General features: G+C 38.1%; 2 protein-coding genes and 1 long non-coding RNA gene across 4 annotated transcripts; 1 reads left to right on the top strand and 2 right to left on the bottom strand.

Annotated features, from left to right (window-relative positions):
• The first annotated feature begins 15,690 nt into the window (after positions 1–15,690).
• On the top strand, positions 15,691–20,387 carry LOC108676991 (chromatin modification-related protein EAF7-like). 2 transcript variants are annotated; one of them, XM_018165135.2, is made up of 5 exons: positions 15,691–15,709; positions 17,350–17,438; positions 17,823–17,944; positions 18,123–18,582; positions 19,068–20,387. In XM_018165135.2, the coding sequence occupies exons 2-5, from the start codon at positions 17,369–17,371 to the stop codon at positions 19,232–19,234; spliced, it is 819 nt and encodes a 272-aa protein (XP_018020624.1). In that variant the 5' UTR covers positions 15,691–15,709; positions 17,350–17,368; the 3' UTR covers positions 19,235–20,387. The 2 variants fall into 2 exon arrangements, with proteins under 2 accessions (XP_018020624.1, XP_018020625.1); XM_018165136.2 differs by lacking the exon at positions 15,691–15,709 and having other exon boundaries at positions 18,123–18,573.
• Positions 20,388–22,156: 1,769 nt separating this feature from the next.
• On the bottom strand, positions 22,157–31,570 carry LOC108676992. Its single transcript, XR_001931214.1, has 3 exons — positions 31,492–31,570; positions 23,862–23,928; positions 22,157–22,574 (listed from the first exon to the last, which is right to left on the bottom strand). It is a non-coding gene; the product is annotated as an uncharacterized LOC108676992 (long non-coding RNA).
• Positions 31,571–32,549: 979 nt separating this feature from the next.
• LOC108676985 (rho guanine nucleotide exchange factor 7) lies at positions 32,550–55,796 on the bottom strand. The gene is made up of 10 exons (XM_018165126.1): positions 55,585–55,796; positions 53,178–53,304; positions 52,102–52,273; positions 49,808–50,029; positions 48,170–48,300; positions 45,898–45,989; positions 43,671–43,892; positions 42,604–42,682; positions 41,991–42,220; positions 32,550–32,666 (listed from the first exon to the last, which is right to left on the bottom strand). The coding sequence occupies exons 1-10, from the start codon at positions 55,651–55,653 to the stop codon at positions 32,550–32,552; spliced, it is 1,461 nt and encodes a 486-aa protein (XP_018020615.1). The 5' UTR covers positions 55,654–55,796.
• Positions 55,797–72,089: the final 16,293 nt, after the last annotated feature.

The following is a 72,089-nucleotide window of genomic DNA, read 5'->3' as shown; positions in this document are numbered from 1 at the left end:
GTAAGAAGGAAGATCATGGACCACTTGGAGATGAATGGTCTGATCAGCCAGCATCAACATGGCTTTGTCAGCGGGAGATCTTGTGTCACGCAGCTCATGTAGCTCATAGACATATGGACTGAGATCCTAGACGCGGAAGGCAGCATTGATGTGATTTATACCGACTCTATGAAAGCCTTTGACTCTGCCCCACCGAAGACTGCTGTCCAAAGTTTCATCACTTGGTATCCAAGGCAAAGTATTGAGCTGGATCCAGACCTTCCTATCTGGCAGAACACAGTGCGTTGTTTTTAATGGAGAGAGATCGACTCAGGCACCAGTCACTAGTGGAGCGCCTCAGGGATCAGTTTTGGGCCCCCTCCTTTTCGTCATTTACATTAACGACCTGCCGAGTTGCTGCACTAACATGGTCAAAATCTGCGCCGATGACGCGAAGGTGTTTGCCGAAGTGATAGAGCAGACGCCGTTCAAACACTGTAGAATGATCTCAAGAGAATGCGGGAGTGGTCAGATGATTGGTTACTCCGGAAGTTTCATAAGTTTCATCCGGAGAAATCTGAGGCAAAATAAATCATGATGGGAACAAAGGATGGGAAGTCATACAAGGTACAGCTTCAGGAGAGCGTGTAGCGGATCTCGCTACATAAAACTAAATTACGCATATCATACCTCGCTTCATAGTACTAATTTTACGTAAATCATATCTCGCTACGTAGAACTAATTTTTATGTTTCTCATGCTAACATTAATATTAATACTCTTACCATTACTTTTATTAAATTACATCATCATAAGAATTATAGTTCAGTGAAATCTCACTTCCGTCGTGGCAACATCCGACGCCTCCCATTTCACACCCCCTGTAGAGCTATAGCGTTCTATTCGCCTCAGGACATCGAACGGTCAACATCTCGCGTAAGCTCCCTAAATTAGAAACTCTGCCTTAGAATAGCTCTTATTCAATGTGTTAAGTGTAAGCTCTCTAACTTAGAAACTCTGCCTTAGAATAGCACTAATTTAATGTGTTAAATGTAAGAGACCATTGTAAGAAGGAAGATCATGGACAGGATGGCCTAATGGTAACCGTTCAGAGTACCAAGATCGGCGCAGAGAGGCGCGGGTTCGATCCCAGCTCTGTGCGTCAGTTTCTGGTCAGAATCGGCAAGGAGGCCGGGCGGTTAAGCACAGTAGAATTGTAGCAGTGAGTTGCGAGTTCGAGACTGCAAAATGCTGTGAATGTTCTGCGATGTTAAGAATCGGCGACAGGCCTACGGCCTACTAAACGCTGAAACCGCTATTATTATTATTATTATTAAGAGTAAAGTCATGTCACAGTCATTGCAAGTTTCTAAAGAATCAAATATTCATCATTCGTAGCTCACGTGATTTATAGCTCATTTGTGGAATGTTGGTAAAATCGTGTATTGACGTTGCAATATTTCGCAGTGTCCCCTGCAACGCAACACAACACAACCGGCAACCCGCAATCTGCACCCTGAGACCTGCAGCCTGTAACCCGTAACCTGCAACCTGCAGCCGGGAACCTCGGCGTTCCAAGCCAGCATTCTCCCGCCAACGCACGCCGCCATCTTGCGGCGCTCCTACGCCGTCCCTGTGCCGACGCTTCTCCGCGAACATTCAGTTGACTCATACTGTAAACTCATACTGCAAACTCATACGGTGAACTCATACTGTGAATTCATACGGTAAAGTCATACGATAAACTCATACGGTAAACTCACACTGTAAACTCATGTCTAAAACGATGCAATCCAGGTGCATGTGACGTAACCATATGCAGCGGCGTAGCCGACTTCTGCCGGTCGCGCTTGCTACGGCCAGACTAAAAGCGTTCACGCGTACGCTGGCTAACGCTTCAAACAGAGCGGCGCCGCGCCGCGCGTATGGTGTCCAAACTAGACGCTGAACCGCTCAGCTTACTGCGAGTGAGTGTGTAGAAATGAGTGTCTGCGAGAGACTAACAGCCGTTCTCATTGATGAAAGTTTTATAGAGAAATAAAAGATAAATTAAAAAATCCCATATATACTTTATTTTGTCTTTTTTTTTAATCCGTTCAGATGAGGTTATATATGATGTATACCTTCTATAATGCATGAGGTTATATATGAGTCATGATGAAACGTCACTTGTGTTGCAAGGTGATGATGCAGCTTACCCATTGCTTCCTAACTTAATGAGACCATGCCCCCGCCAAAACATAGATGAAAGCAAGAAAATATATAACTACAGACTATCATGAGCACGGCATTGTGTAGAATGCACCTTTGGCATTACGACTTCAAAATTCAGGCTTTTAACGAAATCCATCGAGACCAGCATGGATAATGCTGCAGAAATAACTAAAGCAATTACGGTTTTGCGCAACATGATTCTTGTTGCTTGTTAGGCAGAAATTTGATAAAGACACGGCATATCAATGGAATTGAATGCATCGAATGATCAACCTGAAACTATAATTGCTCCTGTTCATAGAAACAGCTGTAGAATTGCAACAGATGTTCGGGAAAAATTCACAAATTATTTCGTATCAGATGCAGGAAAAGTTGCTTGGCAGTATCATATGCTCTAAATAAACAATAAGAATATGCTAGTGCTCCGAGTGCTAAGTTCGTTCACTTCTATTCTCTTTGTTTAATAAAAGAATGCATTATTACTGTTCTTAGCTGAAATATTGAGTGCATCAGCTATCATAGACCAGTAGATGCTGATGTTTGTCCTATCACTGTGCTGCGGGTGAGAGGCATCCCAGATTGCAGGTACCGCCTCGACTGACGAGAGCAATGCGTCGAAATCCGTCTCTCATGGCTGCTTCAAGGACACTGCACGCGCGTGTCCGCGAACCGCGACTCCGTGTCGAAATATTTGTCTCGAGTAATGTCGATTTTCCACCGCGCAGCAACGCTTGTGTACGCTTGAGGCAGCTTCTGCCTGTACGCGTTTAGTGTGGCCACTCTGGTAGAAATACATACGTATAATATCGCAGCGTGAGCGCGCGTACGCCTACGTACGCGCCAACGCTTTTAGTCTGGCCGTACCCTTAGTCTTCACTTGTGTTGTTGAAGTCGGCCTAGCCGGTCACGGTTCCGGTCGCTTCCTTAGATTTAGAGGCCTTAGTTTAAGTGAATGTATTTGAAATTTAGTGTGAAATTTAAGTGGAATATTAGTAAAAATAAACTAGAGTTAATTTGCATACGAATAGTTCTTTGATGGGAGCAGCACGTTACGATTTGATCATGGGTCTGGTCGTGACAGTTCATGTGGTCTCCTTTCATTTACAGCCAAACAGATAGCAACCTGTTCACGTATGTTAGATAATTCATGAATATCCCTGTTGAACTTTAACCATACGCCTTCGAGCATTGGACTTTGCAGCACTTTGTCCGACGTCTGTCATCCGACGTTTTGTCCTACGACGTGTGCCGTCCTGCCATCCGACGTGTGCCGTCCTGCCATCCAACGTCTGTCGTACGACCTCTGGAGTCTGCTAGTAGCGCGGGACCTGCCCTGGGACTAGCGTGCGCCCTTGATAGTGAAGGTAAGCCATATGAGTTGTCGCAGTTCTTGGCTCATGATCGGGGCGTACGTGCTGCTGTCCTGAGTAATCCTAAAAGAACCTTACATCCGCTAAAAACCTATAACTAATAACGTAGGGACGCCTGTCGAAGACCACCACTGCCGTGCTTCGAATGGACTATCATGATCCCTTCCCTGAAGAACGTAGCCTACAACACATCTTGACTGTAACGTTATCAGCCGCACGCCACCAGACAGATCACATCCATTAAATTAGATCAATCAGCCCACAGGAAAATAAGCCTGGCGTCGTATGGCCCAGCGTCGTCTGCCAACACGCGAAAAATTTTAACACCACCCGGACGGAGCGCGCCGGAGCCGTCCGTATCCGTCCCGTGTGTCGAATCAGCCCAAGGTCGACCGGCCACGCGTCGTACGACGATAAATTTTTGAACAGAACTATGCTATCTGGAACCTAACCCCAGATGCTGTGAGCTAAAAGTTACGTAATTTAGCGAAACTGTAGAAGTCGCTCGTCGAAACACGATAGATTTTGGAACAGAACTATGCTTTCTGAAACCTAACCCCAATGCTGTGAGCTAAAAGTGACGGTCTGGTGGTGCACGGCAGGATGCACACAGTTCCACTGGCGACCTGGGCTGGTTGATCACAGTCCGTTGTCCGCAAGTTACAATTCGAGCTAAAGTCAGGGTATGAAGTGATGATTCGATGCAACGTTCAGTGGTGCATAACAATTACTCTCTGGGCTATTCGCTTCAGAAAATGGTGGCGTAAAGCTCCTAATATTTAAAGCAAGATGATGTCACGGGCTGGTTACCGAAGGTTGGCTTAATCCGCGGCTGATTGGTGGTCATCCGGAAATATGCTGGGCGTTCCTTTCAAGGCTGATTGGTGCACAAATTTAGTAGTGCACGGCTGCGTACCCATAACGTATAACTATACCTGATAACTTATAACTATAGCTTATAACTATAACTGATAACTTATATCTATAACTGATAACTCATATCTATAACTGATAACTTATAATTGATGACTTATAACTATAACTATTACCTTATAACTATAACGATAACTTTATCTAACTTAAAACTGAAATTGAATTCCTCTTGTGCACCCACAGCTTCACGATCGTCAGCGGCTGGGAGCGTACGCTGTGAGAAGTTCCTACCAACCGGAGCCTGAGCTATAGGTTTCGCCTACTTCTTTGTGCCAGTTAGGTACCTATTTCAATAAATATATTGAACTTGTGGCATAGTCACTATATTCTTTCCACCCTTCGTTTTTGTTAACTCATACTGCAAAATCATACAGTGAACTCGCACTGTGAACTCATACAGTGAACCGTGCAGCGAACTTATTCAGTGATCTTTCGCCGGACATATTCAGTGAGTTGCAAGCACGTACATTCAGTGACGATAGAACGTGCTTACGGCGTTGCTTCCTCTCGTATTTCGGCTTCGCGCGATCAGCTCAGCCTACGACTTCTCCACTACTACTACGCAACCACGGTGGCTCGTCGACCTGCACCTCTGCCTGGCTCACCAATTCCTCCTGCATCATCACATTGAGCAGGTCACGTGAGCTAAACCAATAAATCAACTTATCAATTAAATATGTGTTTGCTTAACCAACCAAATTCGTCCTGCCGCTCACTATGTTTCTGTCTGGCTTTAGTGAATAATTTAAGTTAGCTACCTAGGCCGTTCTAATTCTCTGATTCATTGGAGTTAAACACGCAGTCAATGTGGAGCGGTAAGTAAAAAAACCCCACAAGCGAAGTAGAAAGGGACCTGGGGGTCTTCGTTGACAGCAGTCTGAATTTCGGGGAGCATGTGGCAAGAGTGACGTCAGAGGCAAACGAGGTGGTGATACGGCGTAATTTTGACTTCCTCGACGAAGATTTGTTTGTTCAGCTTTACAAGAGCCTTGTGAGGTCCATATTTGAATATGGACGTTCTGCCAGGCAGCCGTTTCAAGAAACTCTATGTGCTGACATTGAAGACGTTCAGAGATGGGGCACCAAGCTCCTCTCTTTGATCAGAGATTTGCCATACTTCGCGAGGCTAGAAGAGTTGCGTCTCCCCTGCCTTGAGCAAAGGCGCCTGCGGGGTGACCTTATCGATACCTACACGGACTGTACAGGGTGTTTAAGCCCAAGTTCCAGTTATCAAGCAACAGGGATACTAGAGGCCACTCTTAAGCTCGCAAAAGGCAGATGTCGACTCAGCGTACGGAGCAAATTCTTTTCACAGCGAGTAATTAACTCATGGAAGAGTCTGCCAGAGTCGGTCGTCACAGCGCCATCGGTAAACAGTTTCTGGAGAGATAACACGGCCCTGTACAGCCCTTCATGCTACGAATGATATGAGGCTTCGAACATCTTGGAACAGACACTGCGACGTGCGGCGCGGTGCTGATAAAAATTGTTGTCGACCGATGAACAGGACCGTCAAGAACTTTAAATAGTATTGCCAAAGTCAATAACTAGAGGGCTTTTTCGATTGTGCTAGAAAGTTTCGATTCAGTTTTTTAATAACTTGAACTTGAACTCTTCGGATGGTTGAGGCCTCTAGCAAGGCCTGTTCATCTCTCCAAAGTCGAAGCCAACCCAATTCAATGCAGTACCCTAATTCTGGCATTGTGGCTTATATAGTGATGGCAGATCCCTTCAGTGATGGTCAAGTAAGTTTTTAAAAGAGTTCGCTGCACAGGGTTTTATGGTATGGTTGCCAGACACAGTGTCCGTACTCCAGCAGCGGACGGACTAGACTTTTATACAGTTGTACAAATGTATGCTCAGTCAGATGGTCAAATGACCTGCGAATTATGCCGACTACCTTGTTTGCTTTGGCGGTGCAATAGGCCACGTGCTCCTTGAAAACCAGCCCAGAGTTCATCATCACTCCCAAGTCCCTCTCCACCCCACTTTCCCTCAGTTCAAGCTGCTGTTCCTGTCCCTTTCTCATAAAATATTTTCCTTCCGACTTCTGTACACCCAGCTTGATAACGCTACACTTTTCTGGGTGGAACTTCAGCAGTCATTTGTCAGACCAATCCTGAAGCCGGTCTAAGTCTTCCTGGAGACACACGGTGCCCTCTCTGGTATCAGTTCTAGCAACTAGCTTAGTGTCTTCTGCAAACATGCGCACGTTCGTCTTTACTTGCTGCGGCAGGTCATTAATGTACATGACGAAGAGTATCGGTAAATAGATGTTTTATTTCGAAGGGCACTGATATAAGTTTTGTGGCAAATATAGTGAAATTCACGGTAGTGGAATCGGATACACACTCTTTCTCCTCTTTCCGCTCATGCAGATTAATTTCAGTCCGTTGCTTAATTCGTGAATCCCTAGTCCTACGGACCATATTTTTTGTTTTTCAGGAGTGACCATTTAGGCGTGGAATTCTGGACAGCCTGACAGGTGATATATTCTCACGTTTATATATGGAAAATGGATCGGATGGCCTGCCAAAATTCATCAAGCAGTTTACCAAGGTGTTTACTGAGCTGATGAGAGTGAACTGCTGAATAGAATAATTGCCTGATTACTGACTGTAGTGGTAGCATCAACGTTGTAGCTTTTGGTACTGAATCGCTGGCCGCCTCTCTGAGGAGGTCCATTTGTATATAGATATGAACTGCTGTATAGATATAGATGCAGGAGTACCTATATGGATGTGCTTTGCTGACTGTTAGGTACCAATTAAACCCAGTTTAGGCAAGGGGCTTTATGGACTAGCTTCCAGTGCTCCTATAAGAATAAATTAGAAAGAAAGAAAGAGCTGATGAGAGGCTATCGCTATTCCGACCGCCGACGTCGCGCGATGATTGACCGACTGCGTGTGGATCTCCGTTTTCTCGATTATCTTCACTAGTCGTTTAGACGTAACTAATCAGTTTATGCAATAAATACCTATATTATAAAATAAGGAAAGTATAGGTCAACTTTTGCAGAAAAGATTAACGATTTCAATAATACCAACAACGTTTTCGGTACCACAGTAAGACAGTAACCACACTGAATGATGAGATAGACTTGGTTTCTTTTATTGCAATAAAAAAGCCATTTATTAAATTATGTGGCAATCCAATTCTACAAATTGAAATATTTATTGACAATATTAGTGTACCATCAAATGTGGTACCTACCTAATAAGGAAGAGTTTTAAGCATTGCATTTTTTGTTAATATAACTTCTTACAATGAAACATTTCAGAAACAAGTTTGTGCTCAGCATTATAATCCATGCAGAAACGTACATTTTTTATATTGATATTAAAAATGTAGGCTATTTATGACTTGTATACTATGCGTATAGGATTTCAAATCAATGCATGCATTCAAATTCAAATAAGGCCCACCCACGNCTCTATGACTTGTAAGTTGTATACTATACAGTCGAATGAGTCGATAGGATTTCAAGTGGATTCATTCAAATTCAAATTCGGTCCACCACGCCCCACGGCCAGTGTAGCTGTCAGCTGACTTTCTTCAGAAGTGCAAAAGCTTTTGCCGGTGAAGGTGTTTTACGATCGGTCCGTAAAGAAGCGTTGATCGGTTCAAAATGACATAAGAACAGGTTCTTTTGAATAACCTATGGATTGCCACCATGAGGCCCGCCCATGGCCAGTGTAGCTGTCAGCCTGTCAGCTCACCTTTCTTCAGAAGTATCAGAAGTATGAAAGCTTTTGCCGGTAAAGGTGTGTTACCGCGGTGCGGTGATTGGTCCGTAAAGAAGCGTTTGGTTCAAAATGACATAAGACCAGCCTGGTCTTATGTCATTTTGAACCAAACGCTTCTACAGGAACAGGTTATTATTAATTCTACAGGTTATTCAAAAGAATCTGGTCTGACCAGGTTCTTTTGAATAACCTGTAGAATTGCACCTATTTTTAAGGGAACAGGCATACTATAAGCCGCTTATAGTATGCCTGTTCCCTTAAAAATAGCATTAGTAATTTTTTTGAGAAGCCATACCATATTTCTTGTAAGTTGCAATTGCAAAGGTCTTTAAAATGAGCACAAACTTGTTTCTTAAATGTTTCATTGTAAGAAATTATATTAACAAAAAATGCAATGCTCAAAACTCTTCCTTATTACCCCATTTGATGGTACACTAATATTGTCAATCAAAGTGGCAAACCAGAGCTTTTTTGGAATCAGTTCATTTTCAATTTCCCAGGGTGCAGAAGGTGGATGCAGCATCGCCAATATATGGGTTTTTAAGCCCTAAGCGTCGCCGGGTAATTTTTAATGAAAAGCCATTTACGCTGACACTGAGTAATGAAAAACTATTTACAAGCCACGAACTTATTTTCAAGGTTGCATGCACGTGTTACCCCAAATAACTAATTTTACCCTTAAAACAATCCGATTGTACAGCAAGTGTCAACTGAACATGTGATAATGCAGTCTGATCACTCTAATTTGACCGCAACTACGTAATCGTAAACTTGATGTTTGCATTTTTTTGGCGGGAACTCATCGCAACTGATTTCTGGACAAGCTTCACTGCATCCTGATCCATCCAACATACCGGAAACCTTACTTTTTTTAAATAGTTGGCCAAAGACTGACGAATATATTAAATGCAAGAATTTATATCTAAACGTGTCGGCAAGATCTTCTGAAGGCGTAAATTTTGCTACTGAAGCGTCACCAAAGATCTTGTAATGTATTCATCCACTCTCTGCAGGGTGGTCAATTTCCTCAATAACTCAAGATTTAAACCAATTTCATAAGTATGATAATGCTGGTATCCATGATACTTTACTGGTCTACTTATAGGACTCAAAAATGAACTTGAAGGAGAGTCTAAAAAACTCTCTGCTTTGTCACTATGTTGTCAATAAATATTTCAATTTGTAGAATTGGATTGCCACATAATTTAATAAATGGCTTTTTTATTGCAATAAAAGAAACCAAGTCTATCTCATCATTTTATGTGGTTACTGACTTACTGTGGTACCAAAAACGTTGTTGGCATTATTGAAATCGTTAATCTTTTCTGCAGAAGTTTACCCATACTTTCCTTATTTTAGAATATAGGTATTCATTGCATAAACTGATTATTTACGGATAAACGACTAGTGAAGATAGGATGGAATTCTAATTTCGAAGGTTCATATATTCGATCCACCAAGACCACTTTTTCTACCAACATCGTTATTTGAGGCAAAAAATGAACTTTTTAAAGGCTTAAAATATGTACGCTAACTTGCTCAGTTTCTATAAAGTACGTAATCACTTGGAAGTTGTATGCCTGCACGGGCTGCACCTTTCACTCAACAATTAAAATTAGACTTATAAAAAGTATTAGTTAGTTGAAAATTTGTCTCTTAAGTTGACCGCAATGAACTAAACTTCATTAAGTAATCATTAGGCAGAGTTTTCCATCATGCACACTAAACACGCAATTCAGAGTTCAGACGAGCAGAAGTACATAACACGTGAGCTAACGTGCTACTGAATTGTATAGGTACCTAGCTTCTTTCCTGCTCACGGTGCATAATCTAGCGGGATGATCAATCGTATACCGTAAAATGGGGTAACTTTGACCGGCGGGGTAACTTTGACCACTTTTCGTTTTTTTAACAAAAACCCCCAAAACTCAAAAATGATTCGACATAGAAAAATTTTGTCAATGGCCATCAAAGGCCTAATACTGAGGCTACGTAACACAATAGAAAGATTTAAAAAGTTTGCATATCTAATAGGTTAAAAAATTAAAAATGTGACCCACAAAAAAGAGCTATTATTTAAAGCCTGTCAGAGTACCCCCTCCAATTTTTTTATTTTTTTGGTAAAATAACTCCAGGTTTTGATGCATTGTAGTAGAACTCTTCTAGTTACAGATGCAAAAGACAAATTTTAGAAAAGTGTCATAGTTTGCAAATGGGGGGCGCTGCCCCCCAATGGGGTAACTTTGACCACCTAATGGCAGCCGTGACGGGGTAACATTGACTGGCTTGGAAATTAAGTTAAAATTACCATAGGTACCTATATAACATATTTTATGTTTGATACACCTATTAATGTTTTTTTCTTCATGTTTCAGACTCTACAGAGTCTTATATATGGTAATTTTAACTTAATTTCCAAACCGTGTTTCAGACTCTACAGAGTCTTATATATGGTAATTTTAACTTAATTTCCAAACCGGTCAATGTTACCCTGTCACAGCTGCCTTTAGATGGTCACATTTTGCCCATTTGGGGGTGGCGCCCCCCATTTGCAAACTATAACACTTGCCTAAAATTTTTGCTTTTGCATATGTAACTAGAAGAGTTCTACTACAATGCATGGAGTTATTTGGAGTTATTTTACCAAAAAATAAAATTGATTTTACCACCATGTCAAGGAAACCCCAAGAGCTGGGGCAACAAAGACCATCACTTTTTTTAAATTACATCAAAACTATAAGAGGCAGGAGCCAGCAATTTATGGTGAGTAAAGCTAGAGTATAGACCTGTATTTTGCATGTTTCAATTGAAGTTTAACTTATCTAGTAAAAAAATGGCATAATTTTGAAAAAAAAGTGGTCAAAATTACCCCAGTTTACGGTACTTAATTCGTATACGGTTGTATACGAATTAACTAATCGTAAGTATAAGGAACGATTCTCTTGAAATTACACAGAAAACAGTCAAAACACTAAGTCACTAACAGCTCACAAGTTCACACACAGTTGTACAGACAATAACAGATTTCATGAGAGATCTTGAACATTCTAACAGATTTATAATGTTTTCAAGATTCAGTATTGAAATGAATAACATTTCTATTTAGTCTAATAAGATGACTTTTTTATTGCCCTAATTGTAAAGCATAGAAAAAAGTACATAAATTGGTTTGGTGCTGCACTCAGGAATCAGGATGATGTATGTTTTCAGGAATTTTCCCATGCATTATGAGGTTTTAAGCCAATGCTGCGTAGTGCGCACAGTTGGATCAACTTCTGACCATACCCGGGCCCATAGTGGAATTCTATGAAGAGAGGTACTTATGGCGGTCCACCGCCATGCAGCGGTCTTAACACTTTGCAAGGCCCCATGCCCTTGGCCCTTGGGCCCCTCTTGCAAGTTGCAATGGTCTAAACTCAACAGTTCAATCCCATGGTCTCATCACAACTCCCTTTAGAAATATGTGGAGTTTCGAAATTGATAGTAATAAATCAATAAATATTTGAACTGGGAAATTCCTTAGTTACTTATGTTGGTTCCACAATGATATCAATGACGTAAAAAATTACAATGACATCGGTTAAGCCTCAGCCATGATTCTAGCTCTGCTCAGTCCTTACACTTTTACCTCGTAATTCATGATGTTAGAACTTCGATATTCAAATGTTGATACTACTGTCAAGTGTCAATATCACAATCAAAATTAGTTCTCAATCAGAAATATGTTATAATATCACAATCGAAAATATTATTCACAAATAACCATCCATTTCAATGCAAAACTGGTCCCATCTTCACTACTGTGGCTTTGTTTACATATGGCTAGCAGTGCCGTCACACACAAGAACACGTGGTAGCTACATCGACTGTGACAAAAAAAATTCAATATTTCGCTGTACCACAAACAAATAAATGTAAATAATTAGTAATGGAAAATGTGTTTCTGCAACATTTTGAGAGACTGTGCCTAAGCAGAACAATATATTGTTATTATAGTTAGTTATTGTTGTATTGTTAGTTATATAGTAAATATACTAACAATAAAATAGTTTCTTTGATTGCCACTGCTGGCGCTAGCATCTGGATGTGGAAGCATAATCTTTGTTTAGAATTTAAACAATTTAATATCTTACTGCACCACAAGTTAATACATTTAAATAATTAGTAATGGAAAATATGTTGCTGGAAAACTTTAAGAGACCGGACCTAAATAGAATACAATATTATTATATTTTTAGTCAAGATACTAAACAATAAAGTAGTTCATTTCATTGCCGCTGCCAGCACTGGCATCTGTATCACTGTAGCCTGTATGTGAACCTTCTATTTGTAATATTAATTCAGCATGGAATCATGGAGATACAACTTCTATGATTAATTTGAATCATAAAAATTAAACTAATGCAAGAAATTAGCAATCAATAATTCAACGTTGTTTTGTAAGTTTTGTACCAACGGAACTACGGAAAACTACATTAAATACGTATTGGCAACTTAAGCTAAAAAATGCACTGGAACTGCAATCAGCTGTGAGAGAAGGTGCCAGAAAGCACGATGGATTCAATTTAGTCATTTTTGATTTGAAATCGGTCTCAGTGCCTTTGGACTAGGAGCGTAAATTTCAGTGTAAAACCTATTAAAAGTTTACGTTTCTGCGTGGATTTTGATGCTGTTAGCATTGAAATACTTGAAAGTGTCTGATGCTAGAAATACTGGCTAAATACATTTTAATTTAGAGATTAACATCAATCGAAATTACTGTTGTTCAGGGCTATGTTAGTTCTTGCAAACCGAATGTTGCATCCAGTCGCTTATATTGAAAGTAAAATTATTTAAGCAAGTATTTCTTGCATCAGAGAAAGTTCAAAGTTTGTTAATGTTAACAGCATTATAATCCATGCAGAAACGTGCATTTTTACATAGATATTAAAATTTTAGGCTCTATGACTTGTATACTATGCAAATAGGATTTCAAATCAATGCATGCATTCAAATTCAAATAAGGCCCACCCACGGCCAGTGTAGCTGTCAGCTCACCTCTCTTCAGAAGTGTGAAAGCTTTTGCCAGCAAAGGTGTGTTTTACGATTGGTCCGTAAAGAAGCGTTAATCGGTTCAAAATGACATAAGACCAGGTTCTTTAGAATAACCTATAGAATTGCACCATGCCCAGGCCTGCAAGCGTCCGCGCAGCGCGCAGATGCATTTTGTCAAGGGACAAGAGACAGAAAACTTATAATACTCAATATGCCATATATGCATTTAATTATCAATCAATAGTCTGTGATTTTCCTTGATATGGAAATTTTGTGAACATAAAAATATAGACATTTATTTTCAAAGAAGTTTTCTACATATTTCTTATCAATCTCATGGGAACATTGTTTACCTTCTGTAGAGGCATAGACCGTCTGGACATAAGCTATATTCCCTATAAGTCCTAGCTATATAACCCAGTCCTCAGAAATTGGGCATATGAAGTAAACAAATATTAGTGTCAAATGATAGGGTTATCAAAGGTTCTACAATTAATGAAAGGAGTCAGAAATAATTTCATCATTCTAATTAATAGAAAATAGTTTTGAGTGCAAAATCTTTAGTAAATAAAATATGTCTAGACATAAATGTTATCAGAAATTCCCAACGTAATGGTATGGCAACATCATCTTTACAGACTTTTACGCAATGCTGATACATTGTCATGTCTCACATGTGTCATGTGATGTGTCTCTTGAAGCTATTTTTATTAATGTTTGTTTGTTCATATAATTACCCTTCAAAGTTGCAAAAAATGAGAAATAAAAATCCATGCCAAGAATTATGTTCTTAATAATAACCTCATGACAAACCTACAAATATCTAACTTGATCTTTGCACTTTTGTTTGGACATGGACCAGGGTGCAGAAAGTGGGTGTGTATTGAAAGATCTTTGGTGATGCATCAGCAAGAAAATTTACTCCTTTAGAAGATCTTGCTTACACATTTGGATTGAAATTATTTCATTTTAGAGATTACTTTGAAATTATTGCAAATCTGAAAGACTGCAAGCAAAAATAGTATGGTTTCCGGTATGTTGGATGGATCAGGACAGGCACAGAATATATCTACTTGGCAAGCCGCATCTTGATTTTTTGAGCTGTGGTTTTATGGGTTTGCCAGCCATGATTCCACTTTCTTTGAGCCATGATTCCATCTGAAAATTAAAATAAAGTTTTGATGACATAGACACGTAACAGCACAGCAATGTTATTTGACAGGCTTGAGTCTTGAGAGCAAAACCCAAGTTCCCAACACATTCTTATTTTATAAAAAAAACACATCTGAACAAACAATTCATTTAGTTTCAAAGGAATTTCTTGCTGTTGTTTATGCACCATCTCATTTTCCGTGAGCCTGGGCTCTGTGGTAGGTATACACACACAGATTGCTTTCACCACATATTTGTTTCTGGAGCAATACGATGGTCGACAAGCATGAATTGCTCCTGGTATGACAGCTTCTGTTGTTTGGTGCATCTGGCATTCACCTGAATAATATTCCAGGCTTGATGCATCAAACATTACTCAGATTTCACTTTTTTGATTATGCTGTGAATTTAATTTTGAATCATTATTAATTTTGTGCATCCTGCAGATTTAGAGGCAATTTTTGCAGCCTAAGCCATCTGCAGAGTTCATTAACAGATAAACAAATCCCTCTGAAGTTGCATTATTTCCACCTAGGGTTTGAAGCATGCAGAGTGTACTCATCTATTACTAACAGTACTCTGAAGTCCTCCTCTTTCTTTGTAGATGATGTGGATCTAAGATAAATGACATTTTCTGTGATTTTTACTTGTTTTTCCTTTATTGATATGATATTATATATCCATACATTACTCTTATTGATATGATATTACTGTATCCATGGACATGTCATTGATCATTGACAATGATCTTGTCCACTGCAAGCTTCAAATCAGCAGCTGTATAGCATTTATTCGGATCTGTATGCTTACAGGATGGCTTTTAATTTTGGACCATTTTAATTGAGTCAAGTGAATTCACTATAACAAAATAAAAAAATAATGTAAAAAACATACCTGAAAGAGAAAGTATTATTCTATTGACAACTATCATATATTTTGGAATAATATATCATAGTTTAGGTTAATTACTTTTTATTCTATGTTGCCCAGTGCACAATCTATCTATGACATTCTGTGCTTTGTTTTGTGATGACCAATGATGCAGTAATTTTTTGTTTAGTGAAATCTTTTTGCTAAATGTAATCAAAATTTTTTGTTGTTAATTGATTTTTTGGTTAACTGGAGCCTTTGCTAACTGAGGTTCTACCTTCTGTAAATGCATTTTTAGGGGTGTCCCTTATTACCCCATCCTGTGGAAATGGCCGCGATTTTCTTTTTGGAATGAGATATGCAAATTCCATCAATCACGTTTTTAAGCCAACACCTGCATGCAACTTTTATGTAAGTACAATTTTTAAATATGGTGAATATTTTTTTTTGCTACAGACCTTAGCAGAGGTACTTTTCCAAAAGCCTTCATTTATTTCAGGGATATTTTAGAGGTAGTAAATGTATGATGTCCTAACTTGTTCTATGCTACATAGATAGTAAAAATGTTGAACTTTACGCCACTATTTTTAGTTTTACAATATTTTGATTAGTTTAGCTGCTAGTACAACATTTCTACAAAATGTGTGACGACTGTCCCAATTTATCCTGCCCGTCCTTATTACCCCATTTGATGGTAAATTTCAATTCTGCTAACATTATGAAAAAGGACATTTCCTAAAGCATTAATTAAAAGCCAAATGTACTACAGCAATCCCTTGATTAGCACGGTTTTGAATACCGCGGTTTTGATTAACGCGGAAAAAAAATTTGCGACCTACCCTTAATCTACGCGGTGCCAGTTTTGATTAGCGCGACTTTTTTTTTCACAAAGCATCATTTTCCCGCCTCTAGCCAGAGGTGTTACGTTCGTAACAAAAGTGTTACTTTTTGCTTATTAGATCTTATGTTTTTACTTTTGTTACGACTTTTGGAAAAATTCGCCAAATGTTGTTACTTTATGAATTTTCCTTCAACTGGTCAAGATCGCTGCCATATCTACTGCTCACTTTTATCAAACTACATAATTTTCCTTTCCTTTGCTATTTTTGAGGATTCATTATAATTATTCCCATATATTCTTAAGTTTGATTAGCGCGGTTTTGCTTAACACGGTAAAACTCGGGGATTTATCAACCGCGTTAATCAAGGGATTGCTGTATTACTATGGATTGTTGACACCTAATTTATTTTTAAAATTACTGCCTGATATAATTCTATTAACTTCAAATGCAACATGCAAGTCATTAAAATCAATTCAAGACTGAAACTGTATGTTGGTTAAATTAATCAAACATTAGCTGTATCATGGAAAATAAAATCTCAAATATTAATTAAGTGATACCTACTATTTGAAATGTTAAATTGTGAACATAATTATCTAAAAAGTCTAATTTGTTGGGGGGGTTCCATGTCACCTATGAATCCTGAGCATAATTGTTTCACTTATTTCATTTGGAGCATCATGTTGGCTTTGTTTAGATTGATAGTTTTTTGCTTTAATACTTGTTTTAAGATATTTTTGCAATTAAGAAATTGCAAAAATATTATTTCTGAGTTGATAATTCAATGGCTTTTAATTCAATTTTCTCGATACAAATTATATTGTTTAATAGCCTCATGGTTGAGTGTACGTAGTTACAATATGTTACATGGGTTGTTTCAAGTCCACTATACAACATAGATTTTGGGGGATGTCATGATGATGATGTTCTAAATTTATTGTTGATTAAAAATGGAATATTTATGAGTCATTTATACAATAATTGTTAAATATGGAAATAATAGTTTAATAGTATGGCTATGTTCTGAAATGGTACTTCCTGAAATTCTTAATTTCAATTACTCCTGAATTTTCTGGTGTAAGATGTTGAACTTATTTTGTTTCATTTTAAATTATTAGGTGTCTTAAAAGAGGCTTTTGCAAGCTTATGTGTCCATTTTCAGATTTTTTTTCAATTAATCTGCTTATTAATTTATTTTTCCCTTGCAAGATATTCTAGGTTGCCAGAAATGATGATTGAGTGGACAGTTAATAATGAAATTCAGTTATTCCATGCCATGACAGGACACAAACCAATAGGTGAGCTTCTCTGAAATAAGTAATTTTACTATTTTTTATGCAATGTGAAATATTTTGATAATCTGATGAAATGCATTGACTACCATCCTATACTTGAATTAGGTTTTTTATGTATATAAATGAACAAGTCAGTATGATTTAATGAATTTACTGTATATTAAGGCCAAATGTGTACTATTTGATGTTCTGTAGGATAAGTCTATGATAAATATATTTTGTATTTTCCAAAATTCGAATGAATATTCAATCTGTTTTGAATATTAGATAAATGAGTTTGATCTAGTGTCAGTTTGAGTGCAATGGTTCTTAAATATATTAATATATTTAGCCCATCAGAAAATCTATTAAATGCATTAATTCACTCAAGTCTCTCCATTATTTCAGGTATCAACAAACACTTTCAGATGTTGATGATTCACTCTAAATTGAGTGAATCTTTACACACAGAAGTTTCTTCACAAATTATATGGGATAAACTTCGTACCTTATATGATTTGTCAGCATTGGTGAGTTTAAATGGTGTTCATCTTTGGCAATAAGTTCTTTTCTTCTAAATTTGATCTCCCATTTTTTATTTGTAGTTACTCACTTTCCAAATATTTTATGGATGAAATTGACATTTAAAGCCTCAATTCTTATTTCTATAAAGCTGTGACAAAATTTCAAACACATCTGTCTTAACAGGAGGATTCTGACAAGCTGCAGTTCCCGATCACCGACGGCTCAGAATTCACTCTACCAAGTGATTATCTACAAAACGTTAATGTACCTTCAGATTTACTTGCATCTGACACTCGTTTGGTTGACACATCCACACCACAACTGCAGTCACTTCCATTGAATGATGCAAGTTCTACTCTTAAGGAATCTAGACTGACTCCATCTGTAAGCCTGCCCACCGCCCAACCTCCCGCCAACACTATAGGCGCCAGTAGCAAAGGCACTCCTGCTTCTTCTTCCTCAGCCTTAGCAGTCATAACCTCTCGCAATCAGTCACTGTCTTCATCACGACATCAATCCCCTTGCTCCTCTCGCCTCACAGCCGCAGTCAGCAGCCCTGGTCGCCTAGTCAACGGCAAGGAGTCGGAGTTGCTCACTCCCAAGCAGCGGGCCTACAATAGAGTCTCAAATGAAAGTAAGGAAGGTGAGTGGGCCAATTCAGCTTCTAAGTGCCTGTACAACGGATTTACTGAGCCCAATTGCGATATTATTGTGAATGCCGATTAACTGTAATGGGGACATTTTATTCTAATTTTAGCCTGTTAAAAAATTTTTAAATATGAGAGTGACTACCATTATTTAATGACTTTATGACTAGTGATTATTTTATATCTATTAAATATTAGCAATGTAGTGAAAAGTTTGTTCGTTTGTTGGCTATTACCTTATAGTTTTGGTAAGTTTTAGTTCATTCTATTTTATGAATGATTCATGAGAGTTTACTGCTGATGCACTCAAGGTTTTGCATTTTATTCTGTTCAAACGTGCACAATTTAGCATTAAACTTTGCACCAAGGGCAGCTAGGCTTATACGTATCTAACATGTGTTTGATTCTCTTCCCTACTTAACTGACATTTCCATAATTAAATCTTGAGCTTAAAAGATAAATCCCATAATCACCATTTAAGGGTCCAGCACGCCTTCTTCCTTGGGTCGTCGAAGCGGCGCAAGTCGCCAAACTTCAGACGAGACCGCAGACGAGACGACGCCTCGACGACCGAAGCGCGGGCGAGACTCGAAGAGCGGCAGCCCCGTGGCGAGCAGCGCGCCACACAGCAAACGGAGGAAGGTTTAGTGGCCGCGACTCAGGCTCGTGCTGCGGCGTAGCGCTGAAGACGTTGCGTCACGATCGTGCTGCATCGTAGCGCTGAAGACGTTGCGTCACGATCGTGCTGCGTCGTAGCGTCAAGGCTTTGTTATTGATAAGCTTAATGCGTCAAGAGCTGACTCCTTTGATAACTTTAACCAGTAGCGCATCCCGGCATTACCTACATTGTGTGTACTATTCAGGCTTGACACTGCCTTCAACTGCTTGTACGACGCACTTGATATTCATATCGGCATTAAGTTGCAACAATCTTGACTCTTGAATGTCATTTCGCATCCGTGCTCACAAGCTTCCAAAAGTCCATTGTCCTATTGGAACGATTCTACAGGTTTTTTTTTTAATTTACGCGCTAGTTTATATTGTTATAAAATTTAATCAAAACAATGTTATTTTTGTCGTCTGGTCTCCCGGGGGATTGACGAGGGTTTTCCTGACTTCCTATCGTGTTTTTTTTTTAGGTTGAGAATGATATTGCAGGTCTTCTGGCTGCGACATTTTTATATTGTTATTTGAAATTGACACGCGAGTTTATATTGTTATAAAAATTGAATCAAAACAATGTTATTTTGTCGTCTGTTCTTCCGGGGTATCGCCACGTGTTTGCCTGATTATCGTGACTGTTTCAGGTTGAGAATGTTTCAAGTCTTTTGGCTGCGACGATTACGAAATCGCTGCGACGAAATTATACCTCACTTCTTAAAATCTATTAAGTGCCGATTTTGAAGTTATCTGCTGTTTATCATGAAGCACTGCTGCATGGAATGCCAGTTCTGATTAGCACCAGCTCATCAGACACTACATCTTTACTGCGTGAAAATTTATGTAGCTGAATTAAAGTTGAATGACGCGATACTGAAAGCGTTCGTTTTTCCAGCAAAGATTGAAGTTGTTGAGTTGATGACTCAAACATTTTTCATGTGCAGTAATGAAAATGAGAGCCAAATGATTAACACTCCTGAGCGTGCTGCTTAAACTTGCGTAGCAGCTAGTCCTGTATTTATATCATGTCAATGGTATTGGTTATTATATTTATTTACACAAAATGTTTCTCTTCATTTGTATGACATTTTTACTTCGTTGTTCATGTTTAACATCAAGCTTGAATGATAGTTCTTGTGCATAAACTCAAGGCGTTTCTTTGATCCTTGTTCAAGGCGGGTTGATCATTAGTGTGCAGATGCCTTTTTTCATTTTGTGATGAAAATTAACGACTCAACGTCGATGTTTTTATTCCTATTGTTGACAAATTTTCGTTTCGCTATAAATAAAAAATAATTTATGAAAGTAGAAATTTCTTTCGATTTTCAGTGAACTAGAAATATATTTCCACGCCTTTAATCAATTGTCAGTCTTGTTACAATTATTTTATCCCTGCATGCAGATGCTCGCCGTTTGAGTCCAAATTATACTCTGTACTTGTAACTATTAACACAATCAATCACCTTGGCACATCAAAATATGCATTTCAAAATCAATATTTAACGTGATCGGAGCTAAATTATTCGTATTATTATAACATTAAATATGCGTACACTCTTCGTGACACTTCCTCTCCCTTCCCGAGCAGTGTTGCAGCATCCCAAATTCACTCATTGCTGAACGTAGCGAGGCAATCATTGACCAACTCAACTACAGCCTCTCCAGAAAATGCAAATAGGGAGAAAAAATAATATATTTATAGTTTAATATTGTTTGGTCCATTAGTAAAATAAACTTTTACAATAATAACAGTTGCACAGCGGGTAAATTTATGAGGCACGAACGGTGGAAGCACTTTCAAACGATCACGTTGAACTGTGATCAGACAAGCTATTAATAAATAGTCATCCATAACGAAAGCAAGCACTAAGTATCACAAATGCAACTTTCATCATATTGGCAGTTCATTAAAGTTGAGTCGTTGTTCATGTTGCTATTTAGTTAAGCTAGTCTCAATTGGGAAAGAATTTAGTTCTGTTAGATCAGCTTGCGTAGAAACGTGCCAATTTCGCCAAACATGTTAGAGCGCCAATGACGGATAAGGTTTGTTGGAATGTTTCAAGTTTCGGAAGAATCTTCGATTTTGTACAGTGTTTTCATTCTTTGATTTCGATATATCATAAAGGCTCAACAGACTCGACAACTACATTCTAATGTTACTCAGAATAAGTGACAGTCTTCTACTAAAGCTTTCTTGTTGTCGTCGTGCACATGCAAGGCTCTTAGAATATAACGCTCGTCCACACCGGCAACAGCGGAGGTATCAAATCAGTGAATCAAAACTTAATAATTAATCTTGCACTAGCACCAATAAAATACTTCATTGAAATCAATGAAAGCTTGTGTAATCAACACAGATGAATCGATTTATTGCAATATAATTTTAACGCATTTTCAGCAGGTATACTGAGTGAAACAACGTCTCTCTCAGGCCGAATATGCTTCAATAACGTAAATCTTCTATCACATAGAAATCCATGATGTTTTTAGCCTCTTAGATAGATTTAGTTAGGGAGCCTGAAGGCTCGAGGCACACAAGTAACAATCAAAATGAGCTATATTGATCAGATTATAAAACTAGAGTTGCCAATAACGCATAAGATGAAGAGGAACCTAGCGAGCAGGACGGCTCGCAGCAGGTCCGAAAAGTTTTCAGGGCGGTCCCGGGCAACTAACAACAACAGCAGGTCCCGGGCTGTCTTGATACAGGTCCCGGGTCTGTCTTGATATAGGTCCCGGGCGGTCCCCGAGCAGCGGTCTCGGGCAACTAACAACAACAGCAGGTTCCGGGCTGTCTTGATATAGGTCCCGGGTCTGTCTTGATATAGGTCCCGGGCGGTCCCCGAGCAGCGGTCTCGGGCAACTAACAACAACAGCAGGTTCCGGGCTGTCTTGATATAGGTCCCGGGTCTGTCTTGATATAGGTCCCGGGCGGTCCCCGAGCAGCGGTCTCGGGCAACTAACAACAACAGCAGGTCCCGGGCTGTCTTGATACAGGTCCCGGGTCTGTCTTGATATAGGTCCCGGGCGGTCCCCGAGCAGCGGTCTCGGGCAACTAACAACAACAGCAGGCTCCGGGCTGTCTTGATATAGGTCCCGGGTCTGTCTTGATATAGGTCCCGGGCGGTCCCCGAGCAGCGGTCCCGGGCAACTAACAACAACAGGACGGCTTCATCAGTTAAGGGGAGGTGGTGGCACAATCTGCTGCGCGACAGAGCGCAGGAATTTATTAGAGGCTCTTTCGCGCTCGAACTGCTGCTTTAGCTGTCTGTGGTCGTGCGATAGGCGACTCAGTTCCGACTTCAGGTGCTCCACCTCAATCAACATTCTGCAAAGGGGAACGTAACTTTAGTTTCAAGGACGCTAACAAAAAATAACTGGAATAATTTTTAAGAAATTAATTGCATCACAGACGTATTCAGAAATGTGTGAAAGAGCCCTAATATGTCGTAGCATCCATGTTCCGTGGCTGGCATTGACGCGGGCCGACTTCACTAAAATCCGCCAAGTGATCGGTAAATTTCAGGCTTATTAAAAAAAACGTCATATGTTCTGTCAGATGTAAGAACGTTCGGTCATAACGTTCAGCAAGCATAACTATAGTGGCCTGGTTGGAACTTTCCTTTAATTTCGACGGAGTGATTTTGTTTTGTAATACAGAGCTAATCGAATATGCCACCAATCAGAAATGATGCGCCAGATCGTTAAAGCTATCGTCATGGAAGCGTTGACTGTTGAATCTGATATCTATTCTGAAATAGTACTTTAGAATTGAATAATATGAAACATTTAGAATTCAACACGTAGGTGACTCAGCATTCAGCAATAATCGAGGAACAATTGATTAGAATAAACAAACAATTGACTAGCATTAATGAATAAAAACAATTGAGTAGCAGTAACGAATAAAGTCATTTTTTCAATATTCAATTGATTAGCAATAAATAACAAAAAGTATTGTTTAAAATATTGGAAATTATCATCGATGACAAAAAGAAAGCCTCTTTTCTACAATACCAATATCGAATAAACAATACAATTCCATTTTATACATTGACAGGATCAGCAATAGTGTACAGAAGCTGCCTTCAAATGACAACCTTGATCATAGTAATGGATAAAAAGCGCTTTAAATAGGTATAGACCTGTCTTGATATAGGTAGTAACTTCATTAAATTCGTATTCATACATCACTGTCTCATAATCAACTTATTGCTGAATTCTCGAGATAAACGACTATTAGAAAAACTTAATCGGTTTGAAACACAACATTGTATATCAATAATAAACATTGTATATCAATAATAAACATTGTATATCAATAATAAAGCAGACTTCTTACCAGCAACCACGCTAATGAGATAAATCAATTGAGAACTCCGCAACATTGCCAATTTATCTTTTTGCATTTGCTTAGAGAAATGAGAAATTTTTCGTTGATGACTTATGTCGTCAACGAACTTATGTTATAACTTTTTTTGTCGACGACTTATATCGTTCAATGATAGTGACCAATGCAGCAAACGCTTTTCTGAGGACACTAGAGTGCACATTTATGGCACAAATAAGGCGGAAAATTCATTTATGCTCTTATTTATTGCCCATAAACATTCACCTCGCATCAGGAGGCGAGGCTGGGTCCAGTCGCACGTCGTGGTCCCGACTGTAGGAGCTGTCAGCTCCTGCGAATTAGGGGTAGTTAGAACATCTAAAAAATTTCAACTTAAAGTATTGCGGTCGTCAAAACATCAAACATTGCTTGAAATATTTTTGTAAAAGTTTAGCACTAGACATAATTGATAAAGGTGTCTAACTTTCATCCATGCGAAGTCGTCAGATGGCATCAAAATAATCTAAACCAAAACTCGAGAATGAGACAAAACATGGCTTTTTTTGACGACCGAGCAAATAAATTAAAACTTGTTGCTGAATTTCGAAAAAACGAGCACCAGTTCCAATTTTGGAGACTACATTCATTTTGAAAGCTTCTCAGTATAGCGAATCGGGATCGCGTCTGCAGAGAATATCACGTAATTTTTTTCAAATTCAGAAGATTGGTAACAAAAACGCTGCTCAGGTTTAACACTGCTCACACAACAAAGCACACACAAAATAAGTATAATTTCGTATATAGGGGTTTGAATTTCAATAAGATTTCAGTTTGTTCTAGAGACACTAATAAAAAAATATAACTCAGTACTCACTGCAGTGAGTGACAGAGAGCGCATTTTCTCGTCGACGAAAACTTGAGGTCACGGACAGACGGACGGACAGACAGACAGACAGACGGACGGACATGGCGAGCACAATAGTGCATTTTTTCCATAAATGAGAAAATGCGCTAAAAAGCAAATCGTGCTAATCTAACCTTACATTCGTGCTTGACACGCCCCTTGAAATAATGTGACCAGGATAGGGAGCTACCGGTGATAACTTTTACAGTCAACCCTCTACCGCCGCACGTCACTCTCCAGGAACATAACTTTCAACTTGAATTATACGTAAACTATTGAGTGTAGCAACCTGAGGACGTTTGTACGCAACGGAGAACATTTTAAAGTTAAACTTTCAACTTAAGGGGACCGCCCTAGCATACGAAAACTTCTACAGTTATTATCCGATTGTCATGAAACTTCACATACATACGTAAAATGTAAAAAAAAAAACATTTTGCTCCTATGAATTTTTCGAAAAAATTGATAGAAAACGTGAAATTCATAGAAAACGGCTAAAAAGGGGTACTTTAGAAAATCTATCTCCTCCCACAAATATCATCCTACAACATCGAGACACGTATCAATCGATTCGTAAAGACCATATCTATTGACTCTAACATCACTTTTTTCATTTTCCAACTAGTTTTTTTATTGCGTTTTTTTCTATTTTTCCCATTTTTTCTCATTTTTCACCCCTCCCCCCCCCTTCTCCCCCATATAAAAAACGAACCAGACCGAAATTCAAAAAAGTGATGTTAGAGTCGATAGGCCTGGTCTTTACGAATCGAATGGTATATGTCTCATTGCTGTAGCTTGAAAACTGTAGGAGGAGATAGATTTGCCGTGAGAGCAGTATGAGGTTTACAGTACGGCCAAAAGACTGCCCGCGCGGCACTTAAATAGACATAAAAGAGTCGCAACGCAGCCAAGATACCGTAACTTAGCCTTAAACCATTCAAGAAGGTATGGAGCAACTGGCTGCACACCTTTCACGTCGCTGTCATGATGGGCACTGAGAGGTTTGGCTTCAGCTCGCAATTTTAGTAGTCACGCCCCGTAATTAGTGCCTTAGGAATTACTTAAGGCCGCCCCCACCCCCACCCCCCGTTCTATGGGGCGTGGTGCAGTAGAAAATGGAGGTACATAGATGGGTGTACCACCAATCGATGCGTAAGAAAGTGCTCTTTCAAACAAGACTATGCCCACTTTAGTGCCATGATTGGCTGCTTAATGCCAGGCCTTCCTTTGTGGAGTGACCAGCGCGTCATTTATCCTCGTAGAGTTTTGTTAAGGGACCTAAAACCCGCCTCCCTTTGAGGAGCTGTCACAAAGTCATTTTTCGACGTACAGGGACGATACTTATACCGTTCGATGCGCAAGAAAACAACCTTTAAGATGAGATAAGAAACAGAAAAACTCAAAATTTTCAAATTTTAGCTAGGGCGGTCCCCTTAAATTATACGTAAACTATTGAGTGTAGCAACCTGAGGACGTTTGTACGCAACAGAGAACATTTTAAAGTTGTCGTACGTGGCGGCAAACATCAGTGAAAGTCATTTTGCGCTCACTGGAACGTATCCTTTTTGGGAAGTAGGCGCGTGACAATATTGCTCCGGTTACTCGTGTCAGGCGGTAGAGGGTTAAACATCAGGCTCAAAGGCGTGGAAACAGGAGCCAAAGACGAGGGATCTTTCATGAAAATTGTGTATGAATAGGTAAATATTTTCGACATGCTGGAGAAATACTGAGGGACTCGTATGTCCTCAACCACATGAGGCTCAAAAATTTCCGGCGGCAGATAAAATATAGGCGAAAACACACTTCAATCAAACTCTGAAAACACGAATATCTCGTAAATTAGAGTGTTTACACCATGAGCACAGGCTGGATTAGGAAACAAATATATGTTTGAAAAAAATCAAGTGTGAACGACAACGAGCAAAAAAAAATCTAATACGAATTAAATAAAAGTGAATAATAAAAGCCAGATCACCAAATTGCAACTTCAAGGTCTGTGAAAATGGTAGGCTGGTGACATCTTATTTTGTGAAATCAACAAATGAACAAAGAAATGAGACCAGGGTCATACTTTCAAAACTCGCTAAGTGAACGTAAGTACTTACGCTCTATTTTCTTGTCTATGATTGATTGATTTTGCTTGAAAGGACGTCAATGATTGGCTGATGAACTTACGATCTCTTAACCTTTTTTTGAAAGTATAGGCCCTGTTTGCCAGACGCAACTTCAAAGGTTATGCTACAAAATAACAATTCATTCTTGTTAATTCGTACGACGAGAACACAGGCAAACACTACGAATCTCTCACCTCAGTCGCGGCTGTTCACTGCGCATGGCTTTAACAAAGACAGACGGGAAGATTAGCCCTGGATACGTCGCAAGCTGATAACCTCTTGCATTTGTCATAAATACGAAGAATTTATGTAACGAAAATCTCTGTCATAAATTCGAAGAATTTATGAAGAATTATGAAATTCGAAGAATTTATGAAGCCAAAGGCAGTAATAAAACTAATAATTTTCAATAATTTTCAGGTCGATTAAAATATTATTAGTAAACGTCACAGAAATCTGAATTATTTCGAATTAAATCTTTGCGTTTTAATGTAAAACCATCATAAAGCTTCAAACTCAGGAACAATCACTAAAGTTTTGAGGCAACAAGAATAAATTCTAACGTTCCTCTCTGTAGGTAGATAGGGCGTGCGTAATTTTTCCGGCTAAGGATGGTGGTTATTGCCCCGTTAGTTCATTATTCTACGTCGTTAGTTCATTATTCTTCGTCGTTAGTTCATTATTCTTCGTCGTTAGTTCATTATTCTACGTCGTTAGTTCATTATTCTTCGTCGTTAGTTCATTATTCTACGTGGTCGACTGGCACCTCTTGGCGTCACAAACATCGCGGCTCACTAATACGGAGCTATACGCGAGTCAGCGAGCACAGCGAACAACTCTACTTGGCGAAAATTCGTCGTCATTACCCTACGTGAAAAATTGCGTAGCTATACTTCACGTAGTTATACTATACTTCAAGTAGGTATAATTCAGGTAGGTACACTTCACGTAGGCATACTTCACGTAGGCATACTTCACGTAGGTGATTATTGAAATATCAACATTCAGGAAGCCCGGATATATATAGTTTAAGCAATGGATGATATCAATCTGTTGCATCCAATGAAATATTCTTGATAAATAATAAAGCTGTGACTAAGAAAAGAATATTAGAATTGAACGAAAATCACAACATTCATGTACATGGCTGAACAGCACAAAAAAGTTACAAGCCTCTTAAAAGTTTCAAACAAATAACGCTTCCATAGAGTAGAGGAACTTTGGCTCACAAAAAACACTAATGCTATCTAATGCAGCCAGAGATAAAAAAACGACGAAACAAATATTTATTCCAGCTGATCATTCATGAATTTTCAGCTTCTTATCGTTACGTAGAAATTCGTTGGTAGGGAAAATAATGAGCAAGAAAATACCGCTATCAGTTCTAGAATTCTCAAGGCTCAATAGATGAGAAGCGTTCATTTCACAGGCGCAGGATTTCATCAATGAGTGTCTACAAAATTTTTAACTTAGTAAAACAGAAGAAAATTTGCTAGTTTTCTTTTCATAAAAATGTTTTCTAATGGAAAGATAGGAAGATAATCATATCAAATCATTCCTGGCTGGCTTTCAATGCTTGGGTCTGCAAGTCTGTGGCTTGTTGAAGAGAGGGTTGCTAGTAGTTAATCAATTATTCTGAGACATTTTTTTATGCAGACAAAAAATGTCATCCCCAGCTCACGCGTCTGGCAGCTAGGATCACAATAACAGTTCCTACTGGCAATTACTAGCGCAGACACTGACTAGATAAGGATTTAATAAGTTATTATTTCATTGGTTAGTTAAAAATTCATTGTCAATCTTCCGAGATTATTCTACACGTCCGAAGGATCCATGCGTGTAGGATCCATGAAGGATTTCGAAGCGCACTCAGGTAAAGGTTCTTTCAGTAACACTACCTACTGGCCATTATTAGCGCACACGCTGACTAGATAAGGATCTAGTAAGGTAATATTTCCTTGGTTAGTTAACAATTCGTTGTCAATCATCCGAGATTATTCTACACGTAAACATCATGAAATATTTTGAAGCGCACGCGGTAAAAGATTCATGCGTTAAAGCAACATAGATCAGTTGAAGTTGTTAACGTTCCTCTTGAAGTTGAATAAGTTGAAATCAGTTGAAGTTGTTAACGTTCCTCTTGATGGCGTTGATGGCGAGGCCGCAACACCAGGCGTGTGCAGGGCGTGACGTGCCCCCCAGCAGCAGCTGACCACCAAAGGGCGAAAGCTCCTCAGGGTCGCTGCGTATGCTGCTGTAGCCTAAAGCCAAACATACGAACAATTTTCCAAACGAAAATCTCTTCGCGCAAAAGGCAAAAGCCCAAAGCGAAAGATACGAACAATTTTCCAAACGTAGGAGAAAGTTCATTATAGTTATAGTTCATTATAGTTCGCGCAAAAGAAAAAAGCCTAAAGCCAAACATACGAACAATTTTCCAAACGAAAATCTCTCCGCGCCAAAGGCGAAAGCCTAAAGCGTAAGATACGAACAATTTTCCAAACGAAAATCTCTTCGCGCAAAAGGAGAAAGCCTAAAGCGAAAGATACGAACAATTTTCCAAACGAAAATCTCTTCGCGCCAAAGGCGAAAGCCTAAAGCGTAAGATACGAACAATTTTCCAAACTAAAATCTCTTCGCGCAAAAGGAGAAAGAGACGACTGGACATAGCGACCACCTCGTACAGTGTGCTCAGTGGCTGACAGCGGCTACTAGTGTGCTTAGAGTAACTCGTACAAAAATATAAAGTGACCGTGTAGACTACGCATTATGTAACCTCTGACAAAGCCTATGTTCTTGTAATTGTTTACATATAATGCTGATAATGATAATGAAGAACACTTCTAATTTCTTGGTACTCTGCAACCAATGGAAAACGGTATGCCACTCGACTGTATAGGCAGTCCGTATTAACCTCACAAGTCATTTGCGTCTCCCAGTTAAATTGTTCACCCAAGCACAGGACTTTATTTATACTCGTGGCTCACAAAACGAGCAGCTGCGAACGAGCCAATTTACTGAAGTTGAATTAAGCAAAAATTTTAGATAGGTAAGAAAAATTAAAATGAGATTCAATACGATTGTTACATTTGTAAATCATAAGACTGATGTACAGATGAAAAGAATTGTAGACCAGTGATCGTAACCATTGAGCAAACAAAATTAAGCGTAAATACGTAATTAAGCGAGTAGGAGGTTCAGTGGTTCTGCACCCATAATTATGGCAACGTCCGACGTTGTAAGCGTTTTCCAAGCAAAATCAGCTCAATTGTTCTCAGTTTTAAAAACTATTTGAATTTAGAAGAAACACATATCACTGAAGCAGGGATCATTAGGTTACGTCATTACAAGCATGAAAGGGTGGTCACCGGCCGCCCTTAAACAATTGTATCTATTCCTCGTCAGACAAATCTTTTGAATATTTTGGTTCTCACCTCATTACAAACGAGAACACCCCAGAAACTACAACAAATCTTCATATAAGATACAGTGATACTTTAACCCATATACCGATGAACTTGGTTCGTTCTGTGACAGCGTTTGTATAAGGAAATGTTCGTGGTGGAAACAATATTTAAAAAAAAGAAATAATTTAAAGGTGAAAAATGAGCGCCACACTATCCCAGAAGTTACCTTTTTTCCCTATTTCTATGTTGTATGTAATCAATAACAAAGAACGTACATAGTTATAAATATTGAATTAAAAAATCATCAATTAATCCGAATATCCGATGTCCCAAGCATATCATTCACCAAATCTTTGTAGAATCGACAAAGCATTCGACCGAATTATGTCTGACTGACGGAATATAGAAATGAAATACAAAAAAACGGATATGTTACGGCAAAACAGAAAATAATAATACCGGAAATGTTGCAGCGATCTCACGCTCAGATGGAGTGGCCACATTATGCGAGTAGAGAAAGGATGCTGCGAACAATAAAAAATATAACTCAGTACTCACTGCAATGAGTGACAGAGAGCGCATTTTCTCGTCGACGAAAACGTGAAGTCATGGACGGACGAACAGACGGACGGACAGACAGACATGGCGAGCACAATAGTGCATTTTTTCTATAAAGAGAAAATGCGCTAAAAATGCGTTATGATTCCAAACGGATGATCGGTTCGTAAGCAGAGACATTTTTGTATGCGGAGGCTAAAACTCGCGAGCCTCCTTTTCGTATCTGGAAAAATTCGCACGTTTAGGCACTCGTAGGTTGATGTATCACTGAACTCAGTGATCAAGTTCTGACAACAGCATATTTGCTGACACCGTTTATCAAGAATTCTTCGGTAGACCGATAGTATGAACTGTGCCTCTCTTGAGACGGCGGCCTCAGCACAAACTACGATGACTGACACAACAGTGACTAGAATAAATCTTTAGGAACTTGATGTGTTGCTTTAGGAACTTGACGTGTTGCTTTATGAACTTGATGTGTTGCTTTAGGAAGTTGATGTGTTGCTTTAGGAACTTGATGTGTTGCTTTATGAACTTGACGTGTAGCTTTAGGAAGTTGATGTACTGCTTTATGAACTTGACGTGTTGCTTTATGAACTTGATTTATGCATTATAGATGCAGAAACTTTAGTTGCTGTAAGGCAGCATTAATAAGTTAACCATAAGCATATAACTCACAGAGGTTCCTAAACTTTTTCAGGCTGGCGCCCCCCTTGGCTCCCCAATGAATCCATAGCCCCCCCCCCCCCAACGACAGACACATATAAAAACAAATGCCTCTTTCTTGATGTTTAGTTTGCTGCAATTTTGAAAGAGAAAGGTTAAACACAGATCTTTCCAAAGGCCCTTACAGATCTTTCCACCGCCCCCAGGGGGGCGTTATCGCCCACTTTGGGAAGCACTGAATTATCAGAGAACTGCAGTACACTCACCAGGCGCGGGCCGTGTCGCAGCAGAAGCACAGTAGGCCTCCACCACGCGCAGGAGGAGGTTGTCGTCGTCATGCAGACGCTCGTCTGGGAAATATAGGCGAACATTATTGATAATACAATATATATTCTAACTGTGTCTGGGCAACATAGGCGAACATTAATAATAATACAATATATATTCTAACTATGTCTGGGCAACATAGGCGAACATTAATAATAATACAATATATATTCTAACTATGTCTGGGCAACATAGGCGAACATTAATAATAATACAATATATATTCTAACTGTGTCTGGGCAACATAGGCGAACATTAATAATAATACAATATATATTCTAACTGTGTCTGGGCAACATAGGCGAACATTAATAATAATACAATATATATTCTATTATATAGTTTATATAGGAGGCAGCATGGGAGACGATAACTCAACAAAAAAATACAAAAAATTGCATTTTCAATGATTATTTATGAAGTAAATCATCCATATTACTAACATTTACCAAAAAATTAGTCTAGTTCTGAAAATAATAAATTGATACTAATTGCAGTAGTTAGCAATGACTGCATCGTCATTATGACAAACTTCACGGCATGGTGTCGTCTGGAGAATGTATGACGTGTGTGAAATTCGATAGCATTTCAAGATTGTGTAGAAATCTTAGCGTCTTCAATTTGAATGACGCTAATTCAATTTCATCCAAAGGGATTTTGTGTTGCACGTGTTGCTGTTCTTCCTCAACAATTTTGTTAAACCAACAGCAAGCAAATGAATCATCTTTAAAGAATTTAAGGCTTGCTTCCAGATGCATTTTTAATTTGTATTTTTGCAGGAAGATTGAGAAAAATTTATATAACTTTCGAAGAATTTAGCTGAACCAAGTGAGCCATAATTAATGTAGTCTATATATTCAGTTTTCAGAGAAGCATAACAAATGAGCACCTAAATGCCTGGTCCAGAGCACCTACACACCCTGCCTGGTCCAGAGCACCTACACTCTGCCTGGTCCAGAGCACCTACACCCCCTGCCTGGTCCAGAGCACCTACACCCTAGGTGCGGAGGCGGGCAAGGTGGGAGGGTCTGATGGGTGGGGTGGGGCGCAGATCGCACAAGCTCCAGGGCTTTGGTCCTCCAGCCGGCACCTTGGAGGCCTCCGGTGCCCGGGTCTGTGGAGGCACGAGTAACATAACTCACAAGTCATGTATGATATTCATTTATTGTACATTCAAGCAAGACGAATTTGTAGCTATTGATACAGAACATGAATACGTTTTTAATATGGATGGATGCATAATGATATTCATTCATTGTACACTGAGGCAGATAAATAAATTTTTATTATGGGTGCATAATATCTGTTCAAAGAACAGAAAAACATTTAATTACATATAATAAATTATTGTTATCATATTATTAGGTGCAAAAATAATCATCAGGCATGTGAAGTGGAAGCTAACGTACATTGAGGCAAGACAAATTTGTAGTGATTGATTAAAAAGCATAAATATATTTTTTTAAATGGATGCATAATATCTGTTCAAAAATCAGAAAATTTGACGTTTACAAATAATAAATTATTATATTATCAAGTGCAAAAATAATTATCATGCACATGAAGTTTAATTAATTAATTATTAATTATTAATTCACATGAAGTGGAAGCTAACATTTTCTGACACAAAGACAGCAAGGAGCCCAAGATATTATTGTATGTACCTAAAAAGTATTGTAAATCCAGCTTTTATTTAATGAAACATATACCTAGGCATGATAATTCAACTCAATAATAATTCAACTCAATAATTCAACTCATGTGAATTCAACTCAATGTGGGACAAATGAATAACTCCATACAATTGATTAATCTCTTTCCTACTCTAGAATTATTGCCTAATATTTCAAACTATTATTTTAAATGACAGCATATAATTTACTAAAGAATCATAAATAAATAAAGGAAAAGTTATCATGACAGGTAACAAGAAATTAGGATACTAGTGCATCATAATAACATTGGATAAAACAAGATGATATAAAACCATGTAATCATGTGTGAAGAATTATAAAATTATTCTTATCTAAAGGTAATTTGAAATACCGGAGTCACATCATTCAAATTAAAGAAAATACCAGAAAACAAACCAATAAACAATGCGTACGGTAAATGTAATTTTTGCTTTAATTGCCAATAAACATAATTAGTCAGTAAAATGATCAGTGAATACATCATTTTAGCTTTGTTATCGTGTACTCAGAACACACTTAACTGAAACTCATAAAAAAATATTTATTTCAGCAATATGAAAAGGAGAAAATTAAACCAGGAGTAACCAATCCAACAAAAAATAACTTTCCATGTTAGCCACCACACAGCCTTAGGGGAAAATGCTACGGATGTATATTTTGCTATTATCAAGCAGGAGATAAAAATCAATTTGCATTTTCTTGGATACTTGCAAACTCAAAGCTTCTAACACGAAACCAGTGACCAGGAATTGTGAGGTTAGAGGTTTTGCCCACTTTTATTGACGTAGGTACTGTACCTCTTAGCATTCACTCAACTATTGCAGTTACTCGTTACCATAAAATGTCTCTATACTATTATCAGCATTAAACAAGATATTACATAAACAATAATTTCTATAGCGACCGATGATGAAAATGTCCACATTTTACTAGTCATGCAACATAATATTGATTTGACCTCCTATAATTGATAACTAGAATAATTTCACTATATTCCATTAACTTTAATGCAAAGAATTGAAACATTTTAGAATCACTATATATTTTTGCACTCAGGCCTGCGCAATTCAAGCTTTTGAAAAGAGAAAAAAAAACAGATTGTACAAGTAATAAAAAGAATTGGATCTGCATGACAATCTTATGATAAAAAATTTCGGGAGAGTAAATTTTCTTGTGTCATACATAAAAAGTAACATTATGCCACCTGTAGGAAGTAGCTCACAGCAATGAATTGAATTGTCACATTTGATATTTGTGCTGATCCTTAGGAATCCCAAATCTTCACAGAAATAATAACAGAAATTCAAAGGTTACCAACCCCCTCTGTAACTAATAGCTGCTTGACTCGAGTCCAAATGTTGTATGCACAACATTATACTTGGACAATGACATGTAACAGATTAAAACTATAAGATAACTTGGAAATCTAGAATACAGAATTTAAAAGCTCAAATTCAACATTAAGTAACAGTGAGCCTAAATGTGAACATCAATAGTGAACATATCAGATCTCAGGGCAAATGCACCTGACAATTGACTAGGAACAGTGCAAGGCTCGATACCTTGCAGCACACAATAAACCTGTCAAAAAATTATGATAAAAATCTGTCTAATACAAAAATTCAGACAGAAATCTGTGTAATACAGTCTTTCTGACAGAAATCTGTCTAATACAAAACTTCTAACAGAAATCTGTCTAATACAGTCTTTGTGACAGAAATTTATCTAATACAAAAATTCAGACAAAAATTTGTCTAACACAGAACTTCTGACAAAAATCTCGTAAATCTGGATTATGTTGAGAGTAGCAAGAAGAAAAATTAATAAAAGTAAAGAATATGAGAGAATATCAATAATGAATGAAAAGGAAAAAAAAGCAAACAAAGAATAAAAAAAGGTGCATAAAAACAATTATTATAATTATATTAGGCAAGGGAAATTTTTGAGGAATACACTGATGGTTTAAAATGAATCTAATAATAATTTGAAATGACATCCATTAGAATCCCTGCTGATGATAAAGTATGAAATTTATTGGCATGTATAGCTTATAATTGTGGTAGGTATGAGAAATTTAAATTTTACAACACTGACAAATGTGTAAGAAAAAAGCCCCTCAAGCCATTTGTGTAACTGATACTTCCAATGACAGGCAATATTTTGTCTTGAAGGCTAGCAATTGAAATTACAGGTTCTTAGAGAAAGCAAAGGAAAAAAGGTTTGCACAAAGAAAACCACTCTTTATCCAACATATGTAATCTGCAGCTGGGTATTAATCATGCGAGAAACTTAGTTGATACTCCAGGTGAAGAAATTTAGAAACCTTGCAGCTAACTTCACTTTCAAAGAAATGAACATGAATTTTTTAACCGAAATTTTGATGCTAATGACAATCAAACACATGGCCTTAACAGTAAAATTAGTACAGTAATGGTTATATACCATTTTGAATATTCAAACAAGTTGCTATGGCCTCTTGACATGTGCTTCTTCTGTAAAAGGATCCCAATTATGAACATTTACAACAGGAACTGCCTGTTCTTCAGCAAGATATGGACCTTAAATAATCCTAAAAGTACAAGCAGTATAACTGCCCAAAATATTTCAGAGCAGTAGCATGCAGTCACACACTCTTCTTGCAGAGGAAGAGGGGTACCGGTTATAGTTATTTATTTTGCAGTAGAAGCAAGAAGCAATGAAATATTTCTACAGCATTGTAAATATTCTGAACAGATTTTCAGCCATATTTAATCACCACAACCTACTTAATAGGAGTCAGGTTGCAGAGAAGTGTTTGTATAAGAGTTTATTGCCCATTTTCAGGTAGAAGTATAATTGTTTGACAAAATCAGTTTGCTTAGCTTCTTTTTTCTGGCATCATGATGCAAGAAATTATAACAATGAGAGGAAGGGAAGGGAACTTTAGTTTGCAATATTCAATACCAAGTCAACTTTATTTTTTATGCACTTAATTTAAATAGACAGGTAATTTTATGCTAAGGCTGAAATCAATTTTCTCAGATTGTTCTATCTCTATCTTACTTCAGTGGTCATATAACAATGAACACCTGTCAATTACTTTGGGATCTTGCCAGTTACCTACAGAAACATGCAACGTCTTACACAGACAATAAGTCAATAATCAGTGTGTGTCAAGTAATAAATTCATTATATAAATATTTATTGTCTAGCCCACATCAAACATTATGAAAGGAAGCCTTGGTACATAAAGCATGAAGAGTAATTATTTATAATAATGTCAATTCCTCAAAGAATTTACTTGCCATAAGATTAAAAAAAAATAAAAGAAGCAAGAGATTTATGCTAATGAAAATTGATCCCATTAAGGAAACCACTGAAAACGCTCAGCTAAAATATAATTTATTACACACCAAACATAAACCTAAGTTTAGGAGACTCAAAACAGAAAAGGTTGTTAAGGTGCTTCAGCTAAATTCTTGTATGTATTGAAGTTTATTCTACAGAAAAGTCATTTTCAAAGCAATTGAGGTTGTAAGAGTTAAAAAATCTTGAGAAACACCATAAAAAAACCCAGAATATTATAAATTTTAGCCCAAAACGATGCAGTCAAAAACAAAGTAGTAATGGCATCCAGTTGACATGCAACTCACTCTGGACAGACGAGCAGGCAGAGCAGAGACGGAAGCTCACTACCCAGATAGCTAAAACCTTCAGTACTCATTAAGCAATTTTGCCAACTACATTCTAGCGATCCAACATTTGATCATGGCAAGATACTCCCTATGAAGGAACTCTAATTAATCGCTGCAACAAACTAACGGTTTCTGACTGAAATTGTCAACAGAATGAAGAATTTAATCGACAATAAAATTCAACTCAATGTAAATGTTCGCACTTTAATAATGAGCATAATTCTATCATTACACAACTCTTTATGCATGTGATGTACGAGTGCATGCTCTTATAATTTTCATAATTTACCAAAATTTACAAGAGAATAAAGCACACATATTTAGCCGGCAGGAATAACTTGGATAGGGCAACAATCAAAGCATTTGCAATAGGTAGTGTAACATCAAATAACAAACTGTGTCATTAGATGATTTACTAAACAATATCAAAAAAAGGGCCCAAATGTTGGTCAGAAATGCAACTCTTAATCTAGCCCCAGACTCAATGCTCAGCTTCATCATTCAATGACTTGGCTTGCCAGTAAATTGATTGGGAGCAACAAATAAAAATAATGGAAGTAAATGGCTATGTCATTTTAATAACTTTCAATTTGTTACTCTTGGAATTGACTAGTTGGCATTCAATAAAATATCAAAGCATGTCTTTGCGGTCTGAGGATTAGCTTACTCATTTGCTCAATCTACGCTTGTATCATTTCAATTTATCTCTTCATTTGCCTTCAGGTACATATTATTTGAAGCTTTATTTTTATATTAAGGCTATGAAGGGCTTCATCCTGCATTTATGGTGTTGGAATTTATACTCTAAAATTCTTAGTATAGCAATCTTAGAAATGAGATTATTCATTCAAGAGGTACTCTTATCAAATATACTTGGATGGCATGAAGGAAATGCATGCTTGTTTATGATGTCTGCAGTTCACTGACAGCATGTAGCCTGAAATGCATCTCGGTAGTAAGATAAAATCTTGCAGATTTATTATTTAATTAAGAAGTATACAGACACAGAACACAAGGATGCAAGAATAGAATATAGTCAATTTAATAGTAAGACATAAATAGGACAAAATAAAAGGATTACAAAGTCTCAAATGAAATGAAGTATTCAAGACCCACATTTGGTTCATCATAACTACCAAATATTGGGCAGAGCCCAACAAACAATTTTTCAGTTTCAGTAAATTCTCTTAGTTATTTATGCTATCCATCAGTGAATAGAACAACTGATATTACATTAATCGCCCCCTAAAGAGTTACCGTAAAATGGGGTAACTTAGACCAGCGGGGTAACTTAGACCACTTTTCGTTTTTTTAACAAAAACCCCCACAACTCAAAAACTATTTGACATAGAAAAATTTTGTCAATGGGCATTAAAGGCCTAATACTGAGGCTACATATAAAGACTATGAGAGGCAGGAGCCAGCAATTTATGGTGAGTGAAGCTAGAGTATAGACCTGTATTTTGCATGTTTCAATTCAAGTTTAATTTAGCTAGTAAAAAAATGGCATCATTTATAAAAAAAAGTGGTCTAAGTTACCCCATTTTACGGTAGTGGTCATAGCTTCCACCTTCTCTGTCAATTACAACCCAAATGGCAAAGATGAGATGCCATAATTGAGTTTATTTAAAAATAATGATAAGCCACCAAACCATTAGTCAGATGTGCGGTTTGAACGATTTTTTACAACATGAAAATACAAAATCTGAAAGGCACAAATAAAAAACTACATTGATATACTGAATGCAACCCAGAGAAGAAGGCTGGGTCACTGATATTCTGAGATATTTCATGTATGGAATTGCAATACTAGTCATTGGACTTAGATACAAGTTTGAATGCTCAAGAGCAATATGCATGATTATTTCTTAAAGCAATAGACGAGGGCAAATGGAAACGACATATAAGGCAAGCTTTAAATGCCAGTCATGCTGTACCAATGCAAGGAAAATGATCGAGGGTAAAAATGTAGATAAAAAAGGTAGGTAGAATGCAAGAAATAAACTAGAGTTGAACGAGTACAGAGACCCACTATTTGCTAAGCAACAATGCTTCTTATATTCAACTTGAACTAAACAAAGAAATTACTTAACATTGAGAGAATCATCGCTATCTACAGGCAACACTATGGCTTTCATCCACCAGTGCGCGTAGAGAACAGACACATAAACGGGTGATATGTTAAGAACCTCCTCAACTATGCTTCTTATATTCAACTTGAACTAAACAAATCACTACTAAATCACAAACTAAATCATTAGAACATAAACAAATCATTACTTGAACATAAACTAAACATTACTTAGCATTAAAAGAATCATTGCTATCTACAGGCAACACTATGGCTTTCATCCACCAGTGAGCATAGAGAGCAGACACATAAACCGGAGAGACGTTAAGAACCTCCGCAGAATTGGACAGCGGTGGCCGTACACGGCCAGATACACAAGAAGCACATGAAATGCATCTCACACACTTGCAAACTTTCTCAGGTACATCTTGTCGACTGGGAGCGTGTTTGTTACTTAAAAATTTCAAATTTGTTTCAGTGGTCGGAAAATTCATGTCTCCAATATGTCGTTGCTGGGACAGAATCGGTAGGTCAGTTAAGTAGAATGAAGGAGTGCTATCAGTCAAGCTGTTCCGATTAGAAGAATAGTCAATTATCTTGAAGTTTTTCAAGTCCCTTCTTGCTGCCAAGTCTAGGTGGCAATATTCTTTTTCGTAATGACAACCTGTGTAGTCCATCACGCCTCCCGAGTCTGATGATCTGAAGCTCAAAGCATCAGAGCAACGTGCCAGATGGGAAGAAGCAGAGACATTGAAAACCACTTCAACATAATGTGCCATTGATTGGGGTCCTGAGGCATCGGAGTGCGTGTCGCAGCTTTTATCACTGGCTTCACGTGAGTACATTTTCCTAATGAATGCCTTAGAATTTTCATTGGGACTAATGGCATTACGACAGGAATACAATTCAGACGCAGGCCATATTACATCTGCAGTGTTTTCCTGTGGTTCTTCCCAAAACTTAAAGTGAGCTCTAGACACGAACGTACAGGTTTCTTTTGAATATTCGATGCACTCTTCTGCGTGGATTTCTTTTTTATTTTCCAGAGCTTGTTTCTCAGACGCAATTTCAGTTTGATCGAGGCAGTTTGTGTTCAATTCTTCACCCTGCTTAAGAGCAGGTAAAAATGAAGATAGCGTTGAAGATACGCACGATGGCCTGAGCACGATGAAAATGGATGACCTATAAACATGCGAGGCATTCAAATCCTTCCCGGATAGTGAGATTTTACGCCTGCTGTTCGTCTTGTTTAAACAGTTGTCACCACTAAGAACGCAATGGTTAGACTTGTCAACATACGCTGTAGAAAACGTTCGCAATGATCGATCTGTTGAAGCACTGCAAACACAACTCTGGTTTCTCATCACAGGCTTGGTAGCACTCCCAAGAAGAGTAGTTGGATCACAAGAAAAAACAGAAGTTGGCGCCTTGTCGAACCCTAAAGAAGTTATATTCAACACGGAAGTAGAAGCATACTTGATGTGATTTACAGAGGCTAATCGTCCATATCTTGAATGACTGGAGTGTCGACGAGAGTGCGAAGTTAATGAGAAAGATGCAAGAGAAAGTCGTTCGCTACGAGACGGAACAGTGCATGGCAGCTCACGAGCAAATGCAAAACAAGAAGTACTTACACTTGAATTCAAAGAAGATAAACTCCATTTTGAATAAAGAGGCAACAAGGCAGGAGTATGCAGAGGATTACTCTTATTACCAACGAAGTTCAAGTTTCTATACCATGAGCAAAGTTGGTAGCCATGTTTCGGAGGTCTTCGCCACTTAATCAGGTTACTGGTGCGAGGTTTTCTGTTTGTCTCTTGAACGGTACGATATTTCTTTCTTGATGGAATAGGAGCGCGCGGTCGAAATGGTTTGGACAATTTTGAAGGGGAACCTGAGTTCCCTTGAGGAGACAATTTTAAGGAAGCAATCTGTGACGAATGCAAAATTTTCGTATTGGGTGACATCGAACGAGTAGAAAATTGCGTGGTAGGTGACCGCGGACGCGGACATAATTTTGCAGCAGGGAACTTTGAACTAATAAGTTGATTGGTGGTGAGAGAATGTATAGAAGCCGTAGACATGCACTCGATATGAGGGTGCAACGTCAGGCATAACTTTTCCGCCACGGGAGAAGTGTTCAGATGGCAGTACCGGGCATGCTGGTCAACTGAACAACGATTACCGATGACATTTTTCCGGAGCAGTACGCCAGCTGCTGCTTTTAAATCGTATTGGTCACCTGACAATTGTCGTAACATGAGCCGAGTGATTATTTTACGACGATACAGCCTGCGGAAGTGGCACGTTAGAGTGACGTAAGGCTGCTTGCGTTTATCATAAGCATGAGGAAGAACAACTCTGTCTTGAGTGTAGCTCTGGTGTTGGATAAATTTTATGGAGTCGGAGGGAGAAAGACGCCGCAAGCTGCGGTATATTAATGAAGGTGCACCACAAGAACAAAATGAAGTACGATCAAGGTTTTTCAGCTTTCTATTTTTGGGCTTCGTATAAATAGGCAATCGGCAACGAAAACAAAATTCAACACCTCGTGACTGAATCCGAATCTTCCAAGGAGGTTTGAATGATATATGCCGAAGTTGATTATCTAGTCTTTGTAAAAGATCAATGCAATCCTTTTTTGTTGATATATTAGCAAAAGAACGTTGCTGTTCAAAGTTTGCTATATTATTGTTGTCATTTTGTGCACACTGATTACTTAATGTATCTGCTCTTTTTCGAGGAGATTGCTTGCAAATTTCACAGCTGCACCTGCACCGGTCATTGTGACTGAACGAATGGGACATATCACCATCATTACCAAGGGTATGTCTCCAGTAATTATTCCAGACAAGCTTAGTCTCCCTGGGAGCTTCCTTACTTAACTGTAGAGACTGCAACGGAAGTTTGGAGCATGAGGCGCTAGGAGAACATGTGCAGAAGCAGCAGCTACAGAGAAGAACAATAGCAGCGGCAGCACTGCGATCTTTGCAACTCACATGTGATGGAAGAACAGAGGGCTGCTGACGAAGGAATTCACCGGCCTGCTTGCCAGCGACTGGCATGCGAGGAGGAAGTTTAGGCGAGAGCTGATTTTTATCTGCAACATCTGGGGCACTTGGGGCGCTGAATGCAGGCATGAGAGGAGGAGGCTGGGACAGACGCTGTACCCACTGCATCTGGTCTTCTTTGCTCTGGCACAGCACCACCAACCGATTCAATTTCGCGCCTGGTCATGATTAATACACATTGACTTAAGAAATAATTTAATGATGCTTCTGCAGAGAGAATATCTTTAAAACGCTCAGCTGGTTCTCACCACAATTTTTCGATCGGGACACAATACGATGATCCGTGAAAAAATGCAACGCTTACCATATTTTTCATTTTGTATTTCAAATTTTATTGTCAACCAAGAACGAGTGACGAACCATGATTTTTTTCCAAGAACTGAATTGATGAATTAGCGTCATCACCTGAATTGATGAATTAGCGTCATCACCTGAATTGATGAATTAGCGTCATCACCTGAATTGATGAATTGATGCCATGACCTGAATTGATGAATTAGCGCCATGGCCTGTATTAATGAATTATTCAGTGGGCACTCACCGCTGAGTTCGAAGGCGTTCTTGTACTGGCTGCAGTCGTCCAGCGAGCGGCAGGATATTTCTGACAAGTTGTGCTCCGACTGTGGCAGCAGACAAGCAAATTTAGGAGACTAGGTATATATTGCTTGTAAAACATGACAGAAAAACTATAAGTTATCTGGAGAAATGTCGAAGTTTAAGTGAATGGCAGAAGAAATATAAGTTATCTGGAGAAATGTCCGGAGACTGCAAGTTTTAGTGACATCCGAAATTCAAATTTCTTACTGAGTTACACTACAAGACTTATTACAACACTTACACTTGTAACATTTACAAGACTTGTTACAAGGAAACATTTATTGTGATCAAGTTATAGACTGGAGTAGCAATATTGAGCTTCCAGAGGAAGTTTCGTGCATCTGCAAAAATTAACGGAAAACAAAGGACTGACCCAAATTCGATAAAAATTTTGAAAAAATGAAATGTTCATTGTCCGTGGATAAACATGCCTTAAAAAGTCAGATAATGATAAGGTAACTTTTATTCATTTACAAGAATATTGTGGGCAAGCAAAGAATGATAAAGCGCTCTCAAAATAAATCAGCCTCTCACATCACATTTAAAAATCACATTTAAATAAATCAGCTAGCGAGAATCATACGAAGTAATCTTCAAAGAGTCCCAGTACAGTATTTATAATAATGTTCGCAGCTAATCCTTCACGAGCCGTACTATCGGAAGTAGTCAAGAGTTTGTAACAGCATCAGCCAATCACTGATGGTTTCTCAAGATAAACCCACCAATTACATCCTAAAAACAGGCCGCTGCGTGTACTTAGAACGCTAAATGTAGGTACTAGAGCGAGTTTCAAAAGTACTCCTCCAGTAACGTTACAAGCTGATTGGATCAGGTAAATTCAAGCAGCACTCAAACCGAGTGAGCAACACTTCAGTAGAATTTGCGACATTTCAATTGTGCTACACTAGCTCTCTATGAGCGCCGGAGCAGAAAGTTACACCAGCTCTCCATAGTTAAAAACGAGCTTGCTATAAATATTAAATTAGAGATAAATAAAGACCAAATCAGGACCTGGAATATGAAGTTGCTCATCCTGGCAGAGACGGAGAGCACCACGAGGTGGTGGGGGAAGAGGACGATGTATCGGTCGGTGTGGTCCGGCAGGACGGCAACGCTCCCCATGAACACCACCTCCCCCAGGGCAGACAGCGTGCCTCTATCGTACCCTGCCAGCTCCTGCGTCACCACCTCCAGCTCCAGCTCCTTCTGTCGCCGTGCTGACTGGCAACTTGCCTACAACATACAATTATTTACCGTTATTTGTCATTTATACGAAAAATATTTATAAATTGGAGCAATTTGAAGCACAGTACGGACATTGCTTTCGCCTTGGTCACCACCTCCAGCTCCAGCTCCTTCTGTCGCCGTGCTGACTGGCAACTTGCCTACAATCACACTGTTAGAAAAATTACCGTTTACGGTATTACCAGCGTTTCAGTGGCCGGTCAGCACGTGAAAGAAACACCGTGTCGCCGTTTTTATTCTAATTTAACACTAAAAATCCGTGAAACATCTGATAAAAACGGCGAAACAGTTTATTTTCACGGGGCCACCGGCCACTAGAACGCCAGTGGGACCGTTTTTTCACCGTTTTTTCTAACAGTGCAACAATTATTTGCTGTTATTTACGTGAGAAATATTCATAAATTGGTGCGACTTGAGGCAAGGTACGGACAATGCTTTCGCAGTGTCTCGTTTCAGCAAACAATTTATATGACATGAATTTCGCAGTGTCTCGTTTCAGCAAACAATTTATATGACATGAATTTCGCAGTGTCTCGTTTCAGTAAATAGTTTATATGGCATGAAGTATTGACAAGAAGTTATCTTTGCTGGTGCGAACCAACAGAAATCAATGCTCTTTAAGCGACGAAGCTAACATAAAGTGATATGAAGTTATCCTACACATGCTGGTACCTTGAATAGTAACTTTTGACACATTAATATATCTCCGATAAAATACTCATTCACTCAAGTTTGGTAAAATTGGATCAATTATGAAATGCAATATTAATTCATTAGAATTAATGAATTTATAATTCAGAATTTTCACCTTAGAATTAATGTGAGGTAAAATTAAAAAATTTTACTAAATGTTATAAAGTATGCTTAGCCATGCATAGCAGTAATAAAATACTTAAAAAAACTTAAAAAAACACTATTTTCTTGTGGACTAAAAAGTAGAAAATAAATTATGGCTCGCCACAAAAAACGTGTGTCGGGCAGATTTATGATTAAAGCAAAAAGCACACAACACACGAATTTTGGGAATTTGATGGTGAACGTACAGCCCGACCCACGTTTTTTGGGGCGAGCTATAATTCATTTTCTACTTTTTAGTCCACAAGAAAAACGTGGTTTAAAAAAAAATTTCTAAGTATATTATTTTCTCCTTTTTAGTCCGTTGCTACACATGAAAAACGTTGTTGCGAGCCAATTTTAAGGTCAGCCATCCTACATAATATTCATTTTATTTCAGTTGGCCACGCAAATGCACGAAAGAAAATTCTTTTCGAAGTTCTGTAGAAAATTGTATTCGAGGGGATACAGGAAAACAAATTTCCACTTCGAAAATTAATTTGTTTATAATAGTGATAAATATGCCTGGAAACGTGCAACAAATTATTGATTATTGTATTGTCATCAGGAGCTGAGCTTCCCTAAAAGTTTCAGAGCGCTAGCTAGCGGGAAAGTTGGTGAAATATCGATTGCAAGATTTGATCATCACAGACAGACAGACAGACAGACGGACGCAAAAGCGAGCTAAGAAAAACGAGGTAAAATCAGTCGTATCTTCTCACTATCATATTCATTCAAGTTTTCAAAATAACCAAAAGTTTCGACTGAAATACCTGGACTGCTTTGAAGAACCGATCAACATTTCAGGTCAACAAAATATTTCAGTCAGCTCGAAATAATGAACACACTCTTGTAATATCATGAATTTATATGTCACCCCAAGCACGAAATAATGATTAGCGTCGTGCAATATCATGAATTTATACGTCGCCCCAAGCACGAAATAATGAACACACTCGTGCAAAATCATGAATTTATACGTCACCACGAAATAATGAACACACTCGTGCAATATCATGAATTTATACGTCACCTCAAACACGAAATAATGTTTAGAGTCGTGCAAAATCATGAATTTATACGTCACCTCAAACACGAAATAATGAATAGACTTGACAATATCATGAATTTATACGTCATTATTCATCACGCAACTCACGGACAAGTCTGCCATGATCTTAGCGGCCCTGTGAGCGTCGCCGCGGTCCTTGTGCGCCTCAGGGAGGTGCCTGTGTAGCTCCTGCAGCAGACCTGCCAACCAGCTATACATTAGGTCACATGCAGCAATAGGTATTTATGGTATATATGTTTGTTTAGTGTCATACATTAGGTCACGTGGAGCAATAGGTATTTATGGTATATATGTTTGTTTAGTGCCATACATTAGGTCACGTGGAGCAATAGGTATTTATGGTATATATGTTTGTTNGTTTATATAGGTATTTATGTTTGTTTATATAGGTATTTATGTTTGTTTATATAGGTATTTATGTTTGTTTATATAGGTATTTATGTTTGTTTATATAGGTATTTATGTTTGTTTATATAGGTATTTATGTTTGTTTATATAGGTATTTATGTTTGTTTATATAGGTATTTATCTTTGTTCATATAGGTATTTATGTTTGTTTAGTGTCATACATTAGGTCTGCGTGTACACTGTTAGAAAAAATATACGTAACTCAGTACTCACTGCAGTGAGTGACAGAGAGCGCATTTTCTCGTCGATGAAAACGTGAAGTCACGGATGGACAGGCAGACAGACAGACGGACAGACAGACGGACAGACAGACGGACATGGCGAGCACGATAGTGCATTTTTCCATAAATGAGAAAATGCGCTAAAAACGGTGAAAAAACGGTCCCACTGGCGTTCTAGTGGCCGGTCGCCCCGTGAAAATAAACCGTTTCGCCGTTTTTATCAGATGTTTTACGGATTTCTCGTGTTAAATTAGAATAAAAACGGCGACACGGTGTTTCTTTTCACGTTCTGATCGGCCACTGAAACGCCGGTAATACCGTTAACGGTAATTTTTCTAACAGTGTAGCAGCACAAATCAACGAACAGTACAACATACTTGTCACTGGCGTGATTATTCTCCATGTATCATCTATGCATAGCTATTTATCTTTGTTTAGTGTCAGGCAGGTCAGTAGTTATTAGCTTGGACTCTAAGTTTTAAGAAAATTTACTAAAAAAGTAGCATTTATTCTAGCTTATCCCTCGTAAGAAATGAAATTAACATAAGATAGGGCAGGTGTGTTAGTATTTTTATAATGGTACATAAAGTGGGAGGACAGTAATTTATGCACATAAAGTAAACAAAAAATAAATAATAATTACAGGGCCCAAATGGGTAGCGAGAAATGCACCTGTCTTATCATCATTGAGAAAAATAATCCACTATATTATATGTGGGCACCATCAATGATGCACCCTGCTTCCCAAACTTGAAATAATTCAGGATTTTCATGCCTAACTTATCACCAAATAAATTCGTATTTCCATTCAATAGAATAATAGTGAGTTGAATATTAAGTGGTTACGGCGTTTCTTGGTAGGGTGTGTGGAGCAGTAGAAAAACTTAGCATATCCTCATGGAGCTCAAAATAATCAACCATTTGCATCTATTTCAAATATTTTATTGTTACCTAGACTAGATGAATTTGAATAAATGAAGACCATATTTAACATCTTAACCCAAGACGGTCGTAGACGTTTTATTTATTGTAACAGGCTCTCTGAGTAGAAACATTTGCTGTGCGCTGCAGAAGAAAATTCATGTAGCAATAAATGCTATATAAATCAGAAGCAGAGCTGTAAAGCAAGAAGCAATTTTCACAGCATGTATCGCTGTTGGTAATAAAAAGCACCCCAAACACAACAAGTCTTTCTTTTACAGGGACTGACATCAGCTTTTGCAGACGAAACATTTTGATTTTAACTACGTCCAATTTTCGGCAAAAGCACTTACTCGCAGCAACATACACAGTTAGTGTATGTTGCTGCATACACAAACAACATAGCATGCAAATCGATTATAAAAAAAATTAGTGCTCATTCATAGTAAAAATAATGGTGTAGTTTGGCAGAAGATTTTCTTTAATGCAGGTTTCATTGAAGACCGTATTTCTTATTGACAATTTTCTTATTGTTTTTCTCTATTCGGCAAATAGAGAAAAACAATAAGAAATTGTCAATAATAAATACTCTCTGATCTTCAATGAAACCTGCATTAAAGAAAATCTTCTGCCAACTACACCAATATTTTTACTATGAGACACTAATTATTATTTCACAATCGATCTGCATGCTAACTGTGTATGTAGCTGCGATAAAGTGCTTTGGCCGAAAAATTGGACGTAGTTGAAATCAGAGTGTTTCGTCTGCAATTATAGTAAAAATAATAAACTATTGAATGAAGAAGTACCTGCATATTGCTGGAGGCGCCTGAAGGGCTTGGACAAGCCCGTCGTCAGCACCAGCAGCCCTGGTTTCTTCTGACCGTCGCAGTTCTCCTCGCACAGGTTAGTCCCTTCAACGAATTGGTTCACTTCCGTCCTGTAGGTCAAACTTTCTCTGCTTAAAGATCATCAAAACAAATGAATTTCAGTAAGAAATGCGAGAAATTAGCCAGAAATGCGAGACATTAGCCAGAAATACGAGACATTAGCCAGAAATGCTAGACATTAGCCAGAAATGCGAGACATTAGCCAGAAATGCGAGACATTAGCCAGAAATGCGAGACATTAGCCAGAAATGCGAGACATTAGCCAGAAATGCGAGTCGTAATTGCTACTAAAAATGATCAGAGCCGCCCCGAACATCCCATAGGTGCTCAATGTGAGTCTTTAACTCACAAGAGATGCTAAGGCCTGATCACCATCCACAATTACTCTGCTCATGCGATGGATCTGCTCTGCCTGTTGCAAGATGACCCAAGCTCTAGTTCCCAGCAAGGCCGTTTTATCTGAACACAGACCTACCTCATCAGAATCTCCTCCAACTCTTCCTCCACCTCGTATCCATCGTCTGCCACCAAGCAGCAAGCTAAAGGCCACTTCAAGCATTCTATCGATACGCGGTCGCAACTTCTTCAATATTGTGCGTAACGACGTAACATGCTTGGACTCTCCTAAACACCTGACCCATAGGCATACCTCTACACAGGCAATCTCTCAGCAGCGCACGCATAATCCTCAATAACGATGCTGGTTCAGTCATGGTCCAAGCACGTTGTTCTGTACTACCACATTCTCTCCATCCTTCGTCTCCACCGTGCCTCCCTAATGATCCTACGATACTTTATCTAAAGCAGACTGGCCTTCATTTGCACCCGTGGTAGAAAACACACATTTCTCACTGCCATCTCATGCGGGAGCGAAGTAATTCTTAGAGTGATACTTGCCACGGCAGCCAAGCAGCGCATATCTGCAAACTAATTCCGAGACTTCTTGTTACAATCTCCGGCAGTTAGAAGCTCATAGTTCTTCTGGATAAAATCTGAATACAAACCTCACAAGATTCAAGACAATATCATAAGTCAGCTTAAGTCCCATCAGGTAAGAAGTACTCTTCTTAAGAAGTGAGAAGAAGAAGTGAGTCCCTGAAAAGTTATTTCAGGGACTCACACCCATGGCCATGTTGGAAGCACCACCTACATGCGGCAACCCAGCGCTGCCCACCAGTGACATGGAGAAATGAACTGAGCTTACAGAGGTTCGAACTCACGGGCAGTTCCTCTTATCTTTGTGCCGCCGTCACTGCGTTAACAGTGCCACTAACACTTCGCTACAATGACTGAGAATTTCCATACAAATAACTAAAACATTTAATGAAACCACAGCAAATGACCCTAGCACTGATACTGTAACCATTACTGCTTCACTCACTGCATGTGCTGCTGAAGGGAAAATTTTCATACAAGTTACTAAAACATTTAATGAAACCACAGCAAGGGACCCTAACCAGGGGATGAAACCAGAGCAAGGGAAGTTACTAAAATATTTAGTGAAACCAAAGCAAGGGACCCTAGCACTGATACTGTAACCATGGCTGCCACACTCACTGGTGCTGCTGAAGACTGCACACTCCCTTGGGGTGCAGCAGGCAGTACTGTCGGTGCTCGAACGCCAGGGCGTCCGCGGCCATAGCAAGGAAGGCGCCTCCTACACGCTGGTCAGCAGAGGGCTGCTCGCCTTCATGTTCTACACGCCCCAGCAGCGCCTCATGCACCCCAGCTACGCGCTCCAGCTGCTCCACCAGCCGACGCAGCGGCTCCCAGCTGGACCTGCCAGCCAGCTGTTGTGTCAATATTCGGGCTACGAACTCAATGATCGACATCAATTCTTTTTATAATTGGTAAGTTATTCTCAGAAAACCAAAGGTTAATGACCAAGTATATACAGTAAGAGATACGTCTCTATTATAAATTGAATCACATGTAACTTTAATTGTGTTTTAGGTCAGCCATGAATATTGTTATGTGTACAAGAAATCCGTTCTTCTAGGAAATCAGCTAAACAAAGGAATAACCAAGTTCACATTTGAATGAATATAGAACTAATCAAATACTAAAAACAAATCTTGACGAATCAAAAAGGTAACACATGGCTATAAATAATAAATAAATGCAAAGCGATTCTAAATCAGGGGCAAAGATAATCTAAATGCCAGTTAGATTATCCAGTAATATTATATATATTGCAAGCCAAAATATGAAGGGTGGCCTAGTGGTTACAGTTCACAGTACAAGGATTGGAGCAGAGAGGCGCGGGTTTGATCCCAGCTACCTGCGACAGTTTGGAGGCCGGGCGAGCTAAGCAAAGAAAAACTAAAGCAGTGAGTTACGTGTTCGAGATCGCAACAAGCTGTGAATGTTCTGCGATTTCGACAATCTGCAGCAGGGCTATGATCCAATAAATGCTGAAACCGTTATTTAGGCCACAATATCAATTGGTTGTATACGAATATTTATAATAATAACAACTAATATTTATAACAATTTATAATATAACAACTAAACAAAGTCTATGGACATTGCTCCCGTCATTTCACTCACTTGAAAGCAGACTAATAATGACTCTTCTTCAACTGCTAATATGAACTTTTGAGTTGGTTTACACTGAAAATAACTTCAACAATGGACTTCTAGTCTCAAAAGGAATGTTTTATGTATATATAATTGACAAAATAATGTTTGTTTCAACTAAAGTTTTTTTATATTTCATTTAGAGCAACAACAGTAAGTTTATTACATAAATAACAAAGCTTAAATTGATGGTAAACTCAGTTTAGGTTGGGCTAACATAACACAGTTACTCACACTTCCATGATGCTCTTATTTCTAGCAATGATGTAACAAAAATGACGTAAGAACTGCCCAAGAATTCTTACAAAATTGCAAAACTCACTTAATAGCTGTCCAAAAAGAAACACGCTTATGACTCCAAATTTACCTTTTTCAAATCACTCCATATGTTAGTATTAATTCATACTACTAACCACAAAATCCTGTTATCCATGCTAAACAACGCGGTCCCATCTTGCTGTTTACAGAGATATCTATAAAGAGCACTTCTTATATTTTATGTCATTGTGATTAGTCCTGAACTGTGGAGTAAGTTAGGGGGCATACTAATACTTATGAAACTTTATGATGTTTTCTTTCACAACTCAAATAAATGTGGATTTTTTTAAGAGGCTCAAATTATACAGTGTCCCACACTCAAGTCATAAACTTGGCATAGGATGTACAATTTATACTGAAATCTGTATTAATAGCAAATAACTATAAAGGCAAAGATCTCTTGTAAAGTGCAATGGCAAAACATACAACTGCACCACACTGGGAGAGTAACACAAGAATATTACATCACTAAATAAATAGTATAAATAGTTCGTCCTCTGATAATAATGGACATTGTAATGATGCAAGTGATGACGAGGTGTTTACAAAGTGCTGATTGGTGAAAGGGTGAGAATAATTAGCAAATAGATAAGGTTAATTTAATGAGCAAATTGATGAAAGCATGAGAATTTAGGGCTGATGCTACAGATAAAATTTAGCCTTGAGATATCATGGTTAATGAAAAGCCAATAACTGAAAATCATTGAAAAAATGCATATACTTATAACACATACCAGGAGCATTGAAAAAAGTTTTATACATGGGATTGATATACAGAGTTGTAGACAATGTATGGCCTTATCATGGAAGGAAACATGCAAGTGCACATGGTCTTCTTATGGAAGGAGAACATGCAAGTGCACATGGTCTTCTTATGGAAGAAAAACATGCAAGTGCACATGGTCTTCTTATGGAAGGAAAACATGCATGTTCACATGTTTGCCCCAACTCACTTCTTGTGGGCAATGAGAGGCCTGAGGCACTCAGACAGGAGGTGGTGCACATCAGCAAGGTATTGCCGCTCGCTGTCCAGGAGACTGCGCAGCACAAGGGCTCGGTACATCTGCTGCTCTCCTGCCGGAGACTGCAGCTCAGTGTGTCCATTGCTCAAACTCCCTTTATTATCTGATGAAAGAAATATCAAATTAGCTCAAATCTATATTATACTTACATTTTCTCAAATTAATTACCCTAAACAAAAGTGATTTACATAAACTGGGATTGAGCAACATTTTGCAGCAGTTTATTCTACAAATAGCTCTTATTTTTAAGACTATTGTGAAATTCAATAAAATGAGTACAATTCAAGCATACCATCTAAAATAAGACAATAGTACCACCCAAATAATCAGCACAGAATTGTTACACCAAGTTGTGCTTGACAGATATGGGTATCAAAATATTTGGGAATTTCATAAATCAATTCGATAAGCTGATGCAAATTTCAAAATCAGTTTTCTGCATAAGAAGGGTATTTGTTTAAATTAATATATTAGGTATATCCTAAACACAGTTGAAAACAACATAATACAGTTGAAAACAGTGTAATAAATGATCACACAAAAAATGACTGTTTCTATTAGGCTTTCATTGAATTTTAAATGTGAATAGTTTAATTTTTCACTAAACTTGATCAATTCATCAATTACTGGTATGTCAAGCTGCCAGCTAGGTCTTACTTTACAAATGTAAAATTTTACTTAGATTATTGAATAAGAATGTGAATGAAACCTTCATCTTTCTAATAGTAATTAGCAGCATTTGATAATGTGTCTAGAATTTCATAGTTTTTATTAATAGCTATGAGCAAAGAGCCGACTGAGAGCTCGTACCTGAAGACTGAAATTTTGGCACATGTAGACACATTAAATATGAGAATATTAATGAGCGCACATTAATGTAAGGAATACAGGAAGAATATTTAATGAGCGCACATTAATTTAATGAGCGCACATTAGACACATTAAATATGAGAATATTTTTTTCTGAATAGATAGCTATGAGCAAAGTGCCAACTGAGAGCTCGTACCTGAAGAATGGAATGGTCGAACATAATTGGCAGGAAACCAGCCGGTTGTGCCATCGTAAGTACCTTCCCACCAAGTTTCATCGTCATTTTGGGTAACAGTGATGATGGCGCCTTTCTTAAAGTTGAGCTGCAAACATAAATAATTTTTTAATACATTATATGGATGAAATTGCACCCTCTAATCTTAAATCTATATAAGTTTTAAAACAATTGAAAGTGTACATATAGTTATGTCTTAAGTGCCTTTAGCATTAGATGGCAGAATAAGCTTGTTTGAACATGCTACATGGGTGGTTAATGGCCAGAGAATTCATTGATTTAAATTTTCAGGGTCGAACAATATTCTTCAGATGACATTGGTTGATCAAAATGCAGGTCAAAGAAAATCATTCTAATTTATTAATTATGCTTTGGATGTAACAAAATTCATTTTAACACGTTGACTACATATTGGTACATATGTGTACCACGAAATGTATTTCTCCAGGAGGTAGTGGTCATAACATAATTCAGGTTGCCTAAAATCGGCCAAATCTGAGAACAAAAAAAGCCACAAAAGGCCAAAAAAGGCCAATAATTCAATGTATACTAGTTTATTTTTAGGTTCTGCTATAAAAATTCCATTTATTTTTTTTTTGCACTATTTAAAATTTAATTAGGAAGTACCCCTATCATAAATTTTAGCCAGCCAACGCAATTGAGAAAAACTAGATCACGGAATTTGTCCGAAAAAAATGACCGTCTGGCAACCCTGTTTAGAAAAAGTACAAAAAATGAAGCAATCATAGTCAACATGTTAAAGGTATTGGAAGCATTGAACACAAATTTTGGTGGAGATAAGTACGTACCAGTAATACACGTAAATATGATACAACAACATATATGATACAATAATAACAATATGAACAACATTATCCCTGGTGAATATGATAAATTAAAAACATCTTCTGACCAAATATAACAGAAGCCCTAATATCTATGGATTGGACTCCAGCTATCCAGCTCATAACTAACAGATTTTCTAAGCTTCGATATGGTTTTGGAGTTATTTTCAAATAAAAATTTTCTTTGAGTTATCAAATCACTACATGTACTCATTTCCACCTAAATTTCTGTCTTCAATGCCTCTTATACCTTCAAAATGAATGTTGTTACATTTGAAACGTTGTTAATGAATTAAAATTATTTCTGTCACCCTCTGCATTTTGATTGACCAATCAAGTTACGGTACTCCTTGAAAAAAGAAATGAAAGTAATTTATAATGAGGTACTCAGTAATTTTGGATATCAATTCAAATTACCCACATCATATGTCTTTATGATGTCCTCTACACTGTGCATATTATTTTTGAACAATCGCATGTGAAGAATATTGTTCAGACCTGAAAATTTGAATCCATGAATTCCTTAGCCATTAACCACCTGAATAGACTTATGTTTGCCCAAACAAAAATGATATAAGAGGCATTTAAATGAGAGCAAAACATTTTCAAAATAAAGTAAATGGACAATTTTGCAAAAAAAAAGATAGCTAAAGGTAGAATTAATTCTGCTTAAATTGTGCACAACAATAAAATGCACAGTGACCTCTAGAACTACTCATGAAATAGCTGGAGTAGTACTAGTTTCTCAGTAAGAAAATGAAAAAAAATTATTGAATTAAGCAATGTACCTATATCCAAGTCCTTGCCTATATCACAAAAAAATTACAATGATAGGAATAAAGAATAAATACCTATATTTATATCTACAATTATAATAATTTTATATAATTAGGTACAAGAGATGATTATTCAAGTCAGTAGCTATGGCCATGAAAATGGTCTACAGAACCCAAAGTTGCTTGGTTTGAAATAGCTTGAAAACATTGCTAAAACTCAGCACAGCAAAAATTATGAGTATATGTTCTATTCGCCTACAATGTAAAACAAGTTGAGACAAAATTATGGTGAATTTTGAGGAAGACACTCTTACCAGGTAAAAATAAACTACAGTGCATTTTTGGAATAAAATCATATCTCGAGCAGCTTTTTTCTTGTTTAAATGGGTCAGGTTGAGTTACAGCTTTTTGATTTAATTCAATTAATTTAATAATTTAATTTTGATTTAATTCAATCAAAAATATCCTCCAGTAGGTCTGCAATGTTCTAGGACTAAACAAATGCCTTGATTCAATATTTTTTCAAATTTGGGACCAAATTCAATCGGTCTCAACTTTCTTATAAATCAATCTCCAAAAAATGAAAAAGAGCCTTAGATGTGATTCTTCAAGACAAATTTCAGGTCTTGGATTCCTCTAACCTGAAAAAAATTGCCTCTCTTCAAAAATCACCAAAACTTCCACAATTAAGTACAGTTCCCTGAAAAAATTGGCATTATACCACAGAAATAAAATATTACCACTCACCTCATCATTATTTTTCCCTTTGAATGAGTAGAGAGCTTCAACAAGGATGACACTTGTTGACGGATCCATGACTTAACTGCGTGACTCAAACCAATTCAACAAAACCCAAAACACAGTTCAAAAAATCTGACATGGAAAACACTTCAGTATTTTAGATAACTTCACTTAGTAGAGTAAAAAATTTAGAAAGAAGTTGCCCAAAATTATTGTTTCTGTAACAAAGGCGATATGTCATTTTCAAATTGGTTTTTAAGGATTTGGCTATGAAGATAGTGTTGCCATGAGACTTCTGATCCTTTGTCACTCAAACCTCTTGCCTCTTATTTCATAGTAATTGTTGTAACCTATTTATTTTACAAGCATTTGGTGTATCATTTACTTTGTATACGGATCATCAGTCACTTGTTCATTTGCATAACATGAAGATAATAAGTTCTAGGTTGACCAGGACAGTTAAGGAGCTGTCTGATTTTGTTTTTGACATTGTGTATGTGCCAGGCCACCTTAACTCTGCTGCTGATGCTTGGTCACGTATTGGCTCACCATCTCCTCCTGTTGATACCATACAGTACCTATGATTTGTGTGTGGTGCCTCAGGGACTGAAACTAGGTACTGTCAAACGGGGTAAAAAAGGATGGGCGGGGTAAATAGGGACGCGTGTCGTAGAAATGTTGTAGCAGCTTAACTAATCAAAATATTGCAAAACTAAAAATAGTGGCATAAACTTCAACATTTTTACTAGGTATCTATTATGTATAAAGCTAGTCAAGAAATCAAACATTTACTATCTCTAAAAAATTGCTGAAAAAAATTGTGAGAAATGCGATTTTGGAAAAGAAGCTCTGCTAAGGTCAGGAGCAAAAAAAATATTTGCCGTATTAAAAAATTTTACTTACATAAAAGTTGCACCCAGGTGTCGGCTTGAAAACGTAATTGAAAGAATTTGCCTATCTCATTCCAAAAAAAATGGCAGCCATTTCCACGTGACGGGGTAAAAAGGGACACCCCCCAGGGTAATTAGGGACACCCTTAAAAATGCATTTACAGTAGAACCTCAGTTAGCAAAGCCTCCAGTTAACAAAAAAATTGATTAACAACAAAGAATTTTGATTACATTTACCTTGCTAGCAAAAAAAATTCACTTTTTTTTTTAAATTAGTGCATCATCAGTCGTCACAAAATTGTACATAGAATGCTATATATAGAATTGTGCACCAGGCATCATAGAATGAAAAGTAATTGACCTAAACTATGATTTATTTCTTCAAAACATATGATGGTTGTCACTAAAACGTTATTTTCCGTTTCAGGTATGTTTTTCACAATCTTTTTTATTATAGTGAAATCACTAGACTTGATTAAAATTGTGCAAAATTACAAACCATCCTGTAAGCTTATAGATACAGAAGAAATGCTATATGGCTGCTGATATGAAGCTTGCAGTGGACAAGGTTGTTGTCAATGCTCAATGGCATGTCCATGGATACAGTAATATCACATTAATAATACGGTATGGTAATTAATGAATATGGTAATATCATATCAATAAAGAAAAAACAAGTAAAAATCACAGAAAATGTCATTTATTTTACATCTACGACATCTAAAATGAAAGAGGAGGACTTCAGAGTACTGTTAGTAATGGACGAGTACACTCTGCATGCTTCAAATGTTTTAAAATTAACTTTTATTGCAAGTGTCCCGGATTACCCCGTTCCTAGGAGTAAATCGGGATGACACTGTACAAATAGCATATGAAATTTTTTTGAAGATGCCATTTGATAGCCCTCTCAAAGAGCTATAAAATGAGCCTAAACTTGTTTCTGAAATGTTTCATGGTAAGAAGTTATTAACAAAAAATGCTCAAAACCGTCCCTTTTTACCCCGTTTGACGGTAGTCAACTTGTGGCTGGTGGAGGAGATTCACTGTTCGTGAGTTTGTTGCGAGTATTGTCCAGGTCTAATTGTGATGTTAACTTGCCTAAATCTGATGTTGAACTGTGTCTTGAACTAGTAGACGAATTATTGAAAAACTCTGTAAAGTATAAGACTGATCTTGACCATACAGTAATTCTCATAAAGAACTAAGGCACATGCAACATTAGGCCAATTACCATCACTTGATGTGTTAATGGCTGCCAGCACATTGTTTCATGTTTGCATATTTGTGTACTTTTGGTCAGATGCTCCTGTTATTTATCAAGTTGCAAATTATCCTGAAGCTGTTCACTTGCAATGTATGAGTGGTATTCATTTCAACCCTCTCATAGAGATGAAAGGCTATTCTTTGCAAATGCTAGTAAATGCAAGGTACTGTGCAATCACAAAGTCATCCTCAGCACTCCCTGAGAAGCAATGTTGTTGATTCTGATGGTGATCTTGAATCTGATGGCAGCATTGCTGACCATTGACAATTGCCATAATATGTGTAACCACAAAATAAGTTCTCTGCCACAGGTATGGATCTCGATAGCTAACCTTGAATTATGTGCTGTTTTGGATAGCGGTGCTGAGATAAGCCTTGTGTTCATGTCTGTCTTGGAGAAGATTTGTGGGTCACTTGAATTTTGCATAATTAATGAGAATCTGTATGAAATTGTGGGATTTTCAGGCAGACAAACACCAATAACACAAACTGTTTGTTTGGGTTTCTCCATAGGGACATACCAAATGCCCAACAAGCATAAGTTTGCAGTGGTAAGTGATGACTTGTTTCCTCACTGTTCTCTTCCCGGCATCAATTTCATGAGAGGGTATGACCTGGCAATTGATTTGAAAAGGCAAATGTGCAAGCAGGGATTACAGGAAATTGTAAGATTTATTGGGGAATATGAAAGAGAAAGAATAGAAGTGAGTCACAGCACAAAAGTGAGTCATTGAACAAAAGTGAGTCATTGTGCAAAAGTGAGTCAAATAACAAAAGTGTGTTGAAGGCTGAAAGTGAATAAAAAAACAAAAATGAGTCAAAAAAATGAAAGTGGTTCAGCAACCAATGTATTGAATTATTTTGCTCATAGTTCAAGTTCTGACTTCACTCGAGTGAGTAATCATGCCTCATTCACGATTATGAGCGGTGGTGAATAATGTAAGTTTATTCAAATTATGTTTCATTTACAACAAGTGGTGAATCAAAACAAATGAAGAAAATGCATGCACTAATATTATTTTCAACTTGACTAACAATTCCTTGCAGAAACTAGGAACAAACATTTAGAGTCAAAACAAAATGATAAGAGTGCCTCCGATAGAGATGAGGCTCCACTTAAATTTCATATTATTTTACTACAATTTCTAAACTGTGTAGAGTTGGAACTTGAACATCTAATGCAAGACAGTTTACAACAGGAGGAACATAGAAACTTTCAGGTATTTACAAGCATAGTTCAATTCTATAGGTTATATAAAAGAACCTGGTCTTATGGCATTTTGAACCGATCACTGCTTCTTTAGGGACTGACTGCCGAACTGCACAACACACCTTCCCCAACAAAAGCTGGTTTAACACTGAAGAAGGGGCAGTGTCACTGTCAGTCCTGTCAGCTGATAGCTGCAGCTCATATGTTTGAATTTTGAATGCTCAATTTGAAATCCTAAGCCCTTGTTTTATGTCCTAAGGAGCCTAAATTTTTAATATATATACCAAAAATTTATGTTTCTGCATGGATGGAAATTTATGTTCAATTTCAATAAAACTGACTGGATCGAAAACTTAGGGTCACACAACCAAGATTGCTCAGAATAACAGTTATTTTAAGTGATGTTCACTTCTAAATTAAAATTTATTTAGCCAGTATTTCTTGCATCAGAGATACTTTAAAGTTTTTGAATGTTAACAGCATTAATAAAATGTATAAAAAAATTTTTTAAAGACCACGTTTTTCATGTGGACTCAAAAGTAGAAAATAATTTTTCGGCAGCTACTGATCTCTGTTTGCTTTCATTCTCTTGGTCTTTTGTATTTCAGTTAAAATATTTTACATCTAAAACTTCCAACCCCTGCTTGTGAGTTCCTTTAGAGTTTATACGCCTGGAAACGTGCAACAAATTATTGATTATTGTATTGTTATTGGGAGCTGAGCTTCCTTAAAAGTTTCAGAGCGCTAGCTAATGGGAAAGTTGGTGAAATATCGATTGCAAGATTTGATCATCACAGACACAAAAGCGAGCTAAGAAAAACGTGGTAAAATACATGCAGAAGCATAAATTTTTAATAGGTTTTAGGCTGAAATTTATGCTCCTAGTCCTAAGGACTTGAAACAAAGCTTTCAATTTCAAATAAAAAATTACCAACAAATCGTGCTGCTGACAGCCTCTGCCACAGCTGATTGCAGAGCAATTTTACTAAGGGATGTCAAATTGCCAATACCTACTCAATCTACTCTTCAGTGGACACAAAACTAACAACAGTACCTTGAATTATTGATTGCTAATTTCTTGAATTAGGTAAATGTTTATAATTTAAATTCATCATAGAAGTTGTATCTCCATATTTCCATGTTAAATTAAAATTGCCCACAATAGGTTCCAATGCCAAATGTTTTAGGAAACATGTGGTGGGTGATGGCATCCTATTCCTAGTACATGTGACGTCGTATGATTTTTACATATATCATGTTTGGCATACATTATTTTATCTCAGGGTTGGCATTGATAAAATCAAACTGATTAAATCATGTGATTTTTAATAAAAAATTCATGATTTTTTATTTTTTCATACATTTAAATATATTGATTGGCAGTTTTTAATTCATTTTGAGTTATTGTTAATTGTTATTCATAGTTTAGTATAAATGTACTATGACAAATTGGAATATAAACTTGTTGCCTTTAATGTGTATTAGGTTCCAATGAATTGTGTGTTTTTGGTACAAAGGTATCATGTGTTGCAATACATTGTACATAGCTAGCAGTTTAGCTAATTCTTATAAGGCTATAAGTAGTCTTCAACTATTTGACTATTTGTTATATTGCAAAACAAGACATTAAAACTAAATAAGTAACATCTATTGCTAATGTCAGAATAGGACTGATGGAAGAAATAAAACTAAAACTTCAGCACAGATGTAGATATGATGTACAGCAATCCCTTGATTAGCACGGTTTTGAATACCGCGGTTTTGATTAACGCGGAAAAATAATTTGCGACCTACCCTTAATCTACGCGGTGCCAGTTTTGATTAGCGCGAATTTTTTTCACAACGCATCTTTTTCCCGCCTCTAGCCGGAGGTGTTACATTCGTAACAAAAGTGTTACTTTTTGCTTATTAGATCTTATGTTGTTACTTTTGTTACGACTTTTGGAAAAACTCGCCAAATGTTGTTACTTTATGAATTTCAGCCAATAATTCTTTAAATAAGGTCCTGTTCCGTAGGCACTTGTGCTGACTACAGAGTCAGTTTAACCGCGCCTTGTCTCGTTCATAACTCGAATGGTCGAGTTTGGCAATGTTCGCTGGTAAGTGCGCCATGCCGGTGCTCTAGTTACTCGTTAGCCTTCAACTGGTCAAGATCGCTGCCATATCTACTGCTCATTTTTATCAAACTACATAATTTTCCTTGATAAGTTACCGTCATAATTATGGACAAAAAGGGAACGCTTCAATGTAAAAATATCACTTTGGAGACTAAGCTTGAAATAATTAAGCGTTTTGATAATGGTGAAACGAAAACAAAGATCGGTGAAGACCTAGGGGGTTCCCGAGTCAACAATACCCACGGGAAACAATACGTTAATTCATTCGCATTTCTTTTATTTATTTCCCCTATTATTTAGAAAACAAATATGATGAATTTTAGTGGAAAAAAAATTATTATGTAACTTTGCTATTTTTGAGGATTCATTATAATTATTCCCATATATTCTCAAGTTTGATTAGCGCAGTTTTGCTTAACACGGTAAAACTCGGGGATTTATTAACCGCGTTAATCAAGGGATTGCTGAAGTAATGCACTAAAATGTCTATCTTACATTGAATGCTTGACTAAGAAAGGCATCAAAGGTGGTGACTGGTTCCACCTTGAGTGCATGAAAATAAAGAAAATTCCACCTGAAGATTGATTCTGTCAGAAGTGCAGTGACAAAATGAACTGCACCTTGAGTCAAAAATTTGAGAGATATAAATTTGTATCTACAATGAAACAGGAAAATCACAGCCAAGACATTACTCTGCAATATTTGAACCAGCACATGATGGATGAAAACAGGAAAGTAATAAAAATAACCGGAGATGGGAACTGCCTTTACAGATGCTTAGCTTTCTCATTGTTTGGGGACAAAAAAAACAAAGGAAGCTTCTAGCTGGGACATTAATAACTTTGATCAAAGATAATCAATGGAGAAATAAATGGACACTTTGACAGCTGGAAAACTCAGGAGAGCCAAGAAATGCTAGGCAACAATAGCAATGCAATGTTGGTCCACTCCCTAGCAAAGTTTTATGGCCCCAAACTCACTGAAACTACCAGTGATATTGTTTGAGGACATTAAATGTCATTCTAACAAAATTCAACACCCAAAAGATTACATGGAAAAGTTATGGAGGAACATTGGAACTACTTATTTTTGCCTGCATGTTTCACAAAAATGTCTACTCTTCAAAAAATAACCTCACCTCCTTCATATAAGTGGCAACTAATACAAGTGTAGCAACAACCAGCTATTCCATCTGGTCCTCATGATCACATTGCTCTTCTGTACCACTCTTTCCCCAAAAATCCTTCTCTTAAGTCTTAGCCATTATGACATAATAGTTCCAAACAATCCTATTGCTTGTAGTGCTCCTGACACACAGATCATATATACTAAAGTAAATCATGTAAAGATTGAAAATAACAACCAAGTAATTAAAATTGAGTGAAGGTTGTTCTCATTGTCACTCAAGTTGAATTTGGGGTTATTGTCTTTGTTGAATTGAAGTATATAACCCTTCCACAACATTACCAATTGAGTTTGAGTATCAATTGAGTGACAGTTGATCTCATCTCTCTCAATTGACCAAACCTTCATGCCATATGAATGATATGATGTAATGTTGCTAAATGTTAATATAGGGATATTGGTCTTAAGAGTTGATTGTTTTATTTCCCTATCTTGTTTCTTCAAAGCTTTGTAATAACTGTTTACATTATACTTTGCTTTGCTTGCATGAAAGTGAGCCATATCACTTGTCTATATGTAGTAATGAATTTGTTGATTACTCTTGTAATTGTAAACATTTAAAATGATGTCAAAATTTATTATATGTAAATACTAAATAGTAAAATTTCATGTTTGCAATTTAGATGTGATAATTTTGAAATAATGCTAATTTTGAAATACTAATAAGATACTAATCTTTGCAAAAAAGAGAAATGGGATGCTTATAAAGTAGTATATTTTCATCATGCAAGTTACAAGAAATTTACAGAGTGCTTTAGATTTGCAGGTTTAAAGAGGTTTATCATGGCATATCTAACGCTGCACTTTGGGTACCAGTCATTTGAGCTGGTGGGAGATTCCATGCTGAAATGCCTATACAGATTCTACAAAGGAGGTAACATTAATGTGCAATTTGGTATGCTAAACTCTTTACAGAATGTTCCATCTCATGTACCACTGCAACTGAGAATTTTGCAATTGTGCAAAAATGTTTCATTAGTCATTTGGTTCCAGACAAACATAACACCAACATTGGATTATGTATTGCTGGGTAAACCATGTCCTAGCTGGCCAACAGACTGGCTGGCCAGGCAGGGTGCTCTGTGAATCAGGATGTCATTCTGCAGATTGGAACTAATGATCTTCTGGTTATAAGTTCTTCATGTTGTATGACTTGTATGCTATAAATATTTAAAAATTGAAATTTCAGTGATTATATTCAAATAATCAATCATGATGAAACATTAACTGAAATTTAAATTAATCAATTATTTTCAGCAATACAAAGAAATAGAGATAAAGCAATTGAAAAGTAACAAGCAGGAAGTGATATAGGCCCTGCAAGATTTAGGTGCATAACATGCATTGGACATTCAATTATTAACCTAATAACCTTACCTCCGATCCCCAAGTTTGGGTATAGAAATGGTGTCTTGAAAATCTGGAACCACTATGCAGAGAGTGAACGAAGATTTAAAGACCTACGGCGACGCATTATCGGCAAAATTTTTGCCTTCAGAAGATCTTGCCGACACATTTAGATTGAAATTCTTGCATTTAATATATTTCTCAGTCTTCAGCCAACTATTTAGAAAAAAAGAAAGGTTTTTTGACTGTTTAAGGGTAAAATTAGAGATTTGGGGTAACACGTGCATAAACTTTGTAAATAAATTCGCATTCGCACCTCGTAAATGGCTTTTCATGGCCGAGATATGGAATTCACGGCTCAGTGAAATAGAATCACGGCTCGTAGAAATGGAATCACGACTGGCAAATCCATAAAACCACGGCTCGAAAAATTCAGTCGCGGCTCGCCAAGTAGATATATTCCATACTAGGTTTGCAATCTGCAAAATGAATTATCTTGTTCAACATAGCTAGGCCTATACCTATGTAGTTTGAAGACATTTATGGTTATCTAAATATTTCATATATTTTCTTCTTTCACTTTCAGCATCAAATGTTTTGGTGTCAAGTTGTCAACAATCAACACTGGAAAGCTCTTCTATAACTTCAAGAATCAAGACTAACAAATTCAACAAGGAGCTATTCCTGTAATCCTAATTCCTATAGCTGTAGGACCTTAATGTGAAATAAAATGTCAACTGAATTTTCATTTCTGAAGGTGTCTAAAAATTGATGAACCAATCTATTTGATTGCCACCATGCATAGCATAGGTTAGGACCTATGACATCTTCAGTTTGGTTGCAAACTTGCAGCTGCATGTAGCCTACCCATAACCCAGGTAGACTCCATTGACTGATTGAGGATAATTTTGCCCAAAGCAAGGCCTGGCAATGCTGGCAGCATCAATATGATTGTAGTGTTTGATCTAGTAATGGCTGTAATGCTGCTGCTGCCGCTCTTCAGAGCGCAGACAGAACCAACCAATAACCACGGCCTAGCCTAATCCGATTAGCATTGGCCTAATAGTAATAATGATCAATCGCGTGCGATCATGCGATGCAGATTGCAGAACAGGAAAATTAGGGCCATAACACCGCCTTAGTCCGCCTACGCATGATTAGAGCGTCGGTAATTCTAACTTTAATTATTAACTGTACAGAACGTAGGCTAGCGATAGGTTGAGGCTGAATTAAATAATAACTTGAGTTATGAAAGTCGAGACTTAGAAGTTAGATCTAGTCTCTAGAATAACTATCCGTCACGGATAGTTATTCTAGAGACTAGATAAACACACGGATAATCCGTGTGTTTATCGTTCTTCGGTTCTTGACGTGTTGAATAATCGCCTCAAATCCCTCAATATTGCAATGCGTAGGTACCACAAGGAGACACTGAAGTTTATCGTGATGACTCCTGGAGTAGCCCTCAATCAAATGCGTTCCTATTATATTGGCGTGAGAATGAAGAATTTCATACTGAAGCGGGTTGGGGAAATACTTCGAGGCCAAAACTCTCTTCGATCCTCCTGAAAAAAGTCGTCGTCGCTATTGTCCGCATTCTTCGCACGAGCTCCGGAACGATGATGAGCAGTCGGAGCAGTAATGTAATAAATAATAGTAATAATAAATAAAAGTAATAGTGCAGTAAATCGTTTTGCGGCAAATCTTACAGAAGAAGTTCGTCCGTTTGTTGAGTTCAGTGGTAATTTTGACCGTAAATAATACCTTTAGCTTCGTCCGATCGGCGTTCTAATTGCTGCTAGGCGGCAGAATAAATAATATATAAAAGGCATTAACTATTAATATTTTTAATATATTATGTACAGATAAAAAGCCAGAGGTTGTAACTTTTCTTATACTAGAACTAAGATTTTTGGGATTCCAAAGCCACGTAAGAACTATCTAAGAACCGTTTCAATTGCTGTAGTACTATCACTATGTCACAGTATGTGGTTCAGTTTTGTTTATAAAAATGATCATTTGTTAAGGACTTGAACTTACGGAGTTTAGTTTTAGAGTATTTTGTATAACTTTGTGCAGAACCTATCTCTCGGCTCCAATTTTGTAAACACCTCAACTTTAAAGGTCCTAAAAATACTTAATAAGCCCATTAAGCCGTTTGCACTGCATCCTTATCGATAAGTCACTTCATGCCACATTCATTTTCCAACCACAATTTCACCTGGAGAAATTAAGTATCCCACGGCACAGCTGAAAATAGCAGAAACTATCTTCCGCCTCTCGTCGTGAAGATTCGCCAGTCCTTAGCATCCCATCACTCTATTTCGTTGTATTTCCGAGGTTGTGATGCTTTTTAACTATCTCGATTCGTGTTCTTTCAAAATGAATGACTTTAAAATTAAATGATTATCATTGTGATGACTAGAAATTGGTAATAAACTTTCTCATAGGAAGATTGCAAACATCCCCCGGCAAAATGCCCTATTCCGGCTATTGTAGAAGTGCAATATGGAAACGACATATTTTATTTCAAAGGAAATGTATTCTCACAATCGAACTTAGGTACTTTAAATTGCCCGCTATTGGACCGCTCGCACCAAGAGGCTGTATTTCGAAGAAGCAGACAGAACTAATCCTAATTGCTGAAGCACAAAACGCGAGTTTTGCAGAAGTTCAAAAAATTTTTAAATTCTTCAACGGCATCGACGGCGATTTCTCATCATCGCAACATGAGGGTCGGCAGCCGTCTTAAGAATTGGACATTTAATTCAATTAAAACTTTCCATTCATCTTTCCAGCAACTAATCATACATCCATCTTGATTATCAGACATGCACATAAATTAGTTACACATCAAGGAAGGCACCTTACGTTAGGCTCCCTCCGGGAAAGAGGCTTCCACGTCAAAACTGCATTTAAAAGTGATCATAGACGTCATCAATCAGTGCGTGACGGGTAAACCGCTCTCGACCGCAAGAACAGCTTACGGCAAACTTTAATTCTACCGGCTGGTCTAGAATAGTACCCACCGCCCTTCCCTAATGCGTCTTCGGACGGAAGAGGAACGTCTTCGGTCCTCTTCCTCATCTCAGATAGCGCTACCACGAGACGAAATTGCGCCACTAAAAAAGTATGGGCATTACTCATGACGTGCCTATCTTCACGAGCCGTTCATCTCGAGAATCTCGGCTTGAGCACCCAACTTCCAGCTTCAAACTCTCATTGAGGCGCTCTATTATAATCAGAGGAACGTGCGAACACATGTACAGCGACAGAGGAACTAATTTCGTTGGCTCCCGCAACCAATCCGAATCCTCAATTTCTCTTGACGAAATTAAAACCGAACTCTGCTTCAGAGACATGGAGTAGCATATCTATCTCCCAAACGGTAGTCACTTCTGAGACGTTTGGGAGAGAAAGTTAGGCGCGATAAGAAGGATTTTGAATGCCATAATACTTCAACTTGGCAACAGGAGCTCAAGTCGCGATAAATTTTATACTCAACTTCAAGAATCGGCTGCGATCGTTAACAACTTTCCTATGTGGAGTTGTCGTCTGTCCCAAAAGATCTGCTACCCATTTCTCCAGGCTCTCCAGCCATGCTTCGTACTCTGAAAGACGACCCGAATCCAACCCAGATAGAAAAATAAAAATAAGATACGAAGGCTGCAGAGCTGGGCAACGCTACTTTGAAATGTAGCGCCGCTGCCGCTACTGAAAATGTAGCGGCCGCTACATGTAGCGCGCTACTGCCCACCTCTGGAAGGCTGTAATGGCTAACGGAAAATATCGTTGGCGTAGATTCCAGTATTTGTTAGACCAATTGTGGGGACGCTAGAGTCCACTACATTCAGAACCTTCAAGAATGTCGGAAAAGGCATCAGTGAAAGCAGTCTGTATGTAAACGATGTTGTTTCGTTGACGGATAAAAACTGAAGTAGAAATCACAGTCCTATCGGGCATTATTAAATCTGTTTAAGCTAAGTTCGGATAACCTCGTTCGTTGCGTAGTCATAGATGACGTTAGCGATACAGCTAATACTAATCTAACACGAATTCAATTAACACGATAACTAAACATATGCAGAATCTGCGTTTGAAGGAAGAAGTATACCAAGATAGGTGGCCAGACATCTGGTCCAGGCGGGTACTGGAGGTGCGACTGCTTCGATCGGTTGCCAGTTGTAAACTGAGTTAAATTAAAGGCGGGCTTCCTCGTCATCTGGCAGGCTGGCAGCAAGTGAAGGAGGCAATGCGAAGTTCGAGTGTTGGCAATTTCTTACTATAGGTAGTCGTGGCTTGAATATGTTCCGTGAGTTTTTGAAACGTTCATCAATTTCAGGAATTCGATGGAAAGTTTAAATAAGCAGTATGCTTCATTGGCGTTCAAAAGTTTACTACAAATTTTGGCTGCAGCATGAAATGCTTCAACAAAAGAAGCTGCCCGAACAGATCATCTCTGATGTTGTACGTAGGTACATTTCACAAGCAACCTACATTGAATCTATTCTGCAAGTTTCTCTAGGCTTCTATGGTAATGTCTGTACCTGAATTACTCTATATAGAGGCTGAACTGTATATTTCAGCAAGGAGAGTCGGAAACTCGCATAAAATGTTCAGTAGATAAAATGTTCCAGCATAGCACATCTTCAGGAATGGTCAGTATACAAACACGCTGAGTGATTCGAAAAAAAGTCCAGTAAAAAATAATAATACATGGAAGTAATTCTTTTTCCAGCTCACAATACCATTCTTATTACAAACACCGTACGTTGGATCGTTGCATCGCTCTCAGTTCGATAGCAATATTTAATAAGGCTGCCCAAATACGCGCCGACTTGACATCTTGTCTTCCCACTCTAGTCCATGAGCCCAATGGCTACGTCTCAAACTCTCAACGCCATCAGCAAGAAACATTTATAACGTCATGAATTGCCCCCATTTAAGCCTTTCTCTCATAATCAATCTTATTTGATCCAAATGTGTTGAGCAGGCGTTGTAAACATCGTGATGGCCGTACAAGATATTTATTAGTTATATCATTTGACATGGTGTGGTACGTGAAATGCTAAATAATTTTTTTTATTAATCCAGTAATTATAAGATGATGCAGAGTACCAAGGAGAGAAAAAACTTCGCTGGCTTAACTAAACAGCATTGCTACAGCTGCGTAGATAATATATAGGTAATAAATATATTTAGTATGGTGCAGAACTGCAGATCCATCTTTAGTGATAACTTGACGTCGTCGAACGCTGGAAGCGATACCGCAACAAATGAATTAGTGTTGCCAATTTTTTTTTCACAACGAAAATGCCAGATTGCCTGGCTCAAAATACCAGAAATTTTATTGTTCAATAGCAAACTAATACCCTCAATTTTGATGGGACTACCTATTCCTTCTTTAGTCTATTTGACAGGAACGTTGGTTAGAAAGTCATTTATTTTAACATTTTTAAAGTACATTTATCTGGCTTGACGAATAATTATCCAAATTGAACACGTTACATTTACTTCCCTCTGTTTGAAACATTCTGACACTTTTCTTCTATGCCTCGGACAATTTTACGGCCGGACTGGCAGCTGGTCGATCTCCCCAAATTCAGTGAACAATGAATATCTTTCAAAGTAATGAACGTAGCTCCATGAAATTTTGTACACGTATTCATAAGGACCTAACGTGGATGCTAAGCTCGTGATTTTTTTTTATAATTTTGCCTTCATTCATGAGTTAAATGACGATATGTGCTGAAATTTGCAGTGAACAAGACATTTATTCAAAGGTACTGATCGAAGAGATTTGAACGAAATTTTGCATATACATTCCTAACTATCCAACGGTGATGTTTAGCTTGCGACAATTTTTTAGATTTTGCCTTCGTTTGCGAGTTATACGGCTTTACGTATCCGGCACTTAGTCACTGCAAATTTAAAAATCGGCCAGGGAAATGCTATTGGTTTCTCCGTATAACTCGCGAACGAAGGCAAAATCGAGAATTTTCACGAGCAAAACATCACCGTTGGGAAGTTAGCTATTCATATACAAAGGGGAGCGCAGCCGTGCACCACCAATATTGTGCACAAATAAGCCCTGAATCGAACGCCTTGGATCTCTCCGGGCATCCATCAATCAGCCGTGAATAGAACCTGCTATCCGTAGCCGACCCTTGACATCATTCTGCTTTGAATATTTTGAGCTCTACAGTGACTACGCTACCAGACACGAGGTCGAATAGCCTAGAGCCAAATGGCCGTCCACCACTGAACGTTACGTCAGAGCATCACTTTATACCCTGGCCACCGTTCGAACTGGAACTTGCGCGCAACAGCCTGTGACCACTCGGCATTGTCCTCCTCCGTCCTTGCATAAAACCTGCCGTGCACCATCAGACCGTGGATCGAATATGACTTCCGGGCATCGTAAAATTACGTAATTTTACGTTCGCTGCATCTGAGGTTGGGTTTCAGATAGCATAGTTCGATCTGTTCCAAAATTTATTGTGTTTCGACGAGTGGCCGTTCGACCGAGGGCTGGTTCGACGCACGGTCTAGATACGGACGGCTTGGTGGCGGATATCACATTCGCTACAAGTCTCCGGCGCGCTACGTCCGAGTGGTGCAGAATTTTTTCGCGGTACGGCGGACGATGACCTTGACCTTGACCTTATGACCTTATGATGAGTTTAGGACGTCGTAGTCCACGGTCACGCTGATGCGCCGCCTTCGTCGTCCTCCGTCTCCGAGTCGTCGTCGGATGTAACGTTGGACGTGTTCCGTCTATTTGCCCTCATTTGGGCACGCTGATGCAAGATGCTGTTGCTTGTCACTTGCTGTTGGTAGTTTCCCATTACTGGACAATCCGGGATCTTTCTCAACCACTTGTCCAGTTTTATTTTGGAGGTCTCACTCTCAAAGTTGGGAGCCAGTCCGTTTATCATCTTCCAAGTGTACAGTATGATATACCTTTCCCTTCTTCTCTCCAGCGAGTACAGTTCCAGGTGTTTCAGCCTTCCCCAGTAGTTCAGGTTCAGCTCCCTCATGCCGCTGATCCTGTACGTGAAGGTACGTTGCACTGCCTCCAGTTTCCGCACCGCACCCGCCTTGAGTGGAGACCAAAGCTGGCAGCAATACTCAAGATAGGGGAGCACGATGGCTCTGAGGAGTGTAATCATTGGTGCTGCTACTCTCGTTCGAAATGTCCGCCATATCCACCCCATCCTTTGCCGGCTGCGCGCGACTATTTCCTCGATATGGGCATCGAACGTGGCTTCAGTACTCATCAACACTCCGAGATCTCGAACTAGTTGCTTCTCCTCAATTTCTGTGCCATCTGATGCCAAGTAGCGATGTGGCATCCCGATCTCTGTGCGGTCTCTATCTCATTACTTCGAACTTGGTGCCGTTGAACTGCATATTGTTCACTAGGGCCCAATCGTATATTGACGATAGATCATCCTGTAACCTCTCGCAGTCTAGGCCATCTGTGATCTTCATCAGCACTATTGTATCGTCCGCAAATGACGATGTAGATGCGTGGGTGGGTTCTGAGTCAATATCGGCAATGTGGATGAGGAAGAGGATCGGTCCAAGCACTGAGCCCTGCGGAACTCCGCTTTTCACCTTCGCTTCTCTCGATTTCGAGTTTCCAATTGCGACAGCTTGTACTTCCTCCTACCCCCAACAGCCTCAGCTTTCTAAAGCCATTCGATGCTAAGCCATTCGATCGCCGGCTGTTTCTACTGAGGGCTGATTGGTCTAATTCAATTGATTCGTTCTGTCTGGTGGCTTTCAGCTGCCTATATGATTGTCCAGAAGTGTTGAAGGCTTCGTTCCGGAAGGCAGGAATCATGTTGGTGCATTACATCCAAGGCAGTGGTGGTCTTCGGCAGGCGACCCATACAAAGTTTCATTCAAATTTGTTCTGTAGTTAAGAAGAAATTTCTTGTTCACTGTGGATTTGAGCACGTACTGCTGTATAAATCTCGAATGAGGAAAAAAAACTCGTGAACTAAGGCGAAATCTGAAAAATTTTCACGAGCTTAACTTCACCGTTGAATAGTTAGGAATGTATATTCAAAATTTCGTTCAAATCTGTTCAGTAGTACTTTGGAAGGAGTATCTTGTTCACTGCGAATTTCGGCACGTATCGCTTTATAACCCAGGAATGAAGGCGAAATTGAAAAAAATTTCGAGTTGAGCATCACCGTAAGGTCTCAATAGATACATATACCAAGTTTTAACGAGCTACTTTTATTACTTTGAGAGATATTCCTTGTTCACTGAATTTGGAGATTGGCCATGAGACCGGCCGCAAGTCCAGCTGTAAATTTGTCCGCGAGTTTTTTTCTTTTCCTATGTTTGATTGCAGTGACACTTTCCTTTTTATCACAGTGGAACACTTCTTCCCCTTCACTCAAGATGAGCAAGCCACCTAAACAGGTCTTATTCTTCTTCCTTATTTTCGTTCATCATTATTTTGCATTATCTTACATTTTGGGT

This window comes from Hyalella azteca, unplaced genomic scaffold (assembly GCF_000764305.2).
Source record: "Hyalella azteca isolate HAZT.00-mixed unplaced genomic scaffold, Hazt_2.0.2 contig8071, whole genome shotgun sequence".
In the NCBI taxonomy this organism is placed as follows: Eukaryota; Metazoa; Arthropoda; class Malacostraca; order Amphipoda; family Hyalellidae; genus Hyalella; species Hyalella azteca.
This window is presented reverse-complemented; position numbering and strand designations above follow the sequence as displayed.

Bases quoted from the DNA above. Each gene is read 5' to 3' on its own strand.
- LOC108676985 (XM_018165126.1), bottom strand. From the start codon at position 55,653: ATGGATCCGTCAACAAGTGTCATCCTTGTTGAAGCTCTCTACTCATTC. The intron at 53,305-55,584 runs GTGAGTGGTAAT...TTATGTTTGCAG, and splicing joins AAGGGAAAAATAATGATGAG to CTCAACTTTAAGAAAGGCGC. The intron at 52,274-53,177 runs GTACGAGCTCTC...TTCTTTCATCAG, and splicing joins TCGACCATTCCATTCTTCAG to ATAATAAAGGGAGTTTGAGC.
- LOC108676991 (XM_018165135.2), top strand. From the start codon at position 17,369: ATGATGATTGAGTGGACAGTTAATAATGAAATTCAGTTATTCCATGCC. The intron at 17,439-17,822 runs GTGAGCTTCTCT...CCATTATTTCAG, and splicing joins GACAGGACACAAACCAATAG to GTATCAACAAACACTTTCAG. The intron at 17,945-18,122 runs GTGAGTTTAAAT...CTGTCTTAACAG, and splicing joins TATATGATTTGTCAGCATTG to GAGGATTCTGACAAGCTGCA.